Here is a 72,089-nt window from a genome sequence, read left to right on the forward strand (position 1 = left end):
TCCCTGGGAACTCGCATGAGCCACGTGGATTTGTGAAAAGCTGAAGAGAGAGAGCGAGCCTTTGTGAAAAGCTTCGCAGCAAGATGGATGAGGCTGATTGGGAGGTAATCGAAGAGGGATGCCACGTCTTGCTTCTTCGGTAGCAGGTGATGAGCACCTCATTGAGACAGTCAAAGCCTATGTCGTTTATCGCATTTAGCTTGTCGAAGACGGTGCAAAGGTTATGCTTGATTAGGTCCCAAGCATCGCGGAGGAACTCAGTGGAAAAGCAATCAAGGCCTATGCTTTACCAAGGGCAGGCTCTTTATAGCATCCCAAATCTCCTCCGAGAAGAGTGAGCCTAGGCCTAATATGTCAAATGGGCCAACATGGAGGGCAGCAAGGTCGCGAGAGAAAGGATGTGCCCATGTGGTCCCGAGAATGTTGATGAAGTGTCGATACGTAGCCTCGGCAAGACCGGCTGGATTGGAGATCCGCGCTTCTCCAACTTAAAGCTCGAGGATTCGATTCTTCTGCTTACGGTGTGTGGCGTGCACATGGAAGAACTAATACTCGATGTCACCATCTTGCAGCCAGGAGAACCTAACTCATTGGCAGGAGATAGACCGATCGAGCAAGGCAAGGCCTAGGTAAGCCCCCTTTAGGAGAGGGGACAAAAGTCTTGGGCCTCATCAAAACGGGCAATCAGCTCGCGTGCGACAAGGTGCTGCCGAGAAATATCATCAATCGTTTTCATGCTTCGGCTCTATAAGGGCTGAGCGGTAGCCTTGAGCCGAGCTACAAAGCACCTGAAAGGATCATGGTCATTATTGGTGGATAATCATGTATCTTTAACAACCTGGAGACATCCATCAGCGTGCGGCTATAATTTCTTGAAGTGAAACCTCTGATGCCTAATGAACACGCAGTGCAGTCAAGGAGCAGGGGCGCGTGATCAGAGGCCAAAGGAGAGGTAGTGAAGCAAACAATGAGGATGTAGGGCTTCCCAACCAGAGTTGCAAACAACATGTCAATTCACATTAGGGTCGGGGCTTCGCTCTCACTTGACAAGGTGTACCGCCATCCATGAAGGTAGATATCACGCAGCTCCTCGTCAGCGAGGAAGGAACGATGTAGGTGGTTTTTATTCTTGTCCTCCACAACGGTGATCATGTTGAAGTCGTCCCCAACAATCCATGGGTGGGTGTGGAGCGGACGGACCTCACTGAGATCATCAAGGAAAACAACCTTATCATCATCCCCTTATGAGCCATAAACACCGGTGAGTCACCAATGTTGCTCGCCTCCAATCCCGCTACTTTGCATGCCACGGATCTGGCCATTTCCAATCCCATTGCAAATCCCCCCCCCCTTGTTTGATCTATCGTACGGAGGTCCACCTTACTGTTGATTGTGTTGATTGATGCAAGTTCCCTTCCTTCAAGCATTTTGGTCTTGGTCTGCATGGGTGTTCTTTCTTTGCTCTGGATGGTGCTCTTGGTATGCTGATAATTGCTCATGTCTCCTCTAATGTTGTTGTGATTTCGATCATTTCCTCCCCTATTTAGACTCAAGTGATAGCCGATGAGCTGAAGGAGTGGGGTCTCGAAGGTTGGGACTTGCAAATAAATCAGGTCTTTGACTCGGAGTTTGCAGTCACATTCCCCACTATGAAAAGTTTGAAAATGATGGCTTCTTGTTCTAGCTTCACGCTTCCTATTAACCAGGTTATGGTATCGGTCAAAGCTGTTGTTGATGGGGCCAAATTTGTGGTTCCTTGTCCGGAGTGTGGATCCTCTTGGATGATGTTCCTTCTGTTCTACGCAATCATTGTTTCTTGTTTCCCTTTGGGGAGCTAATTGGCAAGCCCTTTGTTGCTGATCCTGATTCCTTGGAGATGCACGGGCATGCCCGCATGAAAATCTGGTGTTTGGACCCGACCCGTGTTCATGGTTGTATTGATATCTTCTTATCAATGATGCTTACAGGATCCAAGTTCGTTTGGAGGGCTAGGCCACTCAACAAGTTCCCCCACCCCCATCCTTCCCCCCAAGTCATCCAAGACCGATCCTTCTAATGGGGAAGGCAACACTGGTGCTGGCAGTAACGCCAATCCCTTTACCGCCTTGGAATGGGAGGCCATGGGGTCTGAGACTCGTGGCCTCTTTGACTTTGGGACTCGAGCGGCTGTTGATGGTGGTGCGACCAAGCAAGGGGATGATTTGCTTATCCAAAAGGACCCTATGGACATGGGTGGATCCACGCCTTTCTCGGGGGTGTGCTCCAATATTCCTGCCCGCCATGCGTCGCCCTTGCTCTCTCGCATTGTTGATGTGCCGCAATCACAGTCTTCGCACCCTTTGAGTCCCAGCAGTAAGCCAAAGAAGAAGAAATATTCGATTTGGAAATTATTTGCCAAGAGTCGGGTGTCTCCTGGTTCTAAGCAATAGGGCTTGGGATTGTGTTGACGCTTGAAGGAGGATCTGGGTGTCGCTGCAGATGCTTAGGCGGGTGGTGAGGTGTCCTCCCCGGTTGCGTGCTCCTCGGCTACGCCGCTGCGATCTCCGGTGTCGACATCCAGAAGGGCTTGCTCCGTCTAAACATTGGTATCCCCATCCACGAGCGCGCGGAGCGTCGGGCTGCAGCTAAGGATCTCTGTCCCCTAGGTACTGCCAACCTCTCCTCCCTTGTTTGTTTGGTCCTTCCTTCTGTGCCCAACTCCCACCTCCTTAATATTCTTTCCGTTATTGGTGTTGCAGTCGATCGCGATGTTTATTCCCCTACTTCCCTACTCTCTCGGATCCATTTAAATGAGGAGGCCCAAGCGCTTATTGCCAAAGCTAAGGAGGTCGTGGCTACGAATGTTGTGACAACGCATGGTGATGTTGCTGGGCCGGCGGGGGAGGGTTGTGTCCTCCCCCCCCCCTACAAGCAAAAAGGGGCGATCTAGTAGAGCTAAACCCTGCATGGCCCCATGCAGGTCGAGCCTTAATATCGAAAACCTCTCTTTCATATCAGAGCTATCTTTTGGAATGTCCGTGGTTTTCGTGCTAGGGGGCGCCGGGACCAAATTCGTGACCTGGTTTGTGATGTTAATGATGATTTGGTCTCTTTAATTGAAACCTTTAAAGCTTCCTTTTCTACCCATGAGCTATCTTCGATTGCTGGTGCTGACCGCTTTGTTTGGCGCTGCCTCCCGGCATCTGGGCATTCGGGTGGCATTCTTCTTGGTGCAAGGGTGAATGTTTTTGATTTTGTTGCTTTAGATCATGGGATTTTTTGGGCTAGCATGGTGGTTTATCACAGGACCCTTAATGTTGTCTGGGAAATTATGGTGGTGTACGGCCTATCTGATCATTCACTTTCCCTACTCTTCTTGGATGAGCATACTACTAAGATTGACTCTTGTAACATTCCTTTGGTCATTGGTGATGACTTTAATCTTCTCAGGTTCCCTACTGAGAAGAGTGACTCAAACTTCTCGTGGCATTTAGCTGACGCGTTTAATGATTTCATTGCGGCTTGTGCTCTTCATGAATTACCTAGAACTGGCTCACGTTTTACGTGGTCTAATCATCAGACCAACTCAATTCGTTCTATGCTGGACCGTGTGTTGGTTACCTCACCTTGGGACCTGCTTTTTCATCGTGCGTCCCTATCAGCGCTGCCTCACATTCGCTGAGACCGCTCTCCTCTCATCCTAGATTTGGGCATGAATTATATGGCTTCTATTTCTAGATTCCAGTTTGATGCTTCTTGGCTTTTGGTTGATGGTTTCTTTGATCTGGTCTCTGCTAAAATAACATCTCTTCTTAATTCCAAAGTTCGCTCTTTTGGCCCTATGGATGATTGGAGTTTTTGTTCGAATGAACTTTGGAGATTCCTTAAGGGTTGGTGGCACAATCGCGCGGCCGAGGCCCTCAAGTGTAAGCGCGACCTGTTGGGGGCAGGTCTCGTTGCTTGATGTTGAGGCTGACTTGGTTGAGCTCTCGCCTGCCGGATCGCAAAACGTTATGACCTTGAAGATCTTCTTATGCAATTGCACCAGCAGACACAGGTCTACTTGAGACAGCGCGTCATGATTAGTTGGACCCTGAAGGGTGACTCTCTCTTTGCTTACTTCTTTGCCATTGCCAATGGTCGTCGTCGTAGATGTATGATTGATAGTCTCTTTATTGATGGTGTGAGGGTGGTTAACCCTCACATTGTTATGGAGCATGTTTTTAGTTTATTTTCTGGCTTGCTAGAGGCTAGGACGACTTGTAGTTTTATTATCTCTCCCAACTTTTGGCCCCAAGAAAGGAGGGTATCGGATGTGGAGAATATGGCCCTATCGATTTCCCTCTCAGTGGAGGAGATTGAGATGTCGTTAACTCCGCTAACAAGAAGTCGGCCTCGGGCCCGGATGGTTTTTCTATCCTCGTCTTCGGACGGTTCTGGCCTATCATGCGCCCTTTGGTCTGCGCTATTATCCAAGGTTTCTGCTTAGGCACTGTGGATATTTCTCACCTTAAATATGTTATTATTTCCCTTATACCCAAGGTCAAGGGAGCTGACTCTATATCTAACTTTCGCCACATTGCCCTCATCAACAACTTTGCTAAATTCCCTGCTAAAGGGTTGGCAACGAGGTTGACACCTATTGCTCACCGTATCATTAGTCATACTCAATCGACCTTCATTAAAGGGAGACATATTCTGGGGGTGTTCTATGCTTACATGAAATTGTTCATGATCTTAGAGTGCGAGGCTCTCGAGCTATTATTCTAAAACTTGATTTTGGAAAGGCTTACGACTCGGTGAGTTGGGATTTTCTTCGACAAGTTTTTTATGCCAAGGAGTTTGAGGCTGGTTTCATGCATAGACTGGTGCATCTCTAGGGGGCACACGACTATGGCAGTTAATGACTCGGTCAACAAATACTTTTTAATGGACGGGGTCTGCGGCAAGGCGAACCTATTTCTCCTATCCTTTTTAATTTTGTGGTTGATGCTTTGTCTTGTTTGTTGGATCGGGCTACCTCGACTGGGTATATCACTTCTGTCATCTCCCACTACTACCGCATGGCATCACTCACCTCCAATATGTTGATGATACAATCATTTTAGTGGAACTTAATGAATCTTGCCTTACCAATCTTAAGTTTATCCTCTTATACTTTGAAGCCTTGTCGGGGCTAAAAATCAACTTTTCTAAGAGTGAGGTCATTGTCACTAGGGTTGAGGATAATGAAGCTTGACGGGTGTCCCGGCTTCTTAATTGTTCTCTTGGGTCCTTTCCTTTTAAGTACTTGGGGATTCCTATCTCCCCTTTCCACCTTTGTGCCAAGGAATTTAAACCTCTGGTCTCTAAGGTGGGTAATAGAGTCATGCCCTCGCATGGGAGATACAACACCTCAGCTGGGAAAATTTGGCATAGTAATGCTTGCCTTTCTTCCCTTCATATGTTCACCATGGGCTTCTATAGACAGCCTAAGGGCACACAAGAAGGTTTTGATAAGCATATAGGTGCTTTTTATTGGAACCCTGCGGACAACAAGCGAAAATATAGATTTGTCAAGTGGGATGTCTTATGCGGACCTAAAACCCTTGGGGGCTAGGAATTTTGAATACCTCGATTATGGACACTTGTCTTATTATTAAGTGGTGGTGGAAGATTATGACTGCTATTCTCGGCACCCTCTGGTTTGATCTACTTAAAGTTAAGTACTTCCCTGATGGTAGTCCCATGTTTTCCCTGGCGACTCGTGGATCACAGTTTTGGAAGAACCTTATTAAGGCGAGGGGCGTTTTTAGGGAGCACGTCAAGTTTGTGGTCAACAATGGTCTATCCAGTTGTTTTTGGTTGGACTGCTGGTCTCGTGACTCCACTCTTGCTTCTTCTTTTCCAACTTTGTTTCTTATTGTTCTAATCCCGAGATCTCAATCTCTGAGCTCTTCCGTAATAACTGGGACTTGGGCTTCCGTAGGTCCCTTTCTCCCGAAAAGTTGGGGGACTCGCATCGTCTTGTTGTTGTGTTCCCGATCTTCTCGGAGGAGGAGGACTCGGTTACCTGGCCCCATGTTGCATCTGGGAAGTTTTCCGTCAAGTCTCTCTATACTAGAATTATCTCGGGTACCACTACTTCCAAGTTCAAACCCATTTGGGCTGCGAGGATCCCTCCCAAAATTAAGATTTTTCTCTGGCAGGCCTCTAAGGGTCGGCTGCCTTCTGTTGATCAAATTTGAAAGAGGAATGGCCGTGGCTCGGCCTTTTGTGCTTTATGCTCTACGCAGGAGGATACTAACCATATCTTCTTTGGTTGTTCTCTGGCCAAGTTGATGTGAGGTTGTGTTCGATCGTGGTTGCAAACCTCTTGGGCCCCCACTTTGTTTTCGGATGTTCGCTTGTTAACCTCTAACCTTTAGGGGCGTTCTAAGAGGGTTTTTTGGGTCGGGATGGGTGCTCTTTGTTTGTCATTATGGACTATGAGAAACAAATTCACCATTGAGGGTGTGTTTCCTAACAAACCTACTGATGTTTTGTTTAAAATGTCTATTCTCTTGCAGGAGTGGAAATTATTGACTAAACCTGTCGATCGGGATGCGTTGGAGGCGTTGTTCAATAAAGTTCGAGGATCTGTCAATCTACTGTCATCTCCTTCCGCCACACCATCTCCTTAATTTGCTGGATCTTCCCTTTGCAGAAAGTGGTTGGCGTGTGTACCTTCGTATCTGTCATTTGGGCATGCGTGCCACCGAGCTATGGTTAACATATTTTGTGATGGCCGGCCCTGAGTATTTTGATTAAACTGTTTGTATGATGCTGGTTAGTTGTGACAGACAAAGTCCAGCGTATGACTTTTCTTTTAAAAAAATTGTTGCTCGCCTCCGAAGGTAGAGATCATGGCAGCATCGCAGTGATATGGTGGTCGCGAGGAAGTGTATCATACCACCCGAATTTCCGAATACGATAGCGCAAGTGGACGATCACGATCACCCCGAATTGAAAAGAACGTGAAACCGCCAGCTCCCTCATGGATTATCAACCACCCATAACCCATTGCTGGAGGAACACGAGATCTACCATTCCACCCTGACACCTAAAAAGAAATATATGTAGTTTTGTCGGCAAGGACGACTTCCCTGGAACTGTTTCTCAATCGCCCGTCTCGCTTTCGATCGACGGGAAGGATAAATCAAACTCAGCTCAGCTGTGTTTCCACCACGCGTGTCAACCGCGAGGATCGGACACCGCGTATCCTCCTGGTGCCTGGCCGGCGAGCCGCCCGCGGGATGTACACGCCGAAGGGGGAACGTGGCAAAGCGTCAACGTCACCGGGAACAAAGACCGGCCGTACGTGCTCGCACGGAGATGTAATCCTGACCGGACCGGGCGCTGATCCTGTAACAACGATTCAACTTTCGACAGATTTATGGTGTTGAAATTTAGCCAGAAGGCAGAGAATAATAATCATGCAACCCTGACGGTGGTGAAACAATTATTAGTCAGATGGTTGAAATTTAGCCGACAGCTCAGCTTCTTTGCCGCACTGCCACGTAGAGTGCTCCTCTAGCTGCGCTACACTTGTCATGGAGTCGGCAAAAGTATAAGACGCCGTTTCCTTTTTGGCTGTATATGCATTGCTTTATACGCTCCTGGTTCATAGTACGTTGGGATCCAAGAAGAAACAAAGTAGAGTTCAAAATAAAACGGCCAGGATAGGATGACTTGCCGGCAGGACAAAGTGCGAGATCCAATCCAAGTTGTAAGAACACTAGATACAATGCGGACTGCTGACTCCTGTTCGTTGCCTTCGGCTGAAGAAAGAGGCTCTCCATCTGTCTGCAGTTGCGACACTAGTCATAAACTGACATGTCGAAAGCACTTCCATTAGTTTGCAGCCGCAAAAGCGCGGAAACGCTACAAGTTCATCCAAAGTTTGTCCCGTTCTATCCTGTTAGAGCATCTCTAGTAAAACCCTCAAACCCTTAAATCTAAAACCAGTTTTAAGGGTTGAGAATTGACCATAAGGGTTGAAAAACAGGGGCAAAGATTAGAACCCTCAAACCCAACCCTTATAACGGAACGGAATATTCCGTTATAAGGGTTGGGTTTGAGGGTTCGAGTCTTTGCCTCAACCCCAACCTTTAAAACTATCATTTCATATATCACACATTTCATCATATGACATATCACAAATTTCATCACATTTGACATAAAACAATAATCATTCTAGTTATTATTACACCACCGAATAAAACAATAATCATTCAAATTATTACAACAATGTTTGAGCAAATTACAATTCTCATGTCTTGGTTCCCATTAAAATTACAAATTGCCTCTAGTTCTCATGCATGTGCACTCAAATCACCACCCCCTCTGCATCTATGCAATCATATATCAAAGAAACATTATATATGGGCAGAGTTTTAAAATTTACTGTAGTATCGATATGTAGAAGTACAACTTATCCATATTCGCAGAATGCCATATGCAGCTGCTCGTCGGGCAGATCGGGCTCGTGTGGTGCCATGCGGGTGCAGGGGCAGGCGAGGTGACGGGCGAGGCAGGCGGCGGGCGAGGCGGGCGCGACACGCGCGGCGGGGCGGCCGGAGCGCGGGGGGCGGCGGCCGAAGCACAGAGGGGCAGCGGGGCGACAGCCGGAGGGCGGCGGGCTGGCGACGGCCGCTGCGGCTTCCTCCCGCGCGAGGGAACCAACTGCCTCCCGCACGATGTGGGAAAATGAGTGCGGGTTGGGGGGAGTTTTCCCTCCCAACCCTCACTTCTACAGGCTGGGAAGGGGTTTGAGGGTTGGACCTTTAATTTTTTTTACGGGTTTAAGGGTTTAAGTCTACACCGTTTTTCCAATGAAAACTGTAAAAAAAAAAGGTTATTTTTAAGGGTTTGAGGTTTTTCCGATGAAAAATGTAAAAAAACGGTTATTTTTAAGGGTTTGAGTGCTCTACTAGAGATGCTCTTAGCCTGGGCAATCATCATTAGTGTAGAATGGAGGGCAATTTAGACCGTTGGTTCAAGTTCAGATATCGTTGCATTTGGCACTCTGCAACTAACTTTTTCTTTGACAGGCTCTGCAACTAACTTGCCGCATGACACACCGGAAAGCCGGCCAATGGGTTACACAAAGCACATTGGCCTAGGATGCGAAGCAACTCTTTGCACTCCTTTCCGTTTTCGGTATGACCTTATCAAATCAGCAGAGCACTACTGCAGATACCATGCTGACTGGCGACTCCTTAGATTTCAGGACCTACCACAATCTAACTGTTCTTTGCCTCATGTTGAAGATATAGGAGTACTCCTCAAAGTTCAAACTGTCTGCCGGATACACACTCCACTTGTCAAAAGAAAAAAAGTGGAAGCAAAAAGCAACGAACTGCGGCTTTGAGAAACACCAGCGCCTTACAACTCCTTTTCTTCGCTTCCTGACTTGCTTGTCGCTTTGCTTATGCCCCAGCGATAAAGAATCTGGTTGTTTATGATCAAGATGGACGAGTTGAAATTTGGAATATAACAAGAATCCCTAAAGTATATATGAGTACAATGCAAAGTGGAATCTATATCATCTGGTAAACGGGTGTGATGGCAGTATCTAATAGATTGCACCTAACCATTCAACACGGTTAGGAAAAGCCAATAACCATGAATTGGCTTCGAAGCGGCTATGACCACTGCAGGTGACTAGATAGCCGTTGCCACCGTATCTGACAAACACAGGGTACCAACATGGAGCCCAGTCCTGAAAACCTATGGACCTTGGGGCTACCAGCCTTCATTTTTTGGACTGCTAACTAAACTAATGCACGTCCCAACAGACTAAAAACAGCTGAATCCATGTGCATAAGTGCTGCTACTCTTAGATGTCTAAAATGAATATTAACTGAAGCTATGTGCAATACAAAAGCATTTCATTTGCCTATGGTACATACTGCGTCTGAGATCAAAATACTGGTGTAGTTAATTAACTTCACAATAAAATCAAGAATGTAACTCAGCTACCACTCGTCAAGTCTTCAAATGATTTTTCTGGAATAAATTTTCAAATGATAAAAAATATCATCTGTGTTTATGTCTTTGCAAACCCCATATAGCCAAGGGCGCTTGATACTAGTATGAGCAATGCAGCATAGATAACAGGGACACAAAATATACTCCTATCGCTAAACAACAGGATAGCACCTTAAGTCCAAATTATATACAGACACGGTGGCTTCCGTTAGTTTGGAAAAAACTGCGCCTCTACAAGATGGAAGATTCCTGCAAAACATCAAATAAATAAAATCAAAGTGAAGTCATACTGTATTACAGCAAATATATGTCAACTCCCAAGGACAGAAGCAAGATAGTAATATTCAAATAAGACTTACTTTCTTTGCCTCCAAATGTGTACTGATGGAAATGGTGAGACCCCAGCCGACCTTGGTATACTAGCCAAAAGAGCAAAAGGCAAAACGAGTACTCTTACCATTAATGCAACAGTGCACCGTCTGCAATCAACATAACATATGAAAGTAACAACATTGTTACAATGGATAATGAAAGGAAAACACAATTGAGTAGGAAATTACCACAGTTAAGTTAGTGCGGGGCTGGATTGGGTGTTCGGAACTGATAGAAATGAGGTGCAGCTTCAGTAAGCCATGATGGTTCAATGGCAATAACATTACGCATATAGTGCTTGTCAGTTGAAACAAGAGACTGGTAGACGACCCACTTCGGATTAACCCTAAAACGTCAGGGAAATGTCATGAAGTGCATAAGGAGCATTGTTCGCAAAGAAGTGCACAAGGAGCTATACCACAAAGACGCCCAAATAAATGTCAAATATAGTAAAAAAATACTAAACTTACCTGAAGAGTACGGAAGATGGATGAATGTAAACTTCTTGTGACGTCCTAATTGTTTTATACATTCCATTCTGGCCATATTCCTGTGTAGCAGAGAAAGTCAGTACTCAGTAGAGACACTGGCAACTTACATGCCAATTGCATATGCAGCTGATAGCTGCACACTTATTGAGGATAAATTAAGAAAATTGTACAAGGGCACGTCGCATCAACCACAAAAAAAGATAAATTTAGAGATGTATGATAACATGAAACGAAGCTCTGGTTACATGCTACTCCCTCCATTCCAAAATATAAGTCTTTCTAAAGATTTCACTAATGAACTACATACGAATGTATATAGACATACTTTACAGTGTAGATTCACTCATTTTGCTCCGTATGTAGACTCCTAGTGAAATGTCTTAAAAGACTTATATTTAGGAACGGAGGAAGTACATCCTAGAAATGTATGATAAACATGAAATCTGCTCAATAATGTAGTATGTAAATAAATACCTCCAGATGACAAGAATTAGCAAACGAACCAGCAATAATGGCCTTTCTAACTGCCTGCAGAATATTGAAATAACACTGCGGTTAGCATAAGTGTGTGGAAGGTTCAACAACCTGTGGGCATTATAACAGCCGCTCGTAAAGAATTGACAAGGCAGGAAGTTTTAAGCATTTTCACCAGTACATAGAATGAGTTGGAAAATAATTCTACGAGAGCAAGATACTGAAAACCACTAGTACAAACAGTTAGTACAAAATAGTCGTTAAACTCTCTGAGTGGTAAATGTTGATAGTACCTAACAGTCCGAGAGTAAGAGTCACTCCCTCTGATCCATATTACTTGTCTTAAATTTGTCTAGATACAGATGTATCTAATAATGTACCCGATGATATTGGATGAGGATGGCTCCGCTCCTCCTCCCTCCCAGCCCCGCCTAGCCTTCCAACCCGCCGCCGTTGACTTCCCGCCGGCAGCCCCCACCCACCTTCCCTCCCCTCTCCATCCCCTGTCCCCAGCCCGGCGCCGCTGGACCCCACCGGTCGCCCTCCCCACCGACCCATCCCACCCCAAGCCCCATCCCCTGCCATGGCAGGCCTTGGTGCTGACCCTATCGACAGCCGAGTGACCCTCTCTGGCGAGCGTGTGTCCTCCGGCGACCGCTGGCTCGATTCAGGGAGAGTCCTCGACGCGCTCGTACAACGACATCACCCGCACCCCCCCCCCCCCCCCGCCCCTCCCAGGCAGCTTGCTTCCTCCTCCCATGGCGCGGCGGAGGTGCATTCCAAGGTGTACCGCGTGGATGACGAGTGCTCCCAGCAGCCGCGTCGCAAGAACCGCCGCCGCCCACAACGGGCCACCAAGCCCAACCCCCCTTTGCGCCGTCGGCAGAGCCCATCCCCTGAAGAGGTCGTTGCGCTCTGCTTCCGATGCCTGCACCACCACCACCGCGTGAGCGATTGTACCAACGACACCAGGTGTCGTCGATGCCTGGTTTCCGGGCACGACTCCCGCTCCTGCGGTCCGCAACGCCGGGACGCTGCTCGGCGCCCTTCGCCTCGCGCAGCCCCGACACCGCTAACTAGTCCCACCCCTCGGCCGCTGCCCATGCACCAGCCTCCCCTCGTCGCTCCGGCGGCGCAGGCGTCTGCCGCACGCATGGAGCCGATGCGGGTTATCCTGTCGCGCACCACCGAGATGGAGGATGCTGAGATGGTTTGTCGCGCGCGATGGTGGCGTCCATCACCGGCAACCGCCCCTCCGACTCCACCGACGAGGTCACCAGGGTGCTCCTTGAGCTTGCCGATGGCGACTTCACCGTCCACACGCACCACCCAGAGGATTTTCTGATACTCTTCGGCTCGCATGCCACGAAGGAGCGGCTCGCCGGCGACCACTTCATCCACTCGCCTCGGTTCTCCTTGTTGATTCGTCCACGGAGTAAGCTAGCCCATGCCGACTCCAGTGAGCTTGAATTCCACGTTGATCTTGAGCTCCATGAAATACCGGCACAAGCATGCCACCTCTCGACCGCAAAGCACATCCTCAAGCAAAGCAAAATTGTTGGATCGAACGCCTTCACCCCCAAACCTGTTCCTGCGCAGACCTGGCCACGTTCTGGTTGTCGGGACGCACGCATGACCCCGTTAGCATCCATCGTGCCGCCATCCCGAAGTTGGTCGAGCAGGTGTCAACACGCCTGAGAACCGACGCATCGACCATCAGGACGCCGACCTACCCCATCTCCATTGCCCTCGCCGTCATGAACAGGACGCCCCAATCTTCTATGCTGCCAGGCGTCGGCCCTGACGGAGATAGGGACGCCGGTGACGACCGCAACCCGGCCCATAGACGGGGCCGAGGGCACGAACACCGTCGCGGTCGCAAGCGCAGGCGTACGAACACGCACCCCTTCGGCCGTGTTGATGGCATGGGATGGAGGACATGGATTGGTGCGCTGGAGACCGTGCCATCCGTTCGGACGGGCTAGCCATGTCGCCGACACGGCCTGTACCCCCCCCCCCCGACATGGTAGCGGCGCTGCCCGCAGCATTTCCATGATTCGGCATGCCGGTGTGGCCTAGCCAACATGGGCCCGGTCTCCCTCGTCACAAAGCCAGAAGAGGAAAGAGTAAAAGGAAGAAAAAAGGGGCGCTTTGCTGCAGGCCATTCGCGCAAATTGACGCGGGCACTAGTGATGCCCAGACAGGGGGCCCGGTCAGGACACGTGTCGACCACTCTATGGATGAGAACACCCTAGAACGATCCGGAATCACCAACCAGTCGATTTCCCACGATCCCAGCGACGATCAGGCGAGGTCGCCCCCTGCCATTCCTGCCCCCTCGGCTTGTCGGGATCTGGGGACGCTGAGCGAAGTGTCAGACTCGCAGCAGAGCGAGCCTGAGACCTTGTCGAGACAAAGTGGTGATTCCCCCACACCACATCCCCGCGTGGGGCCGGCCTCCAGCGTTGACCCCACAGGCACACCCCCTCGCGCGGATTTGGACGAAGAGGCGCGAGACCCCAGCTCCTCCCACACCGTCCCCTGCGGTAGTTGGCCTGCAGGCTACGCCCCCCACCACGCAAGGCCCAATTGCCATCCTGCAGCGGCTTGCGTCACCTCCTGCCCCACCACGGCCCGAGACGGATCCGCCAACGCCAGATAGCCCGCCTGCGATTGGCCCAACCCCATGCGGTCTGGCTGCCAATCATTTTGCCTCGCCCCCAATCACGCTGCGGCGATCCAGAGGACATGCTGCCCCCACACAGGCCAAGGGAGATCGGCGTGCGTTGGTGCTGCTGCACCTGCGCCGCCCACAGCTGAAAGACGCGCGCAAGTGCATATCCTTCGCACGCTGGGTACCGTTGGAATCAACCAGAAGATCATCGCGCAGAGATGAAGGCATATGACGACCTGTTCGCCGCACCTATAGCGCTGACCGTGCTCATGGCAATCGCCGCACTGGTCCATCGCGAGATCCCAACATGCATCGCGTTGCCGATGGCCACGACTGCACGCATCGACGTCGCGTGCGAGGCCTAGACCCACCCGGGTTGTGCTCATTGTCAATCCCATTCCCATGGATCACGGCCTTAAGATAGCAATATGGAAAGTGCGCAACCTAAATGCTCAGGCGAGGCGACATGCCATCCGGACTTTAATAGACACCACCAGGGCCGCTATTGTATGCTTGCAAGAAAAGGAAATGGCTTTGATCTGCTCATCTACAGTCCTCCACACGCTCGGTTCAGAGTTCAATGATTACAGTATCTCCCGGCGAATGGGACCCAAGGCGGCATCCTCCGAACGAGGAAGAGCAGGCACGTGATAGTCACAGACTCGTTTTTCACCACTAACGCGCTCACCGTTAGGATCTCCATGGCCACAGGCACTCCCTGGTGGCTATCGATGGTTTACGGGCCGCGGGACGACGACGCCAAGATCACCTTCAGGGTGGATTGCACCGAGCCCTGGATGCTATGCGGCGACTTAACATCATCCTCCGCGACGAGGACAAGAACACGAGCAACCTTAACCATGATGGGCAAGTTTTAACGACTTACCAACGATCTTGCACTTAAGGAGATCTACCTCAATGGCCGGTGTTACACCTGGTCTAACGAGAAGACGCCACCGACCCTGGTGCACCTCGACTGTGTACTCTGTAGCTCAGACTGGGAGGATGCACATGGCGAGTGCCACCTATGATGCTTTGCGTCGGTGGTGTCAGACCGCGCCCTGATGCTGCTAGACTGCTCGCCTATGCCCAAGGCCCATCGCCGGTTTCACTTCGAGGACTATTGGTTGCGCCTGGAGGGCTTCCACGACACGGTGACCGCGGCGTGAGCCTCCACATATGACGCCGACCCGTTTCGCCGCTTGATGTTGCGCCAACAGGCCATGGCGACTAGGCTCACCAGCTAGAGCTCCAAATCCACGGGGAACATCCGGGCCAAGCTGGCCATATCTCGTGAATTGAGCTTGCTCTTCGACAAAGCCCAGGAGAACAGCGCTCTCTCGCCCCCTGAGGACTGGCTTCGTAAGCAGCTCAAGGCTCTTACCTCGGCCTCGCGTCCTTGGAGCATACGATTGCCTAGCAGCGCTCCCACATTGTTAATCTCCGCGACAGCGACGCAAACACGGCATTCTTCCACCGCTAGTGCTCCTACCACCGCCAGAAGAACCGCATTTTCAACCTTACTGCGAATAGCATGGTTCTCACAGAGCATGCGGAGATGGCACAGGCGGCCTTCTCCCAATTTGATGATCTGCTTGGCACCGCCACGGAACGCGGTCACATGTTGGACCTGATGCAATCATCGACACGAGCGACCTCTCCGACCTTGATGCGCTATTCAGCCCCGAGGAGATCTGGGAAGCAATCAAGAGTTAGGAGGTAAATTATGCAAGGCGCCTGGACCTGACGGGTTAACGACCGAATTTTTGCGCGCATGTTCGGGCATCGTCAGACAGGACTTCCTAGATGTGTTCCAATGGCTCTTCGACATGCGAGGCAAGGGTGTTTGCAAGCTAAACCAGGCTCTCCTAACTCTGTTGCCTAAGCGCGCCGACGCACTCGAGTTACGCAACATCCAACCGATCTGCCTCATTCATCTTGTAGCTAAGATCTTCGCCAAAGTCCTTTCGCTCTGCCTTGCCCCCAAGCTGGATTTGTGACTAAGATCTTCGCCAAAATCCTTTCGCTCTGCCTTGCCCCCAAGCTGGATCACTTAGTCAGCCGCAATAACGCATTAATCATGGGACGGAGCCTCCACGACAACTACGTCCTTGTGAGGCAATCACTCAAGATGTTGCATCAGTTGGGCGCCTCAAGAGTGATGCTCAAGTTGGACCTCACACGCGCCTTCGACTCCTTATCATGGTCGTTCCTCTTCGACGTTCTGCGTCACTACGGATTTGGGAGCCAATTCTCGGAGTGGATCGCCATTCTCCTCTCCTTATCCAGCACCCGGGTGCTTCTGAAATGGCATGCCGGGACCACCAATCTGGCACCGGATGGGGCTCCGGCAGGGCGACTCCCTGTCACCGCAGATCTTCGTGCTCGTCGTCGACAGACTCGCAAGGCTCATGAAGCGCGCCCATGAAAGAGGCATTCTGCAACAGCTACATCCCAGGCGGACGATTCCGACGATCTCACTTTACATCGACAACGTAATGCTATCCTGTCATGCCATGGAGGGCGACATAGCTGCGATCAAGGAGATCCTGGGCTTGTTCAGAAGGGCCTCCGGCCTGGCCTGAAGTTGAATTATGCTAAGAGTTCGGCCACTGTTCTTCACGGCGACTAGGCGTCCACAGGGACGATTGCACACCTGGGTTGCCCAATGTTGGAGCTGCCTATCACCTACCTGGGCATCTCCCTGTCCACGCACCGCCACTCGGCCGCGCAGATGCAACCCTTAGTGGACCAGACCGCCGCGCGCTTGCCATCTTGGAAGGCCTAGCTCATGAACAAAGTTGGACGCCTCACCCTCGTTAAATTTGTCCCGAGTGTGATCCCAGCGCATCAACTGCTTGTACTCGCGCCCCCAAAGAAAGCGCTCAGGCAGCTCGAGAAGATTCGGCAAGGATTTCTATGGGCGGGACGTGCAGCGCCCAATGGTGGGCATTGCCACGTTAAGTGGTGTCGCGTATGTCGACCCATTGAGCTTGACGGACTCGGCGTTCGCGACCTAGATTGTGCATGGCTCACGATGCGGCTCCGCTGGTTATGGTTGTCCAGAATAGACCCCGAACACGCGTGGCTGGGGCTCGACCTGCAGTTCTCGTCAGAGGAACAAGCACTCTTCTCTGCAACCACTACCATGGCCATTGGGAACGGCCTGACAGCCCTATTCTGGGAGGATCATTGGTTGGCCAGGCAGTCCATCCGCAAGCTTTTCCCCGAGCTACACGGCTACATCCCCAAACGTCGGCGCAAAACAAGAACGATGGCCGAGGGGCTCAACGACAATGCTCGGGCACGCGACATCCATGGCGTCATTGGACTCCAGGAAATCGGACAATACCTGCAGTTATGGCAGTTCTTGTAAAGCACCGAGCTCACCGATACACCTGACCGGTTGATATGGAAGTGGGCCACGAGCGGCACCTACTCGGCGCAGTCGTGCTATGCAGCAACGTTCCACGGATCGATGGCATGCTACTCATGGAAGCTCATTTGCAAGAGTTGGGCGCCCCCTAGGGTCAAGTTCTTCCATTAGTTAGCCACCTAGGACCGTTGTTGGACCGCCGAACAACTGGCTCGCCACGGACTGCAACACCACCCGTGTTGCCTGCTCTACGATCAAGCACCGAAAACGCTGAGACACCTGCTGCTGGATTGTCCACTCGCATGGCAGACCTGGCACTAGGTCTTCGCATGGCTGCGCATCGCAGCCCCAACTCTCAACCAAGAGCCAATCTCATGGACTGGTGGCTACGCGCCAAGGAAAACACGCGGTCAGTCCTACATGAGGCCCTAAGATCCGTCGCTATGCTCGTGCCCTGGATGATTGGAAGCACAAGAACAGTTGTGTCTTCGACAAAGAGAGCCCCTCACTCCATACACTAGTCCATAGGATCAAGGACAAGGCTCGCTCCTGGGCACAAGAAAGGGCAACTGGACTATGGGTAGTGATCCCACAAACATGGGATGTGCACTAATCATGATGTAATCTGCGCGTTCTAGGGCACTTGTAACCGAACTCCAACCTTTTCAATGCAAAGAAACGCAAGCCTTGCGTTTTCACAAAAAAAGATGTATCCAATATTAAAATGTCTAAGACAAGTAATATGGATCAAAGGGACTATTTAAGATTATGGCTCCACGCCCCCTCTCCCAAGCCCCGCCTAACCTACTAGCCCTGCCACCGGCGACTCCACGCCGGTAGCCCTCCTCCCCTCCACTCCCCATCCCCCACCCTCCCCAGCCATGGTGGCCCCCCACGAGCGACCATTTCCGACGAGCGTGTGTCCTCCGGCGAAACGCTGGTTCGATTCAGGGAGCGAGTCCTCGACGCGCTCGTACAGCAATATCGCTTGCGCCCCTCCGACCCCGCTCAAGCAGTCGACACCCTCCTCGCATGGCCACGGGGCGGAGCACTCCAAGCCGCTGGCCAAAAGCCGTCTTGGCCCCTGCTCCGAGGTGCACCGCGTCTCCGGTGGAGCCGTGATGGACGTTAACCGCCACACCCAACCCTCCGTTGTTCCGATGGCAGAGCCCTTCGTCTCAGGAGATCGTCAAGCTCTGCTTATGCTGCTTGGACCACTGCCACCACATACGTGACTGCACAGACGACATCCGGTGCCGTCGCCGCCTAGTTTCTGGCCATGACTCCCACTCTTGTGATCCGGGCCGTCGGGACGCGGAATGGAGCCCCCTTCCCCACCCCATGCAAGCCCTGCCGCCGCAGAGCCCGCTCGCCCCTTGGCCGCACTCGTGTCACAACCCTCCTCGCCGCTCCGATGGCACTAACGACCGACGCACACTCGCCCAAGCCAGTGTGGGCCATTGTGTCGTGCACCGTCGAGATGGACGAAGCGGAGGTGGTTCTATGCCGCACGATGGTGGCGTCCATCACCGGCAACCGTGAATCGCTCGTCCGTCTCTGCCGATGAGGTGGCTAAGGTGTCGTCGGCGAGTTCACCATCCACCTTCACCATCCCGAGGATTTCTTAATCCTCTTCAGTACGCATGCCAGCAAGGAGCGCCTCGCATGCGGCCACTTCATCCAATTGCCCCGCTTCTCCCTCTCGATTCGTAACTGGAGCAAGTTCGCCCACGCCGGCTCTGGCAAGTTCGAGTACCACATCGAGCTCAAGCTACGCGACTTCCCCGCCCAAGCCTGGCACCTTTCGACCACCAAGCACATTGTTAGGGCATAGTTTATGCCTAAGTAATTTTGGTGATTGATGACAGTACCGCAAAGGACTAATCGTGTGTGTTAAGATTTCAGATAACACATGTCAACGGCACAAGACGACTCGCCCCCTCTTTCCTTGGAACGGAAGCACGGTGTACTCTACGATTCTCCTTCTTTGAGTCATAGGAACGTCGTACTATTAAAAGGGGACCCGTAGTGGAAAGGTTTGGGTGGAATCAATTTTGCACGCACACACTTTATCTCCTTTCCCCTTACCTACAACTATGGAGTGGCTCTCGCCTCTGTTTTTATCTCATCTAAGCAAAAGATCTCCCAGCAGTAGTACCGTTGTGCCTAGCGGTAGTACCGCTGCCCCTAGCGGTACTACCGCTAGTGCTGGAGGTAGTACCGCTGTGCTGGCGGTAGTACCGCCCCTGGTCAGCGGTAGTATCGCTACAGGAGCTTAGTACCTCCTTCCTAGCGATTGTACTTCGTCGGACCTTTTTGCGAAGACTTTCTTGGCGGTGGTTGGCCCGGTAGTGCTTCTGCACTACCATGGGCCCGGCGGTAGTACCGCTGCTGCCAGCGGTAGTACCTCTGCAGCCAGCGGTAGTACCGCTGGAGTGCTAGCGGTAGTACCGCTGCAGCCAGCGGTGGTACCGCTAGGCTCGGGCTGTGAGTGGGAAAACGGTTGGATTTTCCCCCCACTATATAAGGGGTTCTTCTTGCTGTAGAACCCTATCTTTGACCCTCAAAGCTCCATTGTTGCTCCCTAAGCTCAAAAGTGCCCGATCTCTCTCCCTAGCCAATCAAACTTGTTGATTCTTTAGGGATTGGTTGAGAAGGTCTGGATCTACACTTCCACCAAGAGAAAAGTTGATTCCCCCACCAATCCCTTGCGGATCTTGTTACTCTTGGGTGTTTGAGCATCCTAGACGGTTGAGGTCACCTCGGAGCCACATTCCATTGTGGTGAAGCTTCGTGGTCTTGTTGGGAGCCTCCAAGCTTTGTGTGGAGTTGCCCCAACCTTGTTTGTAAAGGTTCGGTCGCCGCCTTCAAGGGCACCTATAGTGGAATCACGGTACCTTGCATCGTGTGAGGGCGTGAGGAGAATACAGTGGTCCTAGTGGCTTATTGGGGAGCATTGTGCTTCCACACCGCTCCAACGGAGACGTACTTCCTGTCAAAGGGAAGGAACTTCGATAACACATCCTCGTCTTCATTGGTTCCACTTGTGGTTATCTCTAACCTTTACTTCGTGTATGCTTATGTTGTTGTCTATCTCTTACTTGTCTTAGTTGTTCTTGTTGTTAGCTTCATATAGGTTCACCTCGTTGTTGCTATTTTAGTGAACCCGTATGTTGCTTACCCTAACTTGCTAAGATTAATTAAAAAGTGGTTGTTGTCTATTCACCCCCCCCCCCCTCTAGTCAACCATATTGATCCTTTCAATTGGTATCAGAGCCACGTGTCTTTATTAAGGGTTTAACCACCCGAAGAGTATGGAAGATGATGAGGTGTTCGCCGTGCACAAACCGAGGGCATGGACTTGACTTCGATCACAAGGGACGACTTGAATACGGCTATGGCCGCACTCAAGACGTCCATGACGAACGAGGTCAAGACCATGCTTAAAGAGTTAATTGAGGGAATTAAAAACTCTCCCGAACCAGCATTGGTGGTTATAAACCCACCACCACGGATTCGGAGCCCAATTCCGTCAGGGAAACGGCTAAAGGTATGCAACCTTCCCGTCCTCTCGAAAATGATGGGAATGGGACATATGCATCTGTTCCACCACCCTTAGTCTATGGAGGACCGGTGCCTACACCGCGTCTTAATCCTGTTGGTCCTCCTGCTAAGCTTGTAAAAGGTGATTTTGCTAACTGGGTATTTTCTATTAAGTCTCATTTGAATCACAGCTCAACAAATTTGTGAAGAATCATCGAGCAAGGATATTATCACCATGATCCAAGCAACCTCACTCCAAGAGAAGAAGCGGATAATCAATATAATCACTTTGCTTTGTTTATTCTCTAGTCCGCAGTGCCACCTGAAGATCTTCCTCACTTGCGTCCCTTCACTTTGGCCAAGGACTGTTGGGAGCACATTATGGTGTTGTACAAGGGAAGCTCAAGCATTCAACGGTCCAACTATGAAGTGGTACTCGATAAGGCCGATGAGTTTGTGCTGAAGGAAGACGAGGACCCTCGTGATCTCTATCGGAGGGTGACGGCTATTGCTGTGGCACTCAAGGACCATGGGAGCAAGGATGTGGATGATACATGGGTCAAGCGCAAGTTTCTCAAAGCCATCATGCCTTTCAATAAAGCCATGTCATCTGTCATTCGTCAGCGACCAGACTTCCACTCCTTGTCTTCCAGTGAGGTGTTGGATGAATTCATTGCAATGTCAATCATGAACGAGACAGCTGACAATGCACTTGCTCGTGTTTGCTCAAAGACAGCTTCACCCAACCTCGCGTTAAAGGCAAAAGCAACTTTTGAAGAAGAAGACGATGAGGAAGAGGAGAGCTGCCCTGAAGACACGAAGTATGCTTATCATGAGCACATGGCTCTTGCGTCAAGGCAATTTTGGGACAACAAGAGGAACTCAAGACCCACCTTCACCAAGAACAACTCGAGTGGATTCAAACCCAAGCAACGAGTGAGGACATGCTATAACTGTGGTAACATGAGTCACTTCGTGGCCGAATGTCCCTATGAGAAAAGGGAAGACAACGGGGGCAAGCTCATTCGCAAAGACAAAACCAAGTCATTTCCCAATCAAGAACAACTTTGTGAAGAAACCTCACCCAAAGGGCATGGTGGCCCTTGAAGAGTACCCTTCCGATGATGATGATGATGATGATGATACAGTGGCAACGGCAACTGTTGCTTTTGCCACCCCCTCTTCCAAGAAGGTGTCTCTCTTCAACGCCCCCAACGAGAACCACATCGCCAAGTGCCTAATGGCAAAAGGTATCAATCAGGTAACCCCCATCATTAAGACCAACATCGCTACTGCTCCTTCATTGTTAAATTGTGTTGATGATAGTGATGTTGGGGAACTTAATGAGCATGATCTTGATAAGTTTCTGTGCACTATTAAGGGAGAATCCAAGCACTTTGTTGCTCTCTTGGAACAACTGGGTGAGGCCAATGACCTCATCGAGTCTCATGAGGAGACCATCTCCGAGCTTCAGGGACATAGTCGTGACTATGCCGATGAAATTGCTGAATTATCTATTGCTCTAGAAAAGGAGCGCACTCTTCGTTTGGCTACTGCGCTAAAATGCAAAAGAAACTAGATCATGATACTGTTCTTACTCGTATGCTTAAGTCTGAGAAGTATGCTCTTTGGGGTTGGCCATGACAGACTCAAAGTGGAGTTTGACACACTTGACAAGGCTCACAAGGTCTTGAAAGGTGTTCATTTCTCTGTGAAAGAGTCTCATGATCAACTCCAAGCAAAGCTTGCCAAGGAGATCTCTACTTGTCCTCCCTTTGTGTTAATTGATAATGCTTGTACAACTAATCCTTGTTGTGATCATGTACATCTTGTGGAGGAAAATGCCAAGTTAAAGGAGAAACTTGAGAAGGGCCTTGTGGCATTCATACAAGGTGAGAAGAGCCTGAACGACCTCTTGAACAATCAAAAGGGTGTTGTAGGAAAGGAGGGACTTGAACTTACCTCCAAGTCAAAAGGAAAAAAGGAGGAACAGGAACAAACGATCCCCTACCCTCATGGACATCTTTGTCAAAGAGGACGAAAGGACTCAGGAGGTGAACAAGAACAAGGTGGACGATGGTAACGTCAAGAAGGGCAAAACCATTCCTACTAACACAGCCGGCAAACTCAATCCTTCCTATGTCTTATGTCGTGCTAGTGATGGGCATGTTTATGCCAGATTTGTTGGTTCTTACTATGAGCCCATTGAATGGGCTATCTGGGTTCCTAAGACCCTTGTCTCTAACATTAAAGGACCCATTAAAAAATGGGTACCTAAAACCAAGCCTTTATCTATTGCAGGAGTTTGCTTCCGGTGGGGTGTCATGGTTGCTCGATAGTGGAGCAACAAATCATATGACCGGAAGCAAGGACTTAGTGGTGGATGTGCATCCTTCTCCATCTATGCCCACCCATGTCCAATTCGCCGATGCATCCTCGTCAAAGGTATTGAGATTTGGTAAGGTGGTCATCTCTGAAGAGTTATCTATTGAAAAGGTCATGTTTGTTGAGTCCCTTGCCTACAATTTACTTTCGGTTCGTCAACTTGCAATTATGGGTTTTTCCACTTTCTTTAATCTTGATACTGTGGTCCTCCTGGGGAGCAAGACTCTTAAAGTAGCCTATGTTGGATATGTCGAAAATGGTCTTTATGTGGTGAACTTCTCAAAGCGACCCACTAAGACTGCGACGTGTTTAATGGCTAAAGTTGATGTGGGCTGGCTTTGGCATCGTCGACTAGCTCATGTCAATATGAGATCTTTGCAAAGTCTTCTAAAAGGGGACCATATTCGTGGACTAACAAATGTGAGTTTTGCTAGAGATCGTGCTTGCAGTGCCTGCATTGAAGGAAAGATTCATGAAACTGCTCATCGTCCAACGACTCTCATTTACACTAAGAGGCATTGGAGCTCCTCCATATGGATCTTTTCGGTCCTCCATCATTTGATAGTCTTGGAGGCAGAAAGTACTGCTTGGTGATTGTTGATGACTACTTAAGATACACCTGGGTATATTTCTTTAAAAGGAAGAGTGAGACTCAACAAACTGTCATCAACTTTGCTAATGAAGCCCAACGTCAACATGAAGCAAAGATCTTGATGATTAGAAGTGACAACGACACCGAGTTCAAGAACTACACCTTGGATGAGTTTCTAAGTGATGAGGAAATAAAACATCAATATTCAGCACCATATACCCCTCAACAAAATGGCGTGGCAGAAAGGAAGAACCGGACCTTGATGGATGTTGCAACAACAATGATGGCGGAATTCAAATCTCCATATAACTTTTGGGCTGAGGCCATCAACACAGCATGTCATGCGTCCAATCGGCTCTATATCCGCAAAGGCTTGAACAAGACTCCATATGAGATTCTCACTGGAAACAAACCCAATCTCAAGTACTTCCGGGTATTCGGTTGTAAGTGTTTCATTCTCAAGAAAGGTGCACGTTTAGCTAAATTTGATTCTAGAGCCCATGAGGGCATCTTTGTTGGTTATGCTACAAACTCTCATGCTTACCGTGTCCTCAACAAGTCCACCGGACTCATTGAGGAGACGTGTAACGTGGAGTTTGATGAAAATAATGGCTCCCAAGTGGAGCAAAGTGGTCTTTGTGATGTAGGTGATGAAATTCCTTTCCAAACCATAAGAAGAATGGGGATTGGTCAAGAGAAGGACAATGCTCTACTCAAGTGGAGCCATCACCCCCACAATCCCACACGCTTCCGATGAACAAAGAGAAGACTCTCAACAAGATGAACAAGCTCAAGGTCAAGATCAATTGCCCAACAATGGTGATGTGTCCCATGATATTCAAGCACTTACCCAAGGTTTCGAACCTGCCTATGATCAAGATCAAGTGCAACCACAAGATCCAGACCAAGTAGAAGCACAAGATTAAGATCAAGAGCAAACACAAGTACAAGGACAAACAAGTGAATCTGCTCAAGTCGAAAGTCAAGATGATCAGGATACTGTCTCGCAATTACCTTATGCAACACCAACAGCCGGTGCCAAGGGAGGTTCAAGACGCAGGGCCAAGCAAAGTAAACAAGTCGATGCTCCCCAGTTATCCAATGAAGAACTCTTGGAGCGTCGAGCAGCCAAGATTGCGAACAAGCTGAGAGTCAAGTCACGTCTTATGAAGAATGTACTTGACAGTTTAAAATAGGGAATATACACCCGTCAACAGATTTGGAATTATTGTGAGCATCACGCGTTTGTTTCGTATTGTGAACCTCAACAGGTACAGGAAGCGTTCGATGATGAGGATTGGCTTATGGCCATGCATGAAGAACTTAACAACTTCGAGCGTAACCAAGTCTGGGATTTAGTGCCAAGACCAAAGGGGGAACATACTGTCATCGGGACCAAATGGATTTTCAAAAACAAGCAAGATGCCAATGGGATTGTGATTCGAAACAAGGCAAGATTGGTGGCTCAAGGCTACTCCCAAGTCGAGGGTACCGACTAAGGTTAAACCTTTGCCCCTGTTTCTCGTCTAGAATCTATTCGCATGTTGCTTGCATCTGCTTCTCATCATAATTTCAAATTACAGCAAATGGATGTGAAAAGTGCCTTTATTAATGGTCCTTTAAATGAGTTGGTCTATATCAAACAACCCCCGAGATTCGAACATCCCAAGCTCCCCAATCATGTGTACAAACTTAATAAGGCATTCTATGGCCTTAAACAAGCCCCACGTGTGTGGTATGAGTATCTTACTGAGTTGTTACAAGATCGTGGGTTTGAATTGAGAAGATAGATCCCACTCTTTTTACTAAGAGAGTTAAAGGGGATTTGTTCATATGCCAACTATATGTTGATGATATCATTTTTTGTTCTCCTAACATTCCCTTCAATGAAGAATTTGCTGCACTAATGACCGAGAAATTTGAGATGTCCATGATGGGAGAGTTGAAGTTCTTCCTCGGATTCGAGATTAAACAAGGCCTAGAAGGGACATTCATCAAACAAGCCAAGTACACTCAAAACATGCTCAAACGGTTCAAGCTTGAAGATGTCAAGCCGGTCAAATTCCCCATGCCAACAAGATGCAAACTTGACAGTGATCCCAATGGTAAAGCAGTGGATCAAAAGGTATATCGCTCCATGATTGGATCTCTTCTTTACCTTTGTCCATCTAGACCAGATATTATGTTGAGTGTAGGGATATGTGCACGGTTTCAATCTGCACCAAAAGAAAGTCATTATATGGTTGTTAAGCGAATCTTTCGATATTTGGCTCATACCCCAAACTTTGGTCTATGGTAACCCAAAGGAGCAAACTTCAACCTAGTGGGCTATTCTGACTCAGATTGGCAGGAGATTGTGTGAAGAGAAAGTCAACTTCTAGAGGATGTCAATTCCTTGGTCGCTCACTGATAAGTTGGTCTTCGAAGAAGCAAAATTGTGTCTCACTATCATCCACCGAATCTGAGTATGTGGCAGCTGCAAGTTGTTGTGCACAATTGCTATGGATGAGACAAACTTTAAAAGATTACGGTGTCACTTGTGACAAAGTGCCTCTTCTATGTGACAATCAAAGTGCTATCAAGATTTCCCTCAACCCAGTGCAACATAACAAGACAAAGCATATTTATATTCGTCATCACTTTATTCGTGAACATATCAAGCTTGGTGACATTGAGGTTCACTTCATCCACACTGAAAAACAACTTGCAGATATTTTCACTAAACCCCTAGATGAAGCAAGGTTCCGGGAGTTAAGGCATGAGCTAAATATCATTGATTCAAGTAATGTGGATTGAAGCTAGGCACTTTGCACCTCACTATGCATTTGATCTTGTTCTAGATGTAGGCATGGACATAGGGGGAGTGTTGTTCTCTCAATGAACTCTTCCTCCCCCCATTGTGCATAAATTGATCTAGTCTTTCACTTTAGCCATTACCAAACGGCACTTGTGCTTCAAAGACGAACGTTGGTCATGAACCCAAAGATAATTCTTCGTGTTGTCATACCTTTGTCTCAAACATAGGTGTCACCTTTCTCTCATATGCAAGAAAGGATAGAAAATGACGAGTCAGTATATCTTGCTGGTGTTATCTTCTTATTATACTGACTTGTCGTTTGACCACGTATTTCTCATACAATCTATGTCTCGTTGTGCCATTTGGAGCGGTACTACCGCCAGGGGTAGCTATACTACCGCCAGGGGTAGGTAGCGGTATTACCGCCAGGACCCCAGCGGTACTACCGCCAGGGGTAGCGTTACTACCGCGAGGACCCCAGCGGTACTACCGCTCGGGATAGCGATACTACCGCCAGGACCCCAATCTACCACGACCTGACTAGGGCTGTCTCAAGGAGGAGCGGTATTACCGCCAGGACCCTAGCGGCACTACCGCTACAGGCAGCGGTACTACCCCGCGGTCAGCGGTACTACCGCTGACCCATACCCCTTGGACTATATAAAGGAGGGGGAGCCCGTTTTCCCGCCTTCTTTCTTCTTCCTCGTGGCTCTTCCCTCCCAACCCCGAACTCTCCCTATTTGGATCTCTATCTGTGGAGCCCCTTCTCTCCGTTGAGTTTGAGGGTTTGCTCCCCTCCTCCTTCCTCCACCAAGTGCCATGGACTCTGGTAAAGCTCCTCATTTATTCTCTTGGTTGACGTTTTCTTGTTCTAGGGTTAGAAGCATTGACGATTTGGATCCATGGCTATGGTGTTGTGCTTTGTTCTTGGATGGAACAAAGGAGATATTCTAGGAGAGTGTAAGTCCTATGATTCATTGCATTTATATTGAAATGCTCTAGGTTCTTCATGTTTTATATCAAGCACTTCTTCTCTTATTTTGGATTAGATCTAAAACTTGAATCCCCTTGACTAGGCATGTCTTTATCTATATGATTCTTGAGATCCTCATGTGTTTAGGGCTATGGTGGTTTTTGTAGTGATTAAATGCAGTACCCATGGCCCTCGTAAATCCAATCTAGCCATTCCTATGTGTCTTTTTTTTATTTAGATCTGAAAGTCAACCCACCAGCGGTACTACCGCTATGACCCCAGCGGTACTACCGCCAGGATATTTTTTCTTCTTTTCCATTTTCTTGACAATGTGAGTTACTTTTATGCCTCTTTTTGTTCATTGTCTTGACTCCTCCTGTCGCTCTTTTTCGGTGTGTGTCTTGTGTGTCACAAGTAGTGCTCACCTGTAACACACAAGACACACCGAAAAAGAGCGACAGGAGGAGTCAAGGCAATGAACAAAAAGAGGCATAAAAGTAACTCACATTGCCAAGAAAATGGAAAAGAAGAAAAATATCCTCTTGACGGTAGTAACGCTACACTTGGCGGTAGTACCGCTGGGGTCCTAGCGGTAGTACCGCTACCCCTGGCGGTAGTACCGCTGGGGTCCTAGCGATAGTACCGCTACCCCTGGCGGTAGTACCGCCAGGGGGTTGACTTTCAGATCTGAATAGAAAAAGATCCATAAAAACGGCTAGATTGGATTTACAAGGGCCATGGGTACTGTATATAATCACTACAAAAACCACCATAGCCCTAAACACATGAGAATCTTAAGAATAATCTAGATAAAGACATGCCTAGTCAAGGGGATTCAAGTTTTAGATCTAATCCAAAATAAGAGAAGAAGTGTTTGATCTAAAACATGAAGAACCTAGAGGATGTCAATATAAACGCAATGAATCATAGGACTTACACTCCCGTAGAATATCTCCTTCGTTCCATCCAAGAACAAAGCACAACACCATAGCCATGGATCCAATCACCAATGCTCCTAACCCTTGAACAAGAAAACACCAACCAAGAGAACAAATGGAGTAACTTTACCGGAGTCCATGTCACTTGGTGGAGGAAGGAGTGGAGCAAACCCTCCAACACAACGGAGAGAAGGGGCTCCACAGATAGAGATCCAAATAGGGGGAGTTTGGGGTTGGGGAGGAAAGAGTCACGAGAAAAAAGAAAAAAGGCAGGAAAAACGGGCTCCCCTTCTTTATATAGTCCAAGGGGTACGGGCCAGCGGTAGTACCGCTGGGGTCCTGACGGTAGTACCGTTGACCGCGCGGTAGTACCGCTGCCTGTAGCGGTAGTAACGCTGGGTCCTGGCGGTAGTACCGCTCCCCTAACGGTAGTACCGCTACCCCTGGCGGTAGTATCGCTGGGGTCCTGGCGGTAGTATCGCTGGGGTCCTGGCGATAGTAACGTTAACCCAGACGGTAGTACCCACTCCAAATGGCACAACGAGACATAGGATTGCATGAGAAAGACATGGGCAAATGACAAGTCAGTGTAATAAGAAGATAACACCAGCAAGATATACTGACTCGTCATTTTCTATCCTTTCTTCCATATGAGAGAAAGGTGGGGGCGGTGGCCGAGGCCACCTATGTTTGAGACAAAGGTATGACAGCACGAAGAATTATCTTTGGGTTCATGACCAACGTTCGTCTTTGAAGCACAAGTGTCATTTGATAATGGCTAAAGTGAAAGACTAGATCAATTTATGCATAATGGGGGAGGAATAGTTCATTGAGAGAACAACACTCCCCCTATGTCCATGCCTATATCTAAAACAAGATTGAATGCATAGTGAGGTGCAAAGTGCCTAGCTTCAATCCACATTACTTGAATCAATGATATTTAGCTCGTGCCTTAACTCCCGGAACCTTGCTTCATCTAGGGGCTTGGTGAAAATATCTGCAAGTTGCTCTTCAGTGTGGATGAAGTGAACCTCAATATCATCAAGTTTGATATGTTCACGAATGAAGTGATGGCGAATATAAATATGCTTGGTCTTGCTATGTTGCACTGGGTTGAGGAAAATCTTGATAGCACTTTAATTATCACATAAAAGAGACACTTTGTCACAAGTGACACCGTAATTTTCTTTAAAGTTTGCCTTATCCATAGCAATTGTGCACAACAACTTGCAGCTGCCACATACTCAGCTTCGGTGGCACTCCAGCAGTACTACCGCTGGCTGCAGCGGTACTACCGTTGGGCCCATGATAGTGCAGAAGCACTACCGGGCCAACCACCGCCAAGAAAGTCTTCGCAAAAAGGTCCGACGAAGTACAGCCGCTAGGAAGGCGGTACTAAGCTCCTGGAGCGGTACTACCGCCAGCACAGCAGTACTTAGCGCTAGGCACAGCGGTACTACCGCTGAGAGACATTTTGCTTAGATGAGATAAAAACAGAAGCAGGAGCCACTCCAAAGTTGCAGGTAAGGGGAAAGGAGATAAAGTGTGTGCGTGCAAAATTGATTCCACCCGAGCCTTTCCACTACGGGTCCCCTCTTAATAGTACGACGTTTCTATGACTCAAAAAAGGAGAATCGTAGAGTACACCGTGCTTCTGTTCCATGAAAAGAGGGGGCGAGTCGTCTTGTGCCGTAGACATGTGTTATCTGAAATCTTAACACACACGATTAGTCCTTTGCGGTACTGTCATCAATCACCAAAATTACTTAGGCATAAAATATGCCCTAACAAGACTCATCAACACCATGACCACCCTCAGCACATGTGAGTCTGCATCCAACCGTTTTGCCTCGCCACCAATCATGCTCCGCCGATCCCGAGGATGTGCCACACCAGTCATGAACGTTGGGGGAGTTCTTGACCGCCGTCACAAAGCATCTCAATGCTTCCTTGCCGGCCCCTGGGAAGAAGTCGTGTCGTCCACTCAACTTTGCCCCTTGCTGCAGACGATATGCGGATGCTCCTAACTCGACAGTCACGCCGCCCACTGCTGAGAGGCATGCCCAAGTCCCCGAGTGGCACCTACTCCGTGCACTCTTGCTATACGGCAATGTTCCATGGATGAAACTAATTTGGAAGAGTTTGGTCACCGCCAAGGGTCAAATTCTTCCACTGGTTGGCCAACCAAGATCGATGTTGGGCGGCTCAGAGGCGCTCGCCATGGCCTGCAACACCACCCACGTTGTCTCCTCTGTGACCAAGCACCAGAAACACTCTGACACCTGTTGCTGGACTACACCTTCGCCCGGCAAGCCTAGCACAAAGTCCTTGCCTGGCTGCGCAACCCAGCCCCGACGCCCAAATAGGAGCCCACACTCATGGACTAGTGGTTGCACGCCAAGGGAAACACGTTGCCGATCCTACCCAAAGCTCTGAAATATGTCGCGCGGCTCGTGTCCTGGATGATCTGGAAGCATGGGAATAGTTGCGTTTTCGACAACGCAAGACCCTCCTTACATGCGCTACTCAAAGGATCAAGGGCGAGGCCTGGCAACTGGCCTCCGGTTTGTGCTCCCACAATCTTGGGACATGCACTGACCATGTTGTAATTCGTGCGTCCTCCGACGCTTGTAACTGAACCCCTATCTTTTGAATGCAAAGAAACGCAAAGGTCATTTGCGTTTTCTCAAAAAAGGCTATTATTTTGCAGGATGGCTATAGAGAACACTTGAAATTGCCCTGGTACACACAAAGCTTGGGTATAGGTATCAAAGACAAAATCGTTGAAAATGAAAAGATCCTTGTGTCTTCGATGGGGCGAGAACCCAAATTGCCATGCACTTGCAGAGGACATCTTGCTCGTGTTGAAGTATATGTTGATTGCACAACCTTCCCCATCAGTTCGGATTTTTCGTTCTAATAGTTGGTGGATGAAACTCAATAGTAGCAGAGTCAGGAGGTCTTGGCTTGGGTTCAAGTCTCGGCTTTCGCAATTTCAATAGAAGAATTACTTGGGTTCTACTGGTTGGTGCATGAAACAATGTAAGCTCACGAGAGACAAGTTCTTCAAAAGGTTACTGCTGCATTATAGGCCTGTTTGCTCCTTTTTGCCTTCCTGTCTTCATAGCTTAGCATAGGTTTTGTTTTGACTTTTAGTAGCCCAGGCTTTTTTTCCGGTAATTTGTTTTCCATTTTACCCTGTGAGTTTCCGTGCCTTCTCGGCCTGCTTCTCCAAATAAAAATGTTCAATGTGTGTTCAAGAAAAAAAACTGGAAAGATCCTACCTGCATATCTCTGTCACAGGATTTCAGTTGTATGCCAAACCTCTTCATAACCCTGACAAGTTGTGCCCTGATTTCAATGACCTTCTTCTGCAGCAAAGAGCACAAAATGTTGTTCAAAATGAATGTGTGCAACAAAGAAAAATAACATAGCTTTGAATATGTGCATATTCTTAATTAAAAAATGGTGTCTTTATACAACAAAAACAGACCAGTGCTTGGTGATTCAAAAAGTTCTTGTAACACCACTGACTAGATTTTCCAGACTGGTGAAATCCTTTGTAGATATTCAGGAATGTTACATGATCACCCTGCGATACAACATAAAATACAAGAGTCAAGACCATTGGCAAAGATGAAAAAGCAACCAAGAGCAGATATAATTAGGGCATCCCCAATAGTTGTATGATAGTTGTTGATAAATTTCGCCGCATAGGATATGTGATGATGTGGCATAGAATAAATGAGAGAGAGCAAAGTTGTATTAACTTGAACCAACAAACCCTTGCATAAGCTCCAAGGTGCAAAGAGAGAGCAAACTTATTTATTACTCCTATCTCATTTCCATTGAACGATTTAGACACACTCCATTCAAATAATTTCTGATAACTCAAGCTATTGGATATGCTCTTAATATGCATACTTCTGAGTTCTGACAGTTTGCACATGCATGTGCAGAACATAGGGAAGGAGGCTCTTAAATAGGAATGGTGCTGGTCGTATGCATTTTCATGATCCAGGTTCTTAAGTTTCCATAACACTAATCTTGAGTTACCCAAAATAATTTGTTCCAGAACTAGCCAGTCTATCACCATATGTAGTTCATATTGAAATCTCTAAAAAGACTTATACTCCCTCCGTCCCAAAATAACTGTCTCAAGCTTAGTACAGCTTTGTATTAGAGCTAGTACAAAGTTGAGACACTTATTTTGGGACGGAGGGAGTATTTAGGAACGGAGGGAGTATAATCCTTGTTTTCATTTCAGTTAACTCATGATCAAGTTCCTAAAGTAGACGAGGCTAAACAATTTCTCTCGTTTTCAGATTTCAGCAAAATCCTTAATGGTTATTCTGCTTAAACGCTTGAGATCTCTAAACGCTTTCATCATTGATCATTATGGGCTTACAACCAGTAAGCTAGTACTGGATGTATATAGACATATTTTAGAGTGTATATTCACTCATTTTGCTCCGTATGTAGTCCATGTTGGAATCTCTAAAAATACTTATTTTTAGGAACGGAGGGAATACTTAGTAACATGATATTCCTCTTCTGTGGTATATGGGTATCACATTGCAGCTGGCCACACTAAGCACCAAAATAAATGACAATATTAACAGTTAAGTTTTTTTTTGAGACAACAGGGAGTCGAACAGTTTGCTAGAGGTGTGGGCGTGGCGGCGTGCCCAGCCCACAACCCAACATTCAAGCCATGTGCTCTGTAGGGGGTGCCTCATGGTTGTCTCTACTTGATTAACAAAAAACACAATGGCTAGTCCCTGTCGGTCTAGTTTTCAAATATTAACAGCTAGGTATTCTGTAAAGAAAGCAGCAAAGTAACATCAGGGTTCCTGTGTAACTGAAGATATTAGGCAGCAAGTTAATCCTGCAAACCTCAGCAGCAGCAAACCGAAGTTTGGCCTCATCAAATTCCTTCTTCACTCCCCGCATAGAAACCCACACAGACTGTAAATTGGCGGTTGTCAGAACAATTCAAAGATTAAAATAGCACAAGAAAATGAAGGGTATATCAGACACAAATCTTAACCTGAACAGACAGAAATGCTGCTATTGTCAATATCTCGTCAGAGCATCCAAAATCATTTGCTGACAAGATCATTTTTGAGATCATGGGGTCCTGCAGAAAATCAAACAGCAGGAACCTCTTGACTTGACAAGAGAACAGTATTCACCAAAATGTACGTAAACCAGATGTACATACAAAAACAGTACAAGTGCAAATGTATAACAGAGTAGGCTTGCAGAAGTATGGAAAAACATGAAATCCTGCTAGTAAATGGTCAACATAGCAGCATAATTTCACATGATATCCGATAGACATTGAGCACGTTCAGCAGAGTAACTCGTGATTAAGTTGTTGGCAAAAGAACTTTATGATAAGATATTATATGATGTATGCACATGCTTGTTGAATCTTGTTAAAAAGATTTTTTTTTTCCTTCAGATGTGAATACCATCGCATGTTGTTGTAATCAATTGTTGAATGTGAGATGTGGATCAGTAAGAAAATGAGCAAATAGAGAGTGGGGGATAGGAGCCGAAAAGAACTGGACTACAGTTTCTCTGGAACTTTTTTCCACCTTAGTTTTTGTGGGGCAGCTCTGGTGAAGCTGCAGCCGAGATGCGACGCTGCTATCGAGGACGCCATATGCACATCTTCTAACTGTGCCCATTGGCTTCCCAGGTTTCGACGGTGACGGGGATATTGCCCTAGGGTAGGGTCATAGGCCTGACCTATACGTCCTACCCAAGGGCGCCTCATTATTAGTTTAAGGACTACAAGGGAAATTTCGACTGGATCGCGACAACATCTAATCCTCTCGGTACGGATCCACTCGGACAAGTACATTCCATCCACTCAGATGACAGTCAACCACTCGGCCGTATAACTCACTCGGGTATGCAAATACCAACAACCGGCAAGGCAGTCGAAGCATAGAGGAGGTTCTGTAGTGGACTGACATTATGGCATCAATGCCCCATCTTGTAACATAAGAGGTGAGGGGGTGGCGCACTCTATATAAGCCACCCCCCACCACATAGCTCAAGGACCAGCTTCTTCTCCCCTGCGGGCTCATTCTTTCCCTGAAGCTCTGCCTCTTTCTATACCATGTAACTCATGTCCATGACAGATAAAACAAAGCCTCTCCGGAGCACGAGACGTAGGGTTGTTATCTCCACTGTGAGATGCCCGAACTCGCTAAAACCACCGTGTCACCCATGTGCATCTCGATAGATCGTGCTCCGTTATCCACCCCCTTTCTATTGTCGGAACCGTTGCCACGACAGTTGGCGCCCACCGTGGGGCCTGGCATCTATCGAGCCATGATGCAGATGGTTATTTCTTCAACCACCAGTGTCGTCCACCTCATCATCGTCACACACAGCCACCGGCGTCATCCGCCTCGTCGTCGTCACGCGCAGCCACCGACGTCGTCGCCTCATCATCGTTAAGCGCGGCCACCGACGTCGTCGCCTCATCATCGTCACGCGCGGCCACCGACGTCATCCGCCTCATCGTCGTCCCCTTCGGCTTTGTCTGCGATGCCATCGACGAACGACCACACACGCATGGCTGTTAAAAGCTCGTCCAGGTTCCTCGGGCGGCGTAGTACGACGACGGCGCTCGACCGGTTCATCGGGTGGCGAGGCCCGTCTGCCTGTGCTCGGCCAACCGGCGCACAACTCCGGCTCCTCGGACAGCGAAACACGTCCACTAGTGCTCGTGTAACACGTCGTGTGGCCTCGCCCTTGGCTGCGCCGTCCGACGTCCCGCGTGCCGCTCGTCCTGTGCGTTGACCGCGCACGAGCAGAACGCATCAGTGTGCCTCCGCAGCTGACCGGTTTGATCTAACACTCACCTCCCTCCTTGATTCATTGCATTCAGGAAAAGTAACGGAAGGACGTGGACTCATAACTCTAGGAAGAGTTGATTGACCGCCTCATTAATCGGCTAATTGGTGAGGAATCTCCAACGCTTGTCATAGTAAGGACAAACGCATGGAGTATTTACTTCCTTTCCTTCCACAAGTTAATTGCTTATCTTTCGGTTTCCACCGTTCCACGCCAATTAATTTGTGCATGCATGCATATACAACTATCCAACCTTTAATGCAGCCAATTAGCATCAATGCACGGGGCTTTTTGTCCAGCATAAGGTTATACTCCCTCCGTCCGGAAATACTTGTCCTAAAGATGAATGTATCTAGACTTATTTTAGTTATAGATACATTTATTATATTCATTTTTAGGACAAGTATTTCTGGACGGAGGGAGTATTTGCTAACTTATAGGGTCACTCGGTTAGCTCCCAACCAGATTATCTTGACATGCTAAGAGACCCGTCACACAGACAACTAAACGTCCACATGATAGCTAAAACGTTCAGTTTATTTAAATGGCATTTCCAGCCAGATGATTAATGTGCAGGCACTCTATCGCACCGTGCCTCGTCTCTCCCCTCGACGCGCCTCTGTCACATGGTCGTCCCGTGCATCGTCACTCAGTTGGACGCGTCTCCATCACTCGGCTGCCCTGCACGCTATCACCCCACGGAGCGCGTCTGCAACAGTCGGTCGTTCTTTGCGTCATTACCCCGCGCGTCGTCACTCGGCGAGACACACCTTCATCAGTCGGCTGCCCCACGCGTCGCCACTCGCTCCGTGCATCGTCACTCAACCGGATGCGTCTTCATCATTCGGCCGCCGCGTGCGCGGTCGCTCAATCGGACGCATCTTCATCATTTGACCGTCCCGCGCGCTGTCGCTCAGCCAGACGCGTCTTCATCACTCGGCCGCCCCACACGTTACCACTCGGTGGAACACGTCTTCATCACTCAGTCGCTCGTGCGCTGTCAGACGGCTAAGTCATTCTTCATAGACTGCATTAAATTAAATAGTTATTTCCGTATTACCGAATGTAAGCCAATTGTTTATTTTCATGTCGAAACACTTCACTTCTGCTTTATTTGGGTCCAGAACTCAAACGAGTTCAGTCCGATCCTCCACTCTTTTAGACTCTTGCTTTTTCCGAACTAGCAATCACCTGGCACACCCAGCGGGTGCAAATGGGTTTTATTTACACAAATCACTTCAGCAAACTCATATTACTTTGAGAAAATTTTACTTCAGCTTGTGCTATTTTTCATACACAGGTTTCACGGTCACTCGGACGCCCCGCGCGTCGCCACTCAGCTGGACGCGTCGTCATCACTCGGTCGCTCCGCGCACCATCACTCTACCACTCCGCGCGTCGCCACTCTGCTCAACGCGCCTACATCATCCGGCCGCCTCATGCGTCATCACTCGGCTGAGCGCACCTACATCATCTCGACTGCCCCACGCGCCGTCAATCTACTAAACGCTCCATCGACACTCGGCCGTCCCGCGTGCCATCACTCTGCCGGACGCGTCTTTATCATTCAGCAACTCTGCGCATCGCCACTCCATCGTCACTCGGCCGCCCCGCGCGCCGCCATTCCGACGGATGCATCTACTTCACTCAACCGCCCCGCGCGTCATTACACAGCTAAGACATTCTTCACACACTGCATTCAGTTAAATAATTATTTATGCATTACCGAGTGTCAAGTAAGTTGCATATGACGTTCACTCAGAGGCCACGCCACCGAATGTACTTCTGCGCTCGGTTCTTTATCTTCATGTCGGATCCTTCACTTTCACAAGTTCAGTCGGATCCTTCACCCTTTAGACTCTTGCTGGTTTTGATCAGCAAGCACCTGGCACACCCAGCGGGTGTCTATGGGTGCAATTTAGACGAATCATTTCAACAAACATTAAATTAGTTCGAGAATTTTTTATGTTAGCTTGTGTTATATCTCATACACAGGCTACCTCGACGCCTCTGTCTGTCATTCTCGACGACATGCTAGACTCGATCGCTCCGCGCGCCGTCACTTGGTCGGGCGCCTCCACGACAACATTCTCGACTCGGCTGCCCCGCGCGCCTTTACTTGACCGCTCCGCTCACCATCACTCGGCGAGACGCTCCTTCGTCGCTCGGCTGCTCCGCACGCCGTTACTCGGCGACACGCTCCTTCGTCGCTCGGCCGCTCCGCGCGTCGTCACTCAACTGGACGCTCCTTCATCACTCGGCAGCTCCGCGCATCGCCACTCGACTGGACGCTCCTTCGTCACTCGGTCGCTCCGTGCACCGCCACTCGACCGGACGCTCCTTCGTCACTCGATCGCCCCGCGCATCACCACTCGACGAGACACGTCGTCGTCATTCGGCAGCCCCGCGCATCGCCACTCGACTGGATGCTCCTTCGACACTCGGTCGCCCCGCGCGCCGTCACTCGACCGGACGCTCCGCGCACCATCACTCAACTGAACGCTCCTTCGTCACTCGGCAGGTCCACGCATCGCCACTCGACTGGACGCTCCTTCACTCGACTAGATGCTCCTTCGTCACTCGATCGCCCCGCGCATCACCACTCGACGAGACACGTCGTCATTCGGCAGCTCCACGCATCGCCACTCGACTGGATGCTCCTTCGACACTCGGTCGCCCCGCGCGCCGTCACTCGGCCGCTCCGTGCACCGTTACTCAGTGGGACGCTCCTTCATCACTCGGCCACTCCTGCGCCATCAGACAGCTAAGTCATTCTTCATACGCTACATTCAATTAAATGATTGTTTCCGCATCACCGAGTGTCGAGGAAGTAGCACACGACGTTCACTCGGAGGCCACGCCTCCGAGCGTACCTCTGCGCTTGGTTGTTTATTTTTATGTGGGAACACTTCACTTCCGCTTCGTTTGGGTCCAGTACTCAAACGAGTTCAGTCGGATCCCTCAGTTGCATAAGTACAGTCGGATCATGCACAAGTACAAGCACCTGGCACACCCACTGGGTGTCTATGGGTGTTATTTACACAAACTATTTCAGAAAAGATCAAATTACTTTCATAAATGTTTATGCTGGCTTGTGCTATTTTTCATACACAGGTTACACGATCACTCGACGCATCTGTGCGCCATCTTCGTCGTTACTCAGGCTCAGTCGCCGCAATGATCATTCGTGCGTTTTCACGTGTTCGGAAGCCCCTTCGATGACATAGTGGACACGGCCGCCCCGCGTGCCGTCAGTGGGTCGGACGCCTCCTCGACATACATCATTTGGTCGCCCCGCGCGTTGCTACTCAGCCGGACTCATCTACCTCACTCGGATGCCCCGCGCATCGCCACTCCGTGTGGCACGTCTTCATCACTCGGCCACCCTGCGCGCCATCGCTCGGCTTAGCTGCGATTCCGTATCGCCTAAGTTAAAACTACTTCGAGTACGGACACGCTCCACACTCGGGGCTTAGCTGCGACTTCGTATCGCCTAAATTAAAAACAACTCTGAGTGCCGACACGCTCCACACTCGGGGGCTTAGCTGCGACTCCGTATCGCCTAAGTTAAAAACTACTCCGAGTACAGACACGCTCCACACTCGAGAACTTAGCCGCGACCCCGTATCGCCTAAGTTAAAAAATACACTCGGAGACTTGACTTTGATCCAGAAATCACATAATGCAGATTCAACAAACATTCAACATGCGAGCACTGGAAGACTTAAGCCCTCTGCCGGACTCATCTAGTCCGACAGAGGCTCGGGGACTACACCCAGTGGGTGCACTGAGCGTGCCCCCACTGGAAGAGAAATACAAAAAAGAAACATTCTGCTTGGTCAGGTCCACCAACAACATTCAAGTTCAACAGATTCAACAGACTCCAACCAACTACTAGCAATCAGTCAGAGTCTCAAGATCATGTTGGTCACTCGGATCTACTTCAATTCTCAAGTTCACTCAGACGTACTACTCAACGGAATCAATCAGGGCGAATGATGAAGACTTCAATCGACGCACAATTCTGCAAGGCCCTGAAGCACGTTCAAGTTCGGTCTGCTGCTACAAGATTTACATCGACACCTTCACCACTTGGACCCTAATCCATTCGGGGGCTAATGACGGGGATATTGCCCTAGGGTAGGGTCATAGGCCTGACCTATACGTCCTACCCAAGGGCACCTCATTATTAGTTTAAGGACTACAAGGGAAATTCCGACTGGATCGCGACAACATCTAATCCTCTCGGTACGGATCCACTCGGACAAGTACATCCATCCACTCGGATGACAATCAACCACTCGTCCGTATGACTCACTCGGGTATGCAAATACCAACAGTAGGCAAGGCAGTCGAAGCATATGTTAGGAAAGCAATTTATCTGTATTGAAGGCCCAAGGGGCATATATATATATATATATATATATATATATATATATATATATATATATATATTACACATGACTTGAGGTGCAAGGAAAGTAAACATAGACTAATAAGGACTCCTAGACTAATACTAATACTTCCTAACACCCCCTCTCAAATGCAAAGCATATGCAATAGCATTGCATTTGAAGAAGTGTAATACTAAAAAAAATGATAATCCAAATCCGTGTCTTGAGAGTGTCATCGTAGCATGAAGAGTCTTCAAAACTTGTCGAGTCGCCGAAGGAGATAACGAAGAGATGGCACATCAGAGGTAGACACCGCAGTACTTGAAGATACAAGTTAAGTATCAAGAGAAGATGGGTTATCAAAAGAAGATGGCACATCAAGAGGAAGACACCGAAGAGATGGCACATCAGAGAAAGACACCGCATCACTTGAAGATACAACATAAGTATCAAGAGAAGATGGGTTGTCAAAAGAAGATGACACATCAAGAGAATAAAGCATTGCACGGAAAATCATAGTCCACGACAACCGTCGGCGAAAGAAGCTCGGCAGATAATGCACAATGGACGTAGATCGACAATGCAAAAGAAGTCCAGAAAATCCTACAGAAAACAACAAGGGCAAATAGACCACAAAAGTTGTATAAAAAAAGGATCAGGACCGGAGAAAGCCTGACAGACTAAGGTATGGTGGACTCGCATGACGTGAGAAAACACAAAATATCAACGGATTTGGTGGACGCAGCGGAAAACAAGGAAGCTAAAAGCTAGGAAGCATACACGACACAAAGATGCAAAATCCATCATGTATGCAGAAGACATTGTACTTTTTTTTATTATTGTTGTTGAAATCAAAATAGGAACGGAGCAGAAGCTAGCACGCCGCCAGCCACGTACGTAGCCACGTACGTGACGGAAAGGCAGCAGCTAGCATGCATGAGCGAACGCAGCACTACGCAGCAAGAGGAACCAGGTAGCAGCAGGTACACCGGACGAAGATGGCGAACGCAACACCACACAGCAAGAGGAACCAGGTAGCAACAGGTACACCGGACGAAGATCATCAAGCTGCATGCACATTGACTGCTCCTCGCGAGATCCATCAAGCTGCGTGGCCGCGACCTGGAGCCGCTCCAGCGGTAGGAGATGGGGAGTCCAGGAGCAGGGCCATCGTCCGGCGGCGCGACCTGGAGCGGCGAGAGATGAGGCGGCGCAACCTGGAGCGGCGGGAGATGGGGCGGCGCGACCTGGAGTGGAGGCGGCGCGACCTGGAGCGGCTGGATCCAGGTGAGAGCGGGCCTGCGGCGGCGTCGAGAGATCCGGCAGGGGCCGGTGGGATCCGGCCTGATCTGCAGCAGCCGGGGACAAAGACCCGCGGGGGCCGGCGGGATCCAGTGCGTCGTGCCGAGCCATGGGTCTTTGTCCCGCATTCCAGCCGCCGTCGTGGCCTCCCTCTTCCCCATCATCCCTTCCCCATATGCCGTTGCCCTGCCCCCCTGCTTCCTCGCCTCGATCTCGACCGGGTTTGGACGAACCGGACGACGACGAGGTGGTTCCCAGGCTTCGATCCAGCAGGACGAAAGGAGATTGAGCGGGGAGGCCCGCGGGGATCGATCGGGAGGGCGAGTTGCGGTGCCCGAAAAAAATAACCTAAGCTCTAATACCATGTTAGGAAAGCAACTTATATGTATTGAAGGCCCAAGGGGCATATATATATATTACACATGACTTGAGGTGCAAGGAAAGTAAACATAGACTAATAAGGACTCCTAGACTAATACTAATACTTCCTAACAGCATAGAGGAGGTTCTGTAGTGGACTGACATTATGGCATCAATGCCCCATCTTGTAACATAAGAGGTGAGGGGGTGGCGCACTCTATATAAGCCACCCTCCACCACATAGCTCAAGGACCAGCTTCTTCTCCCCCTGCGGGCTCATTCTTTCCATGGAGCTCTGCCTCTCTCTATACCATGTAACTCATGTCCATGACAGATAAAACAAAGCCTCTCCGGAGCACGAGACGTAGGGTTGTTATCTCCATTATGAGAGGCCCAAACTCGCTAAAACCACCGTGTCACCCATGTGCATCTCGATAGATCGTGCTCCATTATCCTACCCCTTTCTATTGTCGGAATCGTTACCACGACAGACGGCGCTCCACCTTGCCCCACCCCCTCCATCGACATGTAACTCTGGGGAGACCACCCCCCCCCCCCCCCCGGACACACACACACACCAGTCCTTCGCTTGAGCGAGACTGTAGTCGTACTCACATCTGGGATGGTCTCCTACATTTGCGCAATGACATGAGCTCAGATCCTAGACCGTGTCGAGAACCCCCACTTGCCAGATGCTGAGTTGACTGGCAGTGTCGACAGGAGGCGGTGGTTGATGAGGTTTGGATTTGATGGCTTGAAAAGGACGGAGGTGGCTGGTATCAGCATTGATCGCCTTAAGGATGCGGCAACAGAGAAGATGGTCAGATGGAAGCATGGGTGTCGGGGAAACGAAACACGACACCTATGGGATCGTGTGGATCCCTTTACGGTTCGGCGAGGGGAGTGGATTGCACCAAGAGCAGAACCAACGATCAAGCGCGAGGGGAGTTTTACCCAGGTTCGGGCCGCTGAGAAGCGTAAAACCCTACTCCTGCTTTATGTGTATTGAGTGTTTCTGAGTTCTGGCCCCAGGAGCGTTGTGCGATACACAACAACTACGTACTGAGAGCCTAAAACCCTTGAAAGTCTAAGAACCCTAGCCTTCGAAGAGTCTAAGGTTTGGGAGTTTATCATTAGCTGGTGGATAGTAGATGCCCCTCTAAGCTACGCCTTGGGCCTCCTTTTATATGCCAAAGGGGTCACCAACGAGGCGAACAGGGCGCACACGGGGCGCACAGTGTTTACTGTGCTTACTGATGCTCAGGGCAGGCGCATTAAATGCTCCGTCAGGCTCCAACACCTTCTGTGACACGGGACAGAGATCCGTCCCATCGGCGCTGCTTAACTCTACGCCATCGCTAATGCCTCGACACGTATCCTGGAGGATCGACACGTATCAAGGAAAAAGACAGTTGGTCGCTGCGCTAGAGCGATGACGGATTGGGATCTTGCCGGGAGCACGTCTTGCCGGGGCTTCGCTAGCTCCCCCGGCAAGGATCTTGTCGGGATCCCAGCCTTTGGTCTTCAGTCTTCCGGTTGTTGACTTGACGTCTTTGTGTTTGCCTTCCGCTGTCCCCCGGCAAGCCTTGCCGCGGCGTGGCTACAACTGCCCGTGCACAAGTAAGGGGTACTAAAGGCCCAAACTTTAGTGCACTGACAATGGGGGTGGGGCTGCTTGAAGGACGATGGGGAAGCAAGGGACCATAGAAAGACTTCAACTGCTTTGAAGCGTTTCGTCACTGAGATGGACATGGAGTTGCTTTTATACAATGATTCTACGGGCCTAAAATCAAGTAACGGGAGGGGAATCACAGAAAAAAAATTGATTCAACGGGAAAAACGATCTCGACAACGGCGCCTAGAGGAAATCCGGAAAATCTATTGTTGCAGAATGAGGGGTTTGACAAAGGGTGTGGGATGTTGGACCATGTGGGATGGAAAAAACGTGGGATTATTGAAAGACCACATGTCTGGTTTGTGAGAAGGGGAGAGAGGGTGTGGACGAACGACCACCAACTCCTCTTTAATAGCAAAACACTTAAATTACTATTTGAACCTAAATGGCAAGGCAAAAATATATCAGCGACATTCTTGTGTGTGTGTGTGTGTGTGTGATGCATATCTTTTTTCCCATTCGAATTACTGTTTCACTCAGGTCACACCGACCTTAATTATGTTAGTCCTATTTAAATTTGAGTATCTTTCATCATACGAGTATATGGCATAAATAATTCATTCAACCACGATTACTTTATCATGTTTGTAGACAAAGATCTAGCACCATTCTAGTCGCTACTTGCTTCATGATTTTTTTTTGAACTGTACTTGCTTCATGATTTTGGTAAACCACAAGTCCAAATTCTTAGCCACTGCAGTTACCATCAAATGGGTTGTAACATTTTTTCTCGGTGAGAATGGGCATGTCACTGGTCGGAATTTGAACTTTTCACGCAAGATTTTTATGCTTGTGCAATTCTTTGCGAGAAGTATAACATTAAGTTCTGATATTTAGAGATAAACTGCCAAAATAAAGCTGGCTGGCGAAATTTCCTAACTCACACGTCCCAAACTCGTGACAAATTGAGTTGACTCGGCTGTCATGACAGGACTGCCTCATTAGTCAGTACTACAGCAAGATTTACCCCTAGAACTAGTTCAAGTAGCCAACTGTAAAATGTCTTTGAAGAAACAAAAATAGGTGCACTATCAGACAAAAAGTAGTAAGTTACACATACCAGAGGCATCTCAGCAACTTGGAAACCAATGGGAACTGTTAGTTTGGCATCTTCATCAAGGATTCCTAGTGAAAATAGAATTTCGAGAGCCCGGATCATTGCCTCTGGTGATGGAGAAGCTGGCCAATCAAACCCCAAGATGTTGTCTATGCCTAGCGCTTTCAACTGCCATCCCACAACATAATAAATGATGTGTTAAGTAATACTCATAAATCTTATATACGTGCAAAAACCTCAAGAAGACTTCACATCACATATGTCAGGAAATTAGATCAATCATATTCAGCTTAGAGAACATGTTTCAGTGCATACATTTTTCAAAGAAATGTAGATAGTACCTCCTATGAATTACATTTTTGTGGGTAGCTGGGCCATTTTCCAGGTTTCATGACTCAGCAAGTCAAGTGCAAGAGTGAACCATGCTGCATTGTCAAACTATGGCAATTATACATGATACAGGGAACTGACACAGTATTTATAAGACAAATGCCCAAGGAATGTCAAAGTTACCAAGAAATGCATAATATATATCTATGCACGATTTTAATCACCGTTGATTTAGAGATGTGAAGACAAGCTCTAACATTAATGTGCTGGTGAACATGAGGTACTACTACATTATTAATTAGCTTAGTAATGGTGTTTTATTCAATGTGCTAATTTTCTAGCAGTAATAACTATGTCTTCACAATGACCGGTAGTTTACTTTGGAAACTGCCAATTGGCATATGTGAATTTTAATACATGAGTAAAAATAATTCATATTACTCGGCATGAAACAATATGCCATGCGTATGTATCTTCTAATATAAAATAGTTGATCAGCATATAAGGCCACAAAGTGCGCAAATTCTTTTTCTATTCCAGGCTCTAGTGAGCCATGTTTTTTTTTAAATGAAAAGAAAATATCTGAGTGTAAAAATTATGACATGTACATATAGATATGATTTATGTATCTATAATTTTTCATTTAATACGTGTTTTTATGCATGTGCACACAAGTAAAACCTATCCCTGGATTTGAACATAGCAAACAGTACATACATTGTTGCTATAAATCCACGAATTTGTCTTTTTTGTGCAGCTCACATGGTAAAGTATTTTCTAATGGAATTTTATACATATGTAGAATACATCTATATATACATATGGGATGGTTTTCAGAATCTTTTCACACTTCTAAAAATGAATTTCGACCTTTCCAAGAAAAAAAGGCTCACTGGAACTCGGGCTCCAAAACACCTCACTCCACAAACTGACGTAAGTTCCCTCGTATGGCATAAGCACCAAAAGGTACGGTGAATGGATGATTATACCATTCAGCAAAAATCGTTCAGTTTGAAATACTGTGTACTAATAAGAATATAATAATATGTTAATAACTGCAAGTTATGGTAAGTATATGACTCTAGTTATTTATTTACAATGAAACTAAAAGAATCATGAAATAGATGGGCCAAGATACCTGTATTATGCAGGAAACAAGGTTAGACCTTTGCATTTCTGGAATGCCATCTGACTGCATTTCATTTAGGTAATATTCCTCTGTGTAAAGCCTGCAGGTGATATTAGATTATAAGATGCGAAATGTGGTAAAATATCTCACCAAGGTGAATAATATTACAGTCTGCAGAATACTGGATCTTCAGAATTTAATACATGAATGTTTGGCTTTCAAAATATTCAAAACTAAGTATGTTAAAAAGAAACACTATAGTAAAGAAAAAAGCATTCAGCAAAGAAACTATTTGGGTTGAGAACTAGGAATTGTGAAAATCGAACACCAAAATAAATCCCAACACTTAAATAACAAAACTGCTCAACATACCTAAAGCATTTCCCAGGTCGTACCCTTCCAGCTCTGCCTGCTCGTTGCCTGGCAGAAGCTTTCGATATTGGTGCGACGACTAGACTCTCTAGGTCAGAGATCTGCACAAGACATAGAGTTAAGCTACAACAAAAAAGACTAAACATGGAAGAAGAACTACACCAAAAAAAAATGATCTCAGATTTAAACGCGCTTAGCTTAATGAGTGGGAGACTTGGGGTAAATGACACAATGCCTGAATGTGTTAACATCGAAGTATGTCATGAATACAGAGATGGATCCTGAATTAACACTTCTGGATTAATTTACAGATATAGGATTGCCAAATCAAGGATTTTCTGATGGATGTACAAGCGAAAGTCCTATTCTACTCCCGAGCTCAAATGCTCCCTCGTGAACAGTAAAATCGAAACAAATAATAGAATGATTCAAAAAATTCTGAAATTTTTTTGTGGTGAACTTTGACAAATGTTTTACATGCGCACCAAAATTCATCACGAAATAACATTCGTGGAAGTCGCAGAGAAAAAAACAAAATCAACAGTCCAAAATGTATCCAAAACTAGCATTTTTGGAGCAGCGATTTTGTTTTTTTTTTGCCACGACTTCCAAAAATGTTATTTCGAGCTGAAATTTTGTAAGCATACAAAATATTTGTCAAATTTTACCACAAAATAATTTCAGAATTTTTTGAATAATTTTACTATTTTTTCGATTTTACTGTTTAAGAGGGAGCATTTGAGCTCGGGAACAAAAACTCCATGTCCATGTACAAGGCACTATTCAAAGATCATTGCAGCTGTTGGCATTCAAGTTTCAGGATTCACAAAGAAACACTATGAAGAAGAAATAAAAGTAAAGCTGTATGTCCAGGTCAGCCAGATTAAAGTACTGCAATGGAACAGTAGACTGTACCGGGTTATAACACTTCTGCTTGGAAAATCCACTATCAACAACGTACACCACGCCCTGCACAATTTAGAGAAATCAGTCACAGTTAACACCGCATTTGATAGAAAAGACATGCAGTACCTCAAGAGTTAATGATGTCTCGGCAATGTTTGTTGATATCACAACTTTTCTTTTCCCTTTCGAAGTAGGAGCAAAGATCAGATCCTAGAAAGCCAACGAATACAAAATAGTGTCAGCATGGAGTGCCAATTATATTTTCTTATAGCACTAGTGAGGAGTGAGGACCACTTACTTGGTCTCCCCGTGGAAGGCCGGAGTACAAGGGCAAAATCACCAAATCTGAGAATCAAAGCAATCTGAATGCATTAGAAACATAATTTGCAATCACAAGCTGATAACAAAATTGGCAAGGGCCAGACATCCATTCCAAGAACGGCATTTTTTTTTTTGCTAATAACATTTAGAAAGAAAGTGTTACCAAAATAGTGTTTTCCCAGATGTTGAATTTCATCATTTAGCAACTTAAGAGCAGCATCTATGTCATCCTGGCCAGTTAAAAACACCAAAATATCCCCTGGTGGTTCCTGCAGAAATTAGTTAATGAGTGAAGATAAAATAAAGGTATCCAGTATTGGATGATGGGAAGAGTAATTTTCCCTTCAAAATGGAAATAAAATATAAAAAGAGAATATGGAAATAGACACTACCACTCTATACTAAAAAGATGAATGATGATAGCTCCAAATTCACCTTAAAGACTACAACATTATCAAAAGAACAGAATATGTATGTTTATCTGATGGACATTGATCATATAAGCTTTTCCTTCCATTAACAAATTTGTCTGAAATTATAAACAAATGTTAAGAAGTGAGGCAGCTGATATGTATTATTTGAGCTTCGATGCTTACAAGATTGAGCATGCAATTGCCCATACACTTCTGCTGAACTCACAGAGTAGTGAAAACAGTTGGCATCCACCCCTAAGTCAGTGGTAGTAAAGTTTAAATTAGCTGCAGTGCAGCACCGAAAATCTGAATACACTTACTATTTGTTTCATTAAGAAGCATAGCATATGAGAACTAAAAAATAACTGTTGAGTGACATGATGCAACGAATCAATGGAGCAGAAAAATCAAGTGTAATCTCGGATATACAGAATACCAAAAGTTCCCAAATGATCAAACGCATTCCAAGAAGCATAATGTAACACCCTGTTACGCCTGGTGGGATCAAGACTGGCCCCACAAACCAACACTAGTCTTTCCCGCGCACTTTGTCCTCACTCATGCGCACCCGGGACCAACTTCCCGGTCGGTCACCCATCCTAGAATTGCTCCAAGCCAAGCACGCTTAACTTTGGAGTTCTTTTCGTATGAGCTCCCGGAAAAGAAGGAATTCCTTGTTGATATGAGTAGTCTATTATTCCTATTAAGCCAGGCTCTCACACATAATAACCTACTCTATTGTTTGATACACAGCACAAGACAACTAACCTTTTCGTGAATAATAAGAACAGTATTCACAGCAGCCTGTAAGTAGTCTGAGACAGGCTCTTCCAGATAATGAGTTTCTACTGTGTATCCTCTACCCTGTAGAAGTAGAACCAAATTACTCTCATCAATGAGGAGACCCATTCACCATCTATATATTTCAGACACAAGGAAAACATACTTCAACAGAAAGTATAGCAGGTTCTGGATTCGGCAAACCATCAGCAGGCTTGAGCAATGAATTCTTCCGCCTGCGCATGAAAGAATATAAAAGAAGATTCAAGATCAGGCCCTAACTAACTTCAAGTGCATATTGAGTTAACTTAACTTGGTCAAGCTTAACAAAGTTTGACTTGGGACAAAACTTATATGCCTTATATGTTGGGAAGGAGAGAGTACCACATAGCAACTTCTGTAAGCAATAATGTTACCAAGAATTGGGAATAATTCGCTACTATGGTCGATGGCTGAAGATGTCTTATAGGATTTACTATAGTTTTTTTTTATTAGATTTCACTATAGTTGAAAAGCAATTGTTGCTTCTTTACTAGCTGAAGGTGTCTTATAGGCTTATTATATACTCCCTCCGTCCCAAAATAAGTGTCGTTGATCTAGTATAAAATTTGTACTAACTTAGTACAAATTTTGCGACACTTATTTTGGGACGGAGGGAATAGTTGAAAGCCAATTGTGCTTCTTTACATAGACCATCTTTCTGGCTACATCACTTTTTTGAAGATTTCCTGGTAGTCGCACTGCACTTCTTTTTCTTGCAAAAGATGCACATGGCAGCAAATTGCAAAAGAATGAAAGGATATGAAACAAGTTCTTACTAGACAGGAACCGACCTATTGCTGAAAAACGTTGACATTGATCTTGCTTCAATTGTTGCAGAGGAGATGATTAGGCGCAACTCTGGCCGAAGGCGTTGAATCTGGTCGATTGATGTAAGGAAACATGCAAAGCGGGAAACTAAACATTATTCACAGATGACTTGAAGATAAACCAGACTTGCGGATTCAAAATTGTGAACCTTTTTCAAGAGTCCCAGCAATATGTCGGTTGAAATGGATCTTTCATGAGCTTCATCTATCATAATGACACTAAATAAACAGAAAAACATGATTGGTATGTGAATAATGTAAAACCTGTACGGGACAATCCGACTGAAGAAGGTGCTTTTGCTCCACAACAATTATCACCACAAATGCGTAATCACAATAACAACAGAAATTAGATCAAACATGACCTGTCACAATTGGGAGTGCCAGCTTAAGGTCATACTAATATTGAGGGTCATAACATGGTACCTATATTTGCTCAGAAGAGGATCTTCCATCATTTCTCTAATCAGTACCCCATCTGTGAGAAATTTTATCATGGTCATGCCCTGTCAAACCGTATATGGCATAAGCAGAGTATATAGGGTATGAAACCCCTTAAACCGAAATGATGCTGTAGAATTCAGATAAAGAAAATCAGTGCAAGAAAAGAAACCTAGATCATACCGGGTTTGTTTCATCCTCAAATCTTATTGTATATCCTACTTCTTCTCCAAGTTTCACACCAACTTCTTCAGCTACTCTTGATGCAACCGTCTGTTCAAATTATTGGGATGGGTTGAAAAGGGAAGTGATCATAAAAAGATAGGGATCTATAAGTGTAGTCTAAGAATAGAAAAGAAAAATTGGAACACGAGAAAATTAGTAGACCAAAGCAGCAAAATTTTCATTCAGCTACCATCCTAAGCAGTACAGATATGGTTTTATCAACTGACTTCTCTGTAATAGAATGCCAGAAATCACTGTCGTACCACATGAATAAGTTCCCAGCAGAATGCATTTCAATGTTGGATTGTCACATAGAGTAGTTAAGATACATAATTTTGCAGGGTGTTGTCTCCTGTTACACACTTTTGGGGACTACCACATGACAACCCTGTCACAAACGGCTAGGTCTCAAAGGGGCAGCTGGATAAGCCTCCATTGCTGAGAAAGTCCAAGCTTATCTTTAGGAGTTATCTCTCCCTAATAAAGAAAAATTCTTAGATCCATATTTTTAGGATTTGATTTGCTACAAATTTAGCATGGACCTGGAGCTATATATAAAGAGAGGTAGAATGTGATAGAAGAGCATCCAGAACTATATAATATAGAAACTTTCTCCAGATAATTAGCTAAGAGCCTTACTCGCCATGCTAGGGGCGCACCCAAAAGAATAATCTGGTGCATGCTCTCACAGGACAGTAAAAAGAGAGACCTAGTATTACATAGCATCTAGAAAAGGATGCACAACTTGATGAACATTTAAACATTTGATACCTGCACAGCCAATCGTCTTGGCTGGGTGCAACCTATAAGTCGACCACCCTCAGCCCAACCAGCCTCCTTAAGATACTGGTTCAAAATACAATGAAGTTAGAAATGAAACATAGTCTGCAAGTAAGTTGATGAGATAGGCAGTAGGCATAACAGTTACAGATGATGTGATAGGCAATACGCATAAGAGTTTTGACGTGTGCGGCTTACATTCTTTCAAATATTATAAATTGGCATTTTCACCAACCAAACTACACTTTCCATCAACCTTCAAGTATATATGTTGAGATTCAAAAACTGGAGCAGATCTAGAGTCAATTGAAATATAGGTGCAACTAAGCAAACTACTTTGGTTCAGCATGGCTTCGAATTTCAATGTCAACAGTATCCAGAGTATATTACAAAGATATGGCTCAGTTCAGTTGTAAACAATGTTTCGCCTCTCTATTTTTATTCTGTCCCCTCACCACTCTTATCTGATAATGCATGTAAGTGATCTGTCACCCCAGCCATTCTTCATGCTTAATATCCTACTGTGAGAATTGGTTGATATATACTTATATTGGTAGGATGTCGGCACACAATATGGTGACACGATAGAAAATACGAACCAGAGGCATCAATCAAATGCAGAAACGAGGAACCATCACTGCTACAAAATACTCCCTCCGTTCCTAAATATAAGACCTTGTAGAGATTGCACTATGGACTACATACGGATGTATATAGACATATTTTAAAGTGTAGATTCACTCATTTTGCTCCATATGCAGTCTATAATGAAATCTCTACAAGGTCTTATATTTAGGAACGGAGGGAGTATAAGGCAAAGCCCTTTATCTCGCCCAGTCAGTAATCCAGTAAACGTGAGGTGCTTGTTGGAATCCAAATACAACACCGATGATACACACCACTTCTTCGGCCGAATGCCCCCCCCCCCCGGGGATAGAGCGCAGCACAGAAACAGATTCTCAAATGATCTAGGGAGCCCCCCCCCCCCCCCCCCCAATTGGCCGTACGAGAGAAAATTGGCTGGAGGAAAGTACCTGAGGGATCTGCGTGGACTTGCCGCTACCCGTCTCGCCGACGATGATGGTCGTACCATGCCGCTCCACCAGGTAGAGGATGGCCTTGCGGTACTTGTACACCGGCAGCCGCTGCCTCAGCCTCTCCAAGGACGCGTACCCAAACCTACCACCAACCAAAACAGAGGAATAGCGCCCGGGCACAAGTTTAGGAACCTCAGGTAGGGGAGCGCGAAGTAGAAGGGGAAGGAGGCAGAGGGTTTAGGGTTTGAATGAGCGGACCCGGAGGACGAGGAGGAAGCGCTGGTGTTGGTCGGGAGGAAGAGGACGCCGCCCTCCTCATCGTCGACGAGCGAGGCGCTAGGCTTCTCCGACCCTGGTCTCCAGAACTTCGACATGGCCGCCGGTTAGGGTGGCTTGGAGGGACTGATGGTGGGGTTGGAGAGGAAGCGGGACAGAAAGAAGTAATTTCGCAGAGAGAAAGATCTCTAGGTCCGTTAACTGGTGGTTGTTCTAGGGGGCTTTAGAGGCCATCATTAATGGGCTTCAGAGCCATTGCTGGACACTTTGATTTCCTCATTCGCAACAGTCTTTCTTGTTTTTCTTTTTTTTTCAAAAAAAACAGTCTTTTATTTCTCCCTACATACAAAATTGGCCATTTTAATTTTCAAAAGTTTCAAGAGGTTCTCGTCAGTATAAAGTACAAGACAGATAACACAGATCTATACCTAATAATAAAACGGCTATTGCTTCCGTCGAAAAACCCACAACATCATTTTTATAAAAAAAGCACCTGTAATTTTTGTTATTCAACCCGCGCTTCATCATTTATCTGCAACGCAAAAGGGAAAAACGATTCGCTGCAAAAATTATAGCCGTACGCATCGCCTCCTCCCGTCGACTCTGGGCCACCCTGGCCTGTGCCCAGGTCGCCGTCACACCACTCGCCGTCGCGGCCGACCTCAACGCCACCGCTGCCGATCTCAACCCACCCGCCTCCGCGGCTATACCTCTCCCTGCTCACTGCCCCCATTGCGGCGCTCGAGCGGATCGCATCGACCCTGGTCCACCCTGGCATGTGCCCAGGCCGCTGCCACACCACTCGCCGCCCCGGCCGACCTCAACCACCACTGCTGTCGATCTCAACCCACCCGCCTCCGCGGCCGTACCTCTGCCCGCTTGCTACCCCCGTTTCGACGCTCGAGCACAACTTCTGGATTAAATCAACGCGACAGCTACAGCAACTTGGGATGATGCGTCTGCTCGATGCAGAAAGGCGGCAACGCGCGGATAAGGCGCGTCGGCGCGAAGTACTTGCAGGTGGAGGCGGGCCTCCATGGCTCACACGGGGAACTCCGAGGTTATGGCGCGGCAACGGCGACTCCTTATGGCCAGATAGAGGCGCCTAACCCTTGCTCCCCTCATCGTATCCCCTCCTCCGGCAGGAACTCGTCATCTGGTGAGATCCCCTCCCCATGCCTCCAACGTGTGCCAAGCACCGGCAAGAAATTTTGTTTTGTGGGAATTTGTTTGCTGATGAATGAATGTATTGAATGTAAGATTGCATTGTTGTAGAGAGAGAGAATGGAACACCACCTTCAGTTTGTCATCTAATCTCACATTCTCTACCCCATGAGTGAAATAAGATAACAGTCCATTGATCAATTCACGTAGCCTCTTTGTTTTGCTTTGCTTGTCCCGCTCAATTTCTCATCATGGTGGAATTAACAATGGACGGGTTGATTTCTCAACAAAATAGGATAGGACTGACTACATTAGTTAGTTAGCTTATTTTAATAAATCAAAATGGTTATAAAAAGATTAAAAGCGTGTGGTATTTTTTTCTCCCGTTGCAACGCACGAGCCCTTTTGCTAGTATAAAATCAAAGATATACTATCACACTCGAGTCACTCGACCTGTCGACCACCACATATCCCCCATTATATTTGCATGAAAATATGGTTTATTTAGGACTGTAACAAAACTTTATCTTAAATGCTGCCTCACATTTTCTTAGAGTTTGGGAGATATTCATGGGTCGTTCTTCCGTCACAAGGACAGTAAGAGTTTTTTTGGTTCATAACTAACTTTGCCACAACTAACCTTAAGCAAAGTGTGACTGCCACAAAAAATGGCCACCACAAGTGTGGCAAGATTTGGCAAAAAAATAAGTCTATGACATATGAGTCATATAACTAGAAAAGTATGACGGGCCACTGTTGGATCGATAAAAGGGGTGTCTACAGGGGGGAATAGACTACTTGCATAAACTAAAATCCTAGCATTTTCCCAATTTTAATGGTTGACAGATTTTAGCAATTCTAACAAGTCTAGTGCACCCTAAACAAATATGGTAGCGAAAAGTAAAGGCATTGCACATGTAAGTAAGCAGTAGAGTTTAGTAAGATCAAACGCAAAGGAGACACGGTGATTTTTGGTGTGGTTCCGATAGGTGGTGCTATCGTACGTCCATGTTAGTGGAGACTTCAACCCACGGAGGGTAACTGCTATGAGAGTCCACGGATGGCTCCACCCACAAGGGGTCCATGAAGAAGCGGCCTTGTCTATTCCACCATAGGTTACGTCCACACAGGACTAACCTCACTCACGGTAGATCTTCATGAAGTAGGCGATCTCCTTGCCCGTACAAACTTTTTGGTTCAACTCTACAACACGAAGTAGGAGGCTCCCAAGCGACACCTAACCAATCTAGGAGGCACCACCCTCCAAAAGATAATAGATGTGGTAGAACGATGAACTCATTGCTCTTGTGCTTCAAAAGATAGTCTCATCAACACTCAATCACTCTCTCACAAATTTGGCATGTGTAGGAGAAATTGATTTTGTGGAAAACAACTTGGGGAGGCTAGAGATCAAGTTTCAAATGGTTTGATTGGAATCTATTGATCTCAACACATGAGTACGCGGCTCTTTCTCAGAAAAATGGATCTAACAAGTGTAAGTGTGTTCTGAGTGCTTCCTCTGCGAATGAGAGGAGGTGGAGGGGTATATATAGGCATCCCCCAAAATCCAACTGTTACAACATTATTTCCCAACTCGGCGACACCAAAATGAATCTCGGTGGTACCGAGTTGCACTAAACTTGGAGACTTTTCAATTCCCGGTGAGACCGATATATAAATCTCGGTGGTACCGATATGATGACCTAGAGCATTTTCCAAACCTCGGTGAGACCAATTCCAATCTTGGAAATTCCAATTCTTGAAATTTGCTCAACAGAAAGTTGGTCACATGCTTTCGGTGGCACCGATGTGAAACTTGGTGGTACCGGGAGATTAGGGTTTGGCAAATGTTCAGTCTTTGGAAAATCAGTAGGGCCAAGTGGAAAATATTGGTGGCACCAATTTTGCTGGTTTGGCTTGGGACAGAGATATTTGTGGGAGAAATGAGTGAATATTTTTGGTGGCTATCTCTAAGCACTTGAGCAACCAATTCATCATAGTACCTCAACCCTTTTAATAGTATTGGATTTCCTATGGAATCAAAAGTCATTTCTCACACATGTAAAATATAGAGTCATCTTGCTTGAAGCTTCAGCCAATCCTATTCCTTTCCTTCAAGGGGTTTCTCCTCACAATCCTTTGACCAATGCTCTCTATGGACTATACCTAAAATATACTAGGTAAAAGTGTTAGTCCAAGACACAATGTATGTTGTCATGAATTATCAAAACCACCAAGGGAGCATATGTGCTTTCGATTCCCACCTTTTTGGTAATTGATGACAACATACAATCAAAGCTTCAATTAAAGATATGCATAAGAATATGACATCTTTTGAAGATACATGACTAGTACAGGCTCCCCCTAAATGTGTGCAATCCTTTTTAAAGGATAGCTGCTTTGGACTGCATGGGCACACACATGGTAGAAGGACAAGACAAGTCATGTAAATCTTGGCTATATGCATCAAACATATGTGAATGAAGAACTTCCATGTTCAAGACTCACTCTTGCAAACAATATGTGCAAGGGACAAGAGATCATCATGAACAGGGATATGATGCATATACTTACCTTGAGGTTCTTGAGCGTCTTAGCAGTAGGATTACAATTGGGAAAGCAGATGTTAGATAACACAAAAGTACTCTGTTGTAAAGATGCAAAGAGATTCAAAAGTACCAAGATATGGAGAACATATGAGAAACCTGATTTGATGATAGATATGTCTCCAAGAAGATTTAGAACTTTCTCCCCTAAAGATGAATATGTAAGAATTTTCTCTCCCCTGAATCATAGCATGTAGATATTGGGAGTAGGTAGGATGAGACAAGTTCAGTCCATATATAGCACTAAAACAATTATATATCTCTCCCCCTTAATGGTACTACTCCCCGTGAGTATGTAAGGTTTGATCTATGTCCCCCTTTGGTAAATCTCCCCTTAGGTAGACCTTCCCTTAGGTATATATATCTCCCCCTTTGACTGAATCTTATTGGAAGCTTTGATATTTTTTTTCCTTTGGCATTAATTTCCAAAAAGATCAAAGGGTAAGGGATAATTGAGAGAAAGGGATCCTGGATTCTTCTCTCTTTAAAAGGGTTCCTTAATTTGTCTTTTCTCCCCCTTCAGAATTTGTTAAGAGTTCCTTGAACTATCCCCCCTGTGTTAGGGATCCTGGATGTTTCTCCCTCTTATATTGTGGGATCATTGAGGATTTCTCACCCTAGAGAAGTTTTCTCCCCCTCGATTTTTTTGGGAAACAAGATAATATCATCCTTCGGCAAAAATGGAAATGTTAAATAAGAGCTTAGGAGGTAATAAAACTTGGGATCATTGATTATCTTTCTCCCCTTAGGCAAAAGTTCAGAAGTATCAGAAAGTCATAGGCAATGATAAACTACGGAGTCACCGAGGCATTATGGTTCGATAGAACCAAGAATGATAATATGCCTCTCAGAGAAATTAGTTAGATTGAGTTTCCTAGATCGGTGAGACCGAGTTACAATGAAAATCAACTCCTTAACTCAGAAGAGACAAAAAATATCCACAGAATCTCAAAAAGAAATATCCAAAGATTAAAGGAAATAAAAGAAAACATTTTTTTGTTTTTGAAAACATATACATACATATAGATGAGAGTTGAATGGTTCCAGTAAAGCATGCAATGAAAATATGAACCATACAAGAATCTCCATCTAGATGTTAGGCGGTGACTAGGTCACCTATATTAGAGTATATTGACTTTAGGATTCAAGCAAGAATGCTTGATCATAGGTCATACTCATTGTTAAGCGCAAAATTGGGTTACCATTTTTCAATTAAGCTTCTTAATGTCTTCATATCACTTGAGTTGCTTTGCCTCATGAATTGGTGCAAAGCTTTATCAAGGATATGAGTACATACCTTCGAATGATGTTGATGATGTGGCATGTTGGTGAACTTGTCGTGGATGCTCAAAGTTGATGATGGTCGTCTTGAGCTGGGAGCTATCCTTGTCGTTTTGGTTCATTTTTCACCTACATTGGTTAGTCAGGCAAGGAATAACATAATATATCCAATGGCATGAGTGAATTTCATCATCATATAATTGTCAAGGATATGGTTTTGTTGTCTTCTTCCTTCATCTCCGAAGACAGGGTTGTTGATACTTGGCATTGACAAGATTGCTTTTGATGTGAGTTGATGGCAATCTTGTGGAGTGTAGTCCTTCCAAGTACCTAAAAAGGTTAGACGCGATACAAGGGAGCATAATTTTCCAAGATATAAGATAGTATCAAAGCAATATCATCATGGAATAGACAATCAAGCTTATGCCCTTGCATGCATCCGGGTGAGTCTAGCTCAAGTTTGAAGCATCAATGATGTTCAACTCACTCCTTGAATGACAAAATACTTTCTCATCAACTGGTTTGGTAAAGATATCAGCTAATTGTTTGTTGGTACGAACATGCTTGAGATATATATCCTTTACCAACATGATCATGAATGAAATGATGTCGCACTTGAATATGTTTAGTTCGAGAATGTTGCACAGGATTATAGGAAATTTTAATAGCACTTTCATTGTCACACAATAATGGAACATGTCTCACATGGATGCCATAATCCTTAAGAGTTTGAGTCATCCATAGTAATTGGGCACAACATGATCCGGCGGCAATGTATGTATTCCGCTTCGGCGGTAGATAAAGATACCGAGTTTTGTTTCTTGGATGACCAAGACACAAGAGATCTCCCAAGAAATTGACATGTACCCAAGGTGGATTTTCTATCAACCCTGTCTCCGGCATAGTCCGAGTCGGAATAGCCAACAAGATTAAAAGAAGATCCCTTGGGATACCATATGCCAAAGTTTGGTGTATGTATTAGGTATCTCACGATTCTTTTCACAACCAATGGATGACACTCCTTAGGTGTAGCTTGATATCAGGCACATATGCAAACACTCAACATGATATCGAGACAGGAGGCACATAGATATAACAATGAACCGATCATTGATCGAGAAACCTTTTGATCAACCGCTTTGTCCTCCTTAGTGAGGTCAACATGTCCACTAGTAGGCATGGGGTTTCTCATACCATTGCACTCTTTCATGTTGGCCTTCTTGATTAAGTACTTGGTGTACTTGGTTTGAGAGATAAACGTACCTTCTCTCGATTGTTTGATTTGCAAACCAAGGGATAATTCCATCTCACACATCATAGACATCTCGTATTTCTCTGACATCAACCTTCCAAATTTCTCACTAAAATGTGGGTTAGTAGAACCAAGATAATATCATCCACATATATTTGTCACACAAATAGTTCTCCATTAACTCTTTTAGTGAATAAGGTTGCGTCAATTTTACCAATCTCAAAACCCTTTTCAATGAGAAACTTCGTTGGGCATTTGTACCAAGCTCTAGGGGCTTCTTTAAGACCATATAAGCTTTACGAAGTTTGTAAACATGATTAGGTTTCTTAGGGTTCACAAAGCCGGGAGGTTGTTTGACATAAACCTCCTCCTCAATTTCACCGTTTAGAAAAGCATTTTTGATATCCATTTGGTAAATAGTAAGATCATGGTGATTGGCATAAGCGAGAAGAATGCGAATGGCTTCAAGTCTAGCAACGGGGGCATAGGTCTCACCGTAGTCCATACCCTCAACTTGCGTGTATCCTTTGGCTACGAGATGTGCCTTGTTGCGTACAACTTGACCATCTTCATCTTGCTTATTCCGAAACACCCATTTAGTATCGATGATGTTGTGCTCGTCCTTGGGCTTTTCAACAAGTTTCCACACTTCATTCCTCTCGAAGTTGTGTAGATCTTCGTGCATGGCATTCACCCAATTTGGGTCTTGAAGGGCTTGTTCTACCTTCATAGGCTCAATGCTAGAGATAAATGAATAATGCTCACAAAATTTAGCCAAACGAGATTTAGAGCGAGTGATTACCACGGTTTGTATGTCATCGAAGATTTGATTCAGCGGACGATCCTTGTCCACTCTTGCTCGAACTCATGAAAACTTCTTCTTGTTCGATGGTGGAGCTTCCTCATCATCATCTTCTTGTTCGTTATCGTTGATGATGTCATCTCCTTGAGGTGGTGGTGAGGAAGGTTGAGGTGGATCATCACGATGTACTTCTTCCTCTTCTTCATCATGTTGTGTACCGCTTGTGGATGCCTCTGTGTGGTTTTGTGGTTCGCCTTGACGCGAAGTAGGAGCTCCCACTTGGGTTGATGAAGTACTTTCATTCACCTTCATGGGACGAATCTTGCCGATAGGTAGATCTTGGATGGCTTTCGAAGGTTCCTTATCTCCTACATCATTTGGCAGTTGTTCGACTTGTGAACCATTAGATTCATCAAACTTCACATCTATCATCTCTTCATCTTTTCGAGTGAAGCTGTTGTAGACACGGTAAGTGTGAGAGTTTGATCTGTAACCGAGTAGGAAACCTTCATGAGATTTAGGAGCAAATTTAGAGCGATGATGCTTATGAAGAATGTAGCACTTAGAGACGAATACTTGAAAGTATCCAACTTGGGGTATTTTACCGGCGAGTATCTCGTATGTCGTTTTACCGGAAAACTTGTGTAAGTAGAGTCGGTTTATGGCGTGACAAGTTGTTTCCACGGTTTCTGCCCAAAAGTGTCTTGGCGTCTTGTATTCGTCAAGCATTGTTGTGGCCATCTCTATGAGAATTCAGTTCTTCCTCTAAACAACTCCATTTTGTTGAGGCTTGTACGTCCCATCGAACTCATGTGAGATACCTTCTTCGTCAAGAAAAATATCCACATTTGTGTTCTTGAACTACGTTTCGTTGTCGCTCCGAACTTTCTTGATCTTCACTTCAAATTGATTTTGAGCTTTTCGAGCAAAGTTCTTGAAGATCTTTTGTACCTACGACTTATCATCAAGAAAGAATACCCACGTAAATCTGGAAAAATCATCAACAATGACTAAACCATAAGAATTTCCACCGAGGCTCTTGTAAGCATTGAGACCAAAGAGATCCGTGTGAAGCATCTCGAGTGGCCTTCTTGTAGTCATGATGTTCTTCACGGGATGACTTCCACCGACTTGCTTTCCTGCTTGACAGGCACTACAAAGTCTATATTTGTCAAAGATAGCATCTTTAACACCAAGAATATGATCACCTTTGATAAGCCTATCAAGGATACACATACCAACATGTCCTAGCCTTCTATGCCATAACCAACCTTTAGAAGATATTACAACAAGACATGTACGGGGTTTGGATTTTTTAGTGACATCGACAATGTATAGATCACCTTTGTGAAGACCAGTAAAGACCATGTAATGACTGTCGCTACAAAACACTTGGCAGTCAACTTTCGTAAATAGCACATTGAAACCAAAGTCTGCTAGTCTTGATACGGATAGAAGATTGTAGCCAAGGGATTCAACAAGCATGACATTTTGAAGGAATCTATCATGAGATGTGGCCACCTTACCAATACCAAGTACCTTAACCTTGGATTTATCTCCAAAAGTCACATACCTTCGAGGTCCACGGTTTGGTACGATCTCAAACATGTCTTTATCTTCGGTCATGTGATCGATGCATCCACTGTCAAGTATCCACTCTTTTCCCCTGACTATGTAGTATCTAAGGTTCGCCATAAGACTAAGGTTCCTCATGGTCTTCTCATACTCGACGTCAAACTCCTCATCTTCATCGTAGTATCCATGTTCCACATTGTCATCGGCACACGAAATATCCTCGTCATAATAATCAAGAATTTCATCAGAATTTTGACTATGACAATGTTCATGCTTAGGCATGTGAATGGCTTCAACAATGACATTGTTAATGGTAGTGACAGCTCCTTTAGCACGCATGAGGTCATGAAGCTCAAATAGACATTTATCAAAATTAGGATCATTTGGCTTCATTTTGTGAAAGGCAGTGCATTTATGGAAAATGATATCTAGATTTATCAGGGAATAGTTTCGATATCTCTTCTCTAAGTTTTTCCACAAAGTATGAGCACACCCAAAATTTTGCATTTGATTAAGCACATTTCTTGGCAGTCCACTAATGATTAGATTTATAGTTTTAAGATTACCAAGCATATCATGTTCTTCATCATGAGAAGGATGTAAGGGATCGACGGGAGGCGCATAGGGATATTTAGCATACTTGCACAAATGGAATTCATCAAATATATCAAGCATTTCATCTTTCCATTCTCTATAATATTCCCCGTCAAAAACAGGCACTCTACAACTAATATTCCCCAAACTAGGCACATCCACCTTCCTCCAATGGTGTTTAAACCAAGGCTATGGAGACCAAAGCTCTCATACCAGTTGTTGGATCGATAGAACGGGTGTCTAGAGGGGGGGGGGTGAATAGACTACTTGCATAAATTAAAATCCTAGCCTTTTCCCAATTTTAATGGTTGGCAGATTTTAGCAATTCTAACAAGTCTAGTGCACCATACACATGCTAGTCAACAAATATGGTAGCGAAAAGTAAAGACATTGCACATGTAAGTAAGGAGTAGAGTTTAGGAAGAGCAAACGCGAAGAAGACACGGTGATTTTTGGCGTGGTTCCGATAGGTGGTGCTATCGTACGTCCACGTTAGTCGATAATTCAACCCACGGAGGGTAACGGTTGCGAGAGTCCACAAAGGGATCCACCCACAAGGGGTCCATGAAGAAGTGGCCTTGTCTATTCCACCATGGCTTACATCCACACAGGACTAGCCTCACCCACGGTAGATATTCACAAAGTATGCGATCTCCTTGCCCGTACAAACTTCTTGGTTCAACTCCACAACACGAAGTAGGAGGCTCCCAAGCGACACCTAACCAATCTAGGAGGCACCACCCTACAAAAGTAAATAGATGCGGTAGTACGATGAACTCCTTGTGCTTGTGCTTCAAAAGATAGTGTACTCAACACTCAATCACTCTCTCGCAGATTTGGCATGGGTAGGAGAGATTGATTTTGTGGAAAGCAACTTGGGGAGGCTAGAGATCAAGTTTCAAATGGTTGGATTGGAATCTCTTGATCTCAACACATGAGTAGGTGGCTCTCTCTCAGAAAAATTGATCTGGCAAGTGCAAGTGTGTTTTGAGTGCTTCCTATGGGAATGAGAGGAGGTGGAGGGGTATATACAGGCATCCCCAAAAATCCAACCGTTACAACATTATTGCCCAACTCGGTGACACCTAAATGAATCTGGTGGTACCGAGTTGTACTAAATGTGGTAGCTTTTGAATTCTCGGTGAGACCGATATACAACTTGGTGGTACCGATACGATGACCTAGAGCAGTTTCCAAATCTCTATGGGACCGATTCCAATCTTGAAAATTCTTATTCTTGGAATTTGCTCAACAGAAAGTTGGGCCCATGCTTTCGGTGGCACTGATGTGAAACTTGGTGATACCGAGAGATTAGGGTTTAACAAAGGTTGTGTTTGTGGAAAATTGGTAGGGCCGAGTGGAAAATAATGGTGTCACTGATTTTGCTGTTTTTTCTTGGGTCAGAGATATTTGTGGGAGAAGTGAGTGAATATTTTTTTGACCATGGTGAGTGAATATTTTTTGGTGTCTATCCCTAAGCACTTGAGCAACCAGATCATCATGGTATCTCACCCCCTTTTAACAGTATTGGCTTTCGTGTGGACTCAAAAGTGATTTCTCACAAATGTAAAATGTAGAGTCCTCTTGCTTGATGCCTGAGCCAATCCTATCCCTTTCCTTCATCAAGGGGTTTCTCCTCACAATCCTTTGACCAATGCTCTTAGTGGACTATACGTGAAATATACTAGGTAAAAGTGTTAGTCCAAGAGACAACGTATGTTGTCATGAACTAACAAAACCACCAAGGGAGCATATGCGCTTTCAGCCACGATTGTGACAATGAACCAAACACATGCCTAAAATGTTGTGGCAACCTTAGGCTAGGAACCAAAGAGGCCCTAAGACTCTCTTGGTCGGTAAGTTCGCGGTACGTGCACCACGAAGTCGAGTGGCTAGTGGGTAAATAAATGACAAAGCTTACAACAGTGTGGAATTGATTATGCAATGATAGCCACTCCCTCATCTAACCATCTATCTATCTTTCCATGCAGCGCGATATTCACCACATGCATGTGCCATGTGGCTGAATCCACTACTCTTTTGGGCTGGCTAGTTTCAACTAGAGGAGTTAATCGATGATGGCGTACGTATGATATTCGTGCCGCATCAGTCGATTTGATATATCGACGTGATGTTTTCAATGGCTACGCGTTGATTCGTGAGTTGTGAGGCTCTATGAAGTGAAAAACGACAAAACTAGCCCTTTGGGCAAAGTTCAACACAAAATGAACCCATTTACAAAATATTTCACAAAATGGCCCTTCCGGCATGACGGCCGTACCCGGGGTGCCATGCTAGGTACCATAACGCCCTTGTCAAAGGCGTTGAACTTGTCAACATTCACTTGCCACGTTGGTCTTGGGAAACATTGCATGGGAAACAAAAAATTCCTATGAACACCCAAGATCTATCTATGGAGATGTATATCTATAAGAGGGGGAGTGCATCTACATATCCTTGTAGATCGCTAAGCGGAAGCGTTAAGAAACGTGGTTGATGTAGTCATACGTCTTCACGATCCAATCACGATCCATCCCGGTCTAGCACCGAACGAACATCACCTCCTTGTTCAGCACATGTACAACTCGATGATGTCTCCGCCTCCTCGATCCAGCGAGCAAGGGCAGAGTAGTAGATGAGTTCTTCAGCAGGACGACAGCGTGGTGAAAGTGGTGGTGGTGCAATCTCACTAGGGATTTCGCCAAGCGTTGTTGCAGGCGCGACGGAGGAAAAAACTGATCTAGAGTGAGAGGGAGGGCACCGCCAAAGGCTTGGTGTGTGGCTAGCCTCCCTCTCCTCTCATATATATAGGGGAGAGGGAGGAGGGGCGGCCCTAGGGTTTCCCCTAGGGTTGGGCGGTGATCTAGGAGGTGGCTTGCCACCCAAGAAAGGTTGTGCCACCCCTAGGGCTTGCCCTCCACCAGCCCAGTCGCATGGGCCTAGGAGGGGAGGGGCGCCCATCCCACTAGGGGCTGGTGCGCACCCATCTCAGCCCATGTGGCCCGTTCGGGGTAGGTGGGCCCCTTCCGATGGACCGTGGAACCCTTCCGCCGCTCCAAGTACTGTGCTGGTAATGCCTGAATTCTTTCCGATGACCAAAACGGAACTTCCTATATATCATTCTTAACCTTTGGACCATTTCGAAGCTCCCCGTTATGTCCGGAATCTCATTAGATAATTTGAACAACATTCGGTTACCAACATATATAACTCAACAATACTATATCATCGTCGAATGTCAAGCATGCGGGCCCTACGGGTTCGAGAATTATGCAGACATGACCGAGATACATCTACGGTCAATAACCAATAGTGGAGCCTGGATGCCCATATTGGTTCCTACATATTCCATGAATATCTTTATCAGCCAAACCACGATGGCAGGGATTCAATCAATCTTGTATGCATTTCCCTTTGTCCAACGATATGTTACTTGCCCGAGATTCGATCGTAGGTATCTCCTGTTGGGGAACGTCGCATGGGAAACAAAAAATTTCCTACGCGCACGAAGACCTATCATGGTGATGTCCATCTACGAGAGGGGATGAGTGATCTACGTACCCTTGTAGATCGTACAGCAGAAGCGTTAGTGAACACGGTTGATGTAGTGGAACGTCCTCACGTCCCTCGATCCGCCCCACGAACAATCCCGCGATCAGTCCCACGATCTAGTACCGAACGGACGGCACCTCCGCGTTCAGCACACGTACAGCTCGACGATGATCTCGACCTTCTTGATCCAGCAAGAGAGACGGAGAGTTAGAAGAGTTCTCCGGTAGCGTGACGGCGCTCCGGAGGTTGGTGATGACCTTGTCTCAGCAGGGCTCCGCCCGAGCTCCGCAGAAACGCGATCTAGAGGAAAAACCGTGAAGGTATGTGGTCGGGCTGCCGTGGAAAAGTCGTCTCAAATCAGCCCTAAAACCTCCGTATATATAGGTGGGAGGGAGGGGACCTTGCCTTGGGGCTCAAGGAGCCCCAAGGGGGTCGGCCGAGTCCAAGGGGGGAGGACTCCCCCCCCCAAACCGAGTTGGACTTGGTTTGGTGGGAGGGAGTCCCCCTTCCTTCCCACCTCCTCCTTTATTTTTCTTTTCTCTTGATTTTCTCTTCTTGGAGCATAGAGCCCTTTTGGGCTGTCCCACCAGCCCACTAAGGGCTGGTGTGCCACCCTCAAGGCCTGTGGGCTTCCCCGGGGTGGGTTGCCCCCCCGGTGAACTCCCGGAACCCATTCGTCATTCCCGGTACATTCCCGGTAACTCCGAAAACTTTCGGGTAATCAAATAATATCAATCTTCGTTTCCGGACTATTCCGGAAACCCTCGTGACGTTCGTGATCTCATCCGGGACTCCGAACAATATTCGGTAACCAACCATATAACTCAAATACGCATAAAACAACGTCGAACCTTAAGTGTGCAGACCCTGCGGGTTCGAGAACTATGTAGACATGACCCGAGAGACTCCTCGGTCAATATCCAATAGCAGGACCTGGATGCCCATATTGGATCCTACATATTCTACGAAGATCTTATCGCTTGAACCTCAGTGCCAAGGATTCATATAACCCCGTATGTCATTCCCTTTGTCCTTCGGTATGTTACTTGCCCGAGATTCGATCGTCAGTATCCATATACCTATTTCAATCTCGTTTACCGGCAAGTCTCTTTACTCGTTCCGTAATACAAGATCCCGCAACTTACACTAAGTCACATTGCTTGCAAGGCTTGTGTGTGATCTCGTATTACCGAGTGGGCCCCGAGATACCTCTCCGTCACACGGAGTGACAAATCCCAGTCTTGATCCATACTAACTCAACTAACACCTTCGGAGATACCTGTAGAGCATATTTATAGTCACCTAGTTACGTTGCGACGTTTGATACACACAAGGCATTCCTCCGGTGTCAGTGAGTTATATGATCTCATGGTCATAGGAATAAATACTTGACATGCAGAAAACAGTAGCAACAAAATGACACGATCAACATGCTACGTCTATTAGTTTGGGTCTAGTCCATCACGTGATTCTCCTAATGACGTGATCCAGTTATCAAGCAACAATACCTTGTTCATAATCAGAAGACACTGACTATCTTTGATCAACTGGCTAGCCAACTAGAGGCTTGCTAGGGACGGTGTTTTGTCTATGTATCCACACATGTAAATGAGTCTTCATTCAATACAATTATAGCATGGATAATAAACGATTATCTTGATACAGGAATTATAATAATAACTATATTTATTATTGCCTCTAGGGCATAATTCCAACAGTCTCCCACTTGCACTAGAGTCAATAATCTAGCCCTCACATCACCATGTGAATTACATTGTAATAAATCTAACACCCATACAGTTCTGGTGTTGATCATGTTTTGGCCGTGGAAGAGGTTTAGTCAGCGGGTCTGCTACATTCAGATCCGTGTGCACTTTGCATATATTCACGTCCTCTCCCTCGACGTAGTCGCGGATGAGGTTGAAGCGTCATTTGATGTGTCTGGTCTTCTTGTGAAACCGTGGTTCCTTTGCTAAGGCAATGGCACCAGTGTTGTCACAGAACAAGGTTATTGGATTCAGTGCGCTTGGCACCACTCCAAGATCCGTCATGAACTACTTCATCCAGACACCCTCCTTAGCCGCCTCCGAGGCAGCCATGTACTCCGCTTCACATGTAGAATCTGCTACGACGCTTTGCTTGGAATTGCACCAGCTTACTGCACCCCCATTAAGAATGAATACGTATCCAGTTTGCGACTTAGAGTCGTCCGGATCTGTGTCAAAGCTTGCATCGACGTAACCTTTTACGGCGAGCTCTTCGTCACCTCCATACACGAGAAACATCTCCTTAGTCCTTTTCAGGTACTTCAGGATATTCTTGACCGCTGTCCAGTGATCCACTCCTGGATTACTCTGGAACCTACCTGCATACTTATGGCCAGGCTAACATCCGGTCTAGTGCACAGCATCGCATACATGATAGAACATATGGCTGAAGCATAGGGGACGGAGCGCATATGCTCTCTATCTTCATCAGTTGCTGGGCACTGAGTCTTACTCAATCTCGTACCTTGTAGAACTGGCAAGAACCCTTTCTTGGACTGTTCCATTTTGAACCTCTTCAAAACTTTATCAAGGTATGTGCTTTGTGAAAGTCCTATCAGGCGTTTTGATCTATCCCTATAGATCTTAATGCCTAGAATGTAAGCAGCTTCTCCTAGGTCCTTCATAGAGAAACTTTTATTCAAGTAATCCTTTATGCTCTCTAAAAACTCTACATTGTTTCCAATCAGTAATATGTCATCCACATATAATATTAGAAACGCCACAGAGCTCCCACTCACTTTCTTGTAAATACAAGATTCTCCAACCACTTGTATAAACCCAAATGCTTTGATCACCTCATCAAAGCGTTTGTTCCAACTCCGAGATGCTTGCACCAGTCCATAAATGGATCGCTGGAGCTTGCACACCTTGTTAGCATTCTTAGGATCAACAAAACCTTCGGGTTGTATCATATACAACTCTTCCTTAAGGAAATCGTTAAGGAACGCCGTTTTGACATCCATCTGCCAGATTTCATAATCGAAAAATGCAGCTATTGCTAACATGATTCTGACGGACTTAAGCATCGCTACGGGTGAGAAAGTCTCATCGTAGTCAACTCCTTGAACTTGTGAAAAACCCTTTGCCACAAGTCGAGCTTTATAAACGGTCACATTACCGTCAGCTTCCGTCTTCCTCTTAAAGATCCATTTGTTCTGAATGGCCTTGCGGCCCTCAGGCAGTACCTCCAAAGTCCACACGTTGTTCTCATACATGGATCCTATCTCGGACTTCAGGGCTTCCAGCCATTTGTTGGAATCTGGGCCCACCATTGCTTCTTCATAATTCGCAGGTTCATTGTTGTCTAACAACATGATTGATAAGACGGGATTACCGTACCACTCTGGAGCAGCACGTGGTCTCGTCGACCTACGTGGTTCGACAGAAACTTGAACTGGAGTTTCATGATCATCATCATTAACTTCCTCCTCAACCGGCGTTGCAATGACAGAGGTTTCCCCTTGCCCTGCGCCACCATCCAGAGGGATGAGAGGTTCGACAACCTCGTCAAGTTCTATCTTCCTCCCACTCAATTCTCTCAAAAGAAACTCCTTCTCGAGAAAAGCTCCGTTTTTAGCAACAAACACTTTGCCCTCGGATTTGAGATAGAAGGTGTACCCAACTGTCTCTTTTGGGTAACCTATGAAGACGCACTTTTCCGCTTTGGGTTCCAGCTTTTCAGGCTGAAGCTTTTTGACATAAGCATCACATCCCCAAACTTTAAGAAACGACAACTTTGGCCTTTTGCCATACCACAGTTCGTATGGTGTCGTCTCAACGGATTTTGATGGTGCCCTATTTAAAGTGAATGCAACTGTTTCTAATGCATAGTCCCAAAATGATAACGGAAAATCAGTAAGAGACATCATAGATCGCACCATCTCTAATAGAGTACGATTATGACATTTGGACACACCATTACGCTGTGGTGTTCCAGGCGGTGTTAACTGTGAAACAATTCCACATTGTCTTAAGTGAGCACCAAACTTGAAACTCAGATATTCACCCCCACGATCAGACCGCAGGAACTTGATCTTCTTGTTACGATGATTTTCCACTTCGCTCTGAAATTGCTTGAACTTTTCAAATGTTTCAGACTTGTGCTTCATCAAGTAGACATAACCATATCTACTTAAATCGTCAGTGAAGGTGAGAAAATAACGATATCCGCCGCGTGCCTCTACGCTCATCGGACCACACACATCGGTATGTATGATTTCCAACAAGTCACTTGCACGCTCCATTGTTCCTGAGAACGGAGTCTTAGTCATCTTGCCCATGAGGCATGGTTCGCACGTGTCAAGTGAATCAAAGTCAAGTGACTCCAAAAGTCCATCAGCATGGAGTTTCTTCATGCGCTTTACACCAATATGACCTAAGCGGCAGTGCCACAAAAATATGGCGCTGTCATTGTTAAATCTAACTCTTTTGGTCTCAATGTTATGTATATGCGTATCGCTATCAAGATTCAATATGAACAATCCTCTCACATTCGGTGCATGACCATAAAAGATGTTACTCATAGAAATAGAACAACCATTATTCTCTGACTTAAAAGAGTAACTGTCTCGCAATAAACAAGATCCAGATATAATGTTCATGCTCAACGCAGACACTAAATAACAATGATTTAAGTTCATCACTAATCCTGACGGTAACTGAAGTGACACTGTGCCGACGGCGATTGCATCAACCTTGGAACCATTTCCTACGCGCATCGTCACTTCATCTTTCGCCAGCCTTCGCCTATTCCGCAGTTCCTGTTTCGAGTTGCAAATATGAGCAACAGAACCGGTATCGAATACCCAGGCACTACTACGAGAGCCGGTTAAGTACTCATCAATAACATGTATATCAAATATACCTGATTTTTCTTTGCTCGCCTTCTTATCTGCCAGATACTTGGGGCAATTGCGCTTCCAGTGACCCATACCCTTGCAATAGTAACACTCCGTTTCCGGCTTAGGTCCAGCTTTGGGTTTCTTCGTCGGATTGGCAACAGGCTTGCCGCTCTTCTTCGAATTGCCCTTCTTGCCTTTGCCGTTTCTCTTGAAACTAGTGGTCTTATTCACCATCAACACTTGATGCTCTTTACGGAGTTCAGACTCTGCGACTTTCAGCATCGCAAACAACTCGCCGGGAGACTTGTTCATCCCTTGCATGTTGTAGTTCAACACAAAGCCTTTATAGCTTGGCGGCAGTGATTGAAGGATTCTGTCAGTGATAGCTTCTTGCGGGAGTTCAATCCCCAGCTCAGCTAGACGGTTTGAGTACCCAGACATTTTGAGCACATGTTCACTGACAGATGAGTTTTCCTCCATCTTGCAAGCATAGAATTTATCGGAGGTCTCATACCTCTCGATCCGGGCGTTCTTCTGAAAGATAAACTCCAACTCCTGGAACATCTCAAATGCTCCATGACGCTCAAAGCGACGTTGAAGTCCCGGTTCTAAGCCATACAAGACTGCACATTGAACTATTGAGTAGTCCTCCTTACGTGCTAACCAAGCGTTCTTAACATCCTCATCAGCCGTAGCGGGTGGTTCATCTCCTAACGCAGCATTAAGGACATAATCCTTCTTCCCAGCTTGTAAGATTAGCTTAAGATTACGAGCCCAGTCTACAAAGTTGCTTCCATCATCTTTCAACTTAGCTTTCTCTAGGAACGTATTAAAATTTAGGATGACTGTCGCGTGAGCCATGATCTACAACACAAATATATTCAAAGTGGACTTAGACTATGTTCAAGATAATTAGAGTTTAACTTAATCAAATTATTCGCTAAACTCCCACTCAAAAAGTACATCTCTCTAGTCATTTGAGTGGTTCATGATCCACTTACACTAGCTCAAGTCCGATCATAACGTGAGTTGAGTATAGTTTCAGTGGTAAGCATACCTATGCTAATCATATCATCTATATGATTCATGATCGACCTTTCGGTCTCATGTGTTCCGAGGCCATGTCTGCACATGCTAGGCTCGTCAAGCTTAACCCGAGTGTTCCGCGTGCGCAACTGTTTTGCACCCGTTGTATGTGAACGTTGAGTCTATCACACCCGATCATCACGTGGTGTCTCGAAACGACGAACTGTAGCAACGGTGCACAGTCGGGGAGAACACAATTTCGTCTTGAAATTTTAGTGAGAGATCACCTCATAATGCTACCGTCGTTCTAAGCAAAATAAGGTGCATAAAAGGATTAACATCACATGCAATTCATAAGTGTCATGATATGGCCATCATCACGTGCTTCTTGATCTCCATCACCAAAGCACCGGCACGATCTTCTTGTCACCGGCGCCACACCATGATCTCCATCAACGTGTTGCCATCGGGGTTGTCGTGCTACTCATGCTATTACTACTAAAGCTACATCCTAGCAAAATAGTAAACGCATCTGCAAGCACACACGTTAGTATAAAGACAACCCTATGGCTCCTGCCGGTTGCCGTACCATCGACGTGCAAGTCGATATTTCTATTACAACATGATCATCTCATACATCCAATATATCACATCACATCATTGGCCATATCAGATCACAAGCATACCCTGCAAAAACAAGTTAGACGTCCTCTAATTTTGTTGTTGCATGTTTTACGTGGTGACCATGGGTATCTAGTAGGATCGCATCTTACTTACGCAAACACCACAACGGAGATATATGAGTTGCTATTTAACCTCATCCAAGGACCTCCTCGGTCAAATCCGATACAACTAAAGTTGGAGAAACCGACACTTGCCAGTCATCTTTGAGCAACGGAGTTACTCGTAACGATGAAACCAGTCTCTCGTAAGCGTACGAGTAATGTCGGTCCAAGCTGCTTCAATCCAACAATACCGCGGAATAAAGAAAAGACTAAGGAGGGCAGCAAAACGCACATCACCGCCCACAAAAACTTTTGTGTTCTACTCGAGAAGACATCTACGCATGAACCTAGCTCTGATACCACTGTTGGGGAACGTCGCATGGGAAACAAAAAATTTCCTACGCGCACGAAGACCTATCATGGTGATGTCCATCTACGAGAGGGGATGAGTGATCTACGTACCCTTGTAGATCGTA

At 46.3% G+C, this 72,089-nt stretch overlaps 1 protein-coding gene across 3 annotated transcripts; it reads right to left on the reverse strand.

Annotated features, from left to right (window-relative positions):
* Window positions 1–9,987: 9,987 nt before the first annotated feature.
* LOC123443153 (probable pre-mRNA-splicing factor ATP-dependent RNA helicase DEAH9) lies at window positions 9,988–52,332 on the reverse strand. Of its 3 annotated transcripts, none has more exons than XM_045119437.1 (25): window positions 52,131–52,332; window positions 51,870–52,014; window positions 50,827–50,901; window positions 50,014–50,103; window positions 49,816–49,895; window positions 49,539–49,608; window positions 49,354–49,439; window positions 48,687–48,756; window positions 48,509–48,604; window positions 47,491–47,596; window positions 47,305–47,351; window positions 47,133–47,216; window positions 47,016–47,069; window positions 46,101–46,201; window positions 45,738–45,828; window positions 44,273–44,437; window positions 33,656–33,745; window positions 33,502–33,573; window positions 32,099–32,197; window positions 31,890–31,976; window positions 11,328–11,381; window positions 10,833–10,912; window positions 10,554–10,708; window positions 10,350–10,469; window positions 9,988–10,239 (listed from the first exon to the last, which is right to left on the reverse strand). In XM_045119437.1, the coding sequence occupies exons 1-23, from the start codon at window positions 52,244–52,246 to the stop codon at window positions 10,561–10,563; spliced, it is 2,106 nt and encodes a 701-aa protein (XP_044975372.1). In that variant the 5' UTR covers window positions 52,247–52,332; the 3' UTR covers window positions 9,988–10,239; window positions 10,350–10,469; window positions 10,554–10,560. The 3 variants fall into 3 exon arrangements, with proteins under 3 accessions (XP_044975372.1, XP_044975373.1, XP_044975371.1); XM_045119438.1 differs by having other exon boundaries at window positions 10,350–10,409; window positions 10,551–10,708; XM_045119436.1 differs by having other exon boundaries at window positions 10,551–10,708; window positions 52,131–52,331.
* Between the last annotated feature and the right edge of the window lie 19,757 nt (window positions 52,333–72,089).

The sequence above is a fragment of the Hordeum vulgare genome, chromosome 3H (genome assembly GCF_904849725.1).
Source record: "Hordeum vulgare subsp. vulgare chromosome 3H, MorexV3_pseudomolecules_assembly, whole genome shotgun sequence".
Lineage (NCBI taxonomy): Eukaryota > Viridiplantae > Streptophyta > Magnoliopsida > Poales > Poaceae > Hordeum > Hordeum vulgare.

Coding starts and splice junctions, on each gene's coding strand:
- LOC123443153 (XM_045119437.1), bottom strand. CDS start 52,246: ATGTCGAAGTTCTGGAGACCAGGGTCGGAGAAGCCTAGCGCCTCGCTC. Junction 52,015..52,130: donor GCTTCCTCCTCGTCCTCCGG/GTCCGCTCATTC, acceptor GGTTGGTGGTAG/GTTTGGGTACGCGTCCTTGG. Junction 47,597..48,508: donor TTCTTATTATTCACGAAAAG/GTTAGTTGTCTT, acceptor TAATTTCTGCAG/GAACCACCAGGGGATATTTT.